Consider the following 72,089-nt stretch of genomic DNA (forward strand, 5'->3'; position numbering starts at 1 on the left):
GTTTTATTTTCATGCAAATACTTGTACCTGAAGGATATTGTGGCTATTACAGTTCTAAAAGTTAGATTAATTATAAAGTGTATCAATTTGAGGAACTATAGGCCAATAAATGATGAGGTCTTGGATGACTTAGAATCCATTAATTCTGAGTTCTGATGACTGTTAATCCTTCTGGACTAGACATAGCCAATCAGTCAAAAGGAGTGGTACTAAAAGGGTTACAAATAATTATTTCTTATGGGAAGACTTGATATAGACAGCTACATTTATGCTACCCACCTCTAAATGTATATTCAGAAAGGATTTTTCTCTTAGACTAGACTGAACTTCAACTTTTACTTTTTGTAAAATCAATTATATATATACTGGTTGTATTCAGTGTAGCAATTGAAGTAGGCCTTTCATTCATGTTCATACAAGCTCCAGCAGAAGAACTAGCATAACTAGTCCAAGTGGCACCTGGCAAAACTATGATGTATCGAGATATAAAGCAGAATCCATCTGTTTGGCTTGACATTTGATCAAGGACAAATCCTCATGAACAGTGTACTGTATGTTTTGCATTAGTAAAAGCCTAAACATTTTATACCAGATTTTTATTTAATATACTTTTATTATTTATCTAAATCCAAAGTGTGAGAGTGAGAGAAAAAAAGAGAGATCACAGATTGGAGTACCAGAAATAATTTTTCTATGATACAAAATATTTTAATTAAGGGATTAGGCAGAAATGGAATATCAGTCTCTATTAACCATAACAGTTATATGAAATCATGCAGTCAGTTTGGCAAGGTAAACAGAATACCAGCAAAAAGATGTTTTAGGAACTACATTTCTAAGATTAAACAAAGTGAGAAGTTAAAGCAGCCCCCCCCACCAAGTCAGGCTGCAAGTTATTAGAACTTGTCTTGTAATGTTTGTGCTCAGTGTGAAAGATGGTATTTATAAATATTCAATTACTCATAAAGTGTTCTATTTCTCAGGTGGATATAATTCATGACCCAAGCTTGCAATTTCTAGCTTCTGACACTCCTTAGGGCTGTGTTACATGACATACTAAACTTCTAATGAGACTTTGTGCACTGTCATCTTAATTCCATCCCTATTGAGTGTGATGTTAAAGCAATTTCTGAGGCTTATTGATAGGGGCAGGGTTTTTTTTTATATTCATGACTTTGAAATGTTGAGCAATAGATAGCAAAGAAAAACCTCTTCCTACAGTTACAATCTTGAAAATTTAACCTAAAATCCTTAGATTTTTGTCCCATTAAATGGGGATTAATGCCAGAAGTGGAAAAAGTTGAACAAATACTACATCAGGAAATAAAAATCAGGAAACTATACCTGCAGGTATATTTTGGTCTTGGAGAATTTTGTGGTGTGAAAACAAAGAACAAGCTTAAACTCAACTCTAGCAAAACAGAAAAGTTGTAAGTTCCTGGACCACCCAGCTCAAGTGACAGTCTTTTTTCTCCTTTTTATTGTGTAATTATAAAAGTCTTGACACATATTATTTCCATGCAATCATATTAATATTATATAATTACAAATTCTTGACATCACGCTATTTGGATAACTTAGAGAATTGGAAAACAAATCCTTTGGAAAGACTGCTGTTTTAACTATTGTGATCTTTGCTGTCATTGAAAAGTAAATCTTATAATTCAATACTCTTACCCTTACTGCTAACTTTCCAACAAATAATCTCGTTTTTATTTGTCTAGAATACAGTTCACCTTTGTCTTTTTCTTTAGCCAAGTAAACAAAACTATCTACCATCTTTCTTTAATGTCAAATTTATTTATTTATTTATTTATTTTATTTTATTTGTATACCGCCCTTCTCCCGAAGGACTCAGGGCGGTGAACAGGGCCATAAATACCAAAATAACCAAAATACAAAATTAAAAACAAATTAAACCTTAGTGCCCAAATGTAAAAATAAATTATATTAAAACAATAATTAAAACCCAAACCCATCAGACCAGGCTGGCTTGTTCAAATAGGTTTTTAGATCATGTCGCAAGGAGCGAAGGTCGGGAGCCATCCGGAGCTCAACCGATAAACGGTTCCGAAGGTCAGGCGCACCCACAGAGAACGCCCTCCCCCTGGGAGCCACCAGACGGCATTCTCCGACCAGTGGCACCCTAAGGAGGCCCTCCCTGTGGGAACGCACTGGGCGGAAGGAAGTTGATGCCGGCCGCAGGTGCTCCCTAAGGTATTCCGGACCCATGCCATGTAGGGCTTTGTAGGTCATTACCAGTATCTTGAATCTCACCCGGAAGGTAACCAGAAGCCAATGCAGTTCACAGAGCAGAGGTGTAATATGGGAGTATCGGGAGACCCCCAACACAACTCACACGGCTGCATTCTGCACCAGTTGGAGCCTCCGAGTGGTCCTCAAGGGCAGCCCCATGTAGAGAGCGTTGCAGTAGTCTAACCGAGAGGTCACGAGCGCATGAGTGACTGTACCCAAGGCATCCCGGTCTAGATAGGGCTGTAACTGGCGCACCAGGCGAACCTGGTCAACAAATGTCAATTTGCTAATCCTGATCAACAAATGTCAATTTGCTAATCCTGATGGTTGACATAACATTTGCTTTCTTAATATTTAACATTAATTCAAATGTTTCATTTTCATTATGAGCTTTTATAAGTCTCCTTTGCTTCCAGCTCACAAAATGGTGTGAATATCAAATTGCTAGTGTTTTGAATTCCAATATTGATTTCAGCTCTCATCTTTTCCAAGTGTTTATTCTTATATGGTATTTTCTGATATAAACAATATGGATCCTTGTCTTACTCACTTCCCTATTGTGAGCCATTTTGTTTTCTATTTCTCTTCAATCTGCAATCATCAACACTGTATTTTTGGGTAATTACTTAATTTAATGATTAACCTCCCTCCAATTCATATTGTTTGTATGAATATTAGACAGGGTTTCACTGCAACTGCTATTTCCCATTCTTCGAACCACCACAGGCTTGAACAAAATTTTAATTATAAAGAAGAGCCTTGAAGATATCAAGCAAGGAGTCCTGAGATGGAGCCCCCCTCCAAAACAAAGAGTGAAATCAGGGAAAGGGAATAATGAGATGCTTAAGGCTCAGCTGTATTAATTTTATGCTATAACTGATTAGATAGAAAATGTTTACTTCTTTCAGCTTTAAATCTGGAATTCAATCACACTTTAAAATATTTTTTAAACTAACAATGTTACCTGGGAATTGCTTACAATGCAAGGAAATTAAACAGCAACATGTTTTCCTGATGGATTCTGTGTTTATTTAAGAATTTAATGTTATAAAAGCTTCCGGAACAATTCAATATGTTTATTCATTCTATGGATTAAAAGACTATCAGAGCAATCCTAGGAGTTCAGTTAAACAGACCTTTAGGTAAATATATACATAAGCATATGTAAATAATACATACATTATTACTGCTTAAACTTCAGCAGGTTAGTTCCACTTCAACTACGGTATATATATTAATGACCAACTTTAACAACAATTATGTTCTAATCCTGTCTTTCCTCAAAGATGCTACAGGTTGAGAATTGTATTCCACATGTCTACTATGTACCCTGGTGTCCAACAGTATCTTTGCCTCTGACTCTAGACTCATAGATGTTGCTCAGATTCCTAAAGCTTTTAATTCCTGAGGATTATAATATTTATGCCATGGACAGTTATTTGGAGTAAACCAGGAATTCATGACCACCCATAACTTGCACACTTGGGACTTATTTGTTTTTGTACCAAGATTGTAAATTGTGATTGGAAAACACAGAGGTACTCCTTACATTGATGGATCATCACCTGGTCACCCTATATAGTTGGCATCATCTGTCCACTACAGGAACATAGGGCCAGGTTAGATAACTGGTGGTTTTCTTTCTTTCTTGGATCTATTTGATATTATCTGACAGTTATCATTTTGGCTCCAAGACTTCTAATCATTCATATAGATAAAACTGGCTCCATGACAGCAATCCAGACTTCTTACCCATTTAAATGTTGAGAATAAATTGAGAACATTTTTATCTTAACTTCCAAACAAGCATTTTATAGATCAAGATATGGATGAATGTCCCAAGTTTCATTTAGTGGAGAAATACTCTAGTTCTATCAACCACATCCTTTGTCTTTATTGATTACAGGACAGCCTTTCATTCAATTCCTCATGAAAACCTATAGAGGAAATTACTCAGAAAATCCATTAATCTTCACTTTCTCAGGTTGATAATTCTGTTCTATCAAAATACTACAATACATATTAGAAACTATTGCAATGGTGACTTAACAACTCTATCCCTAGCTTCTGAGGAATCAAACAAGGCTATATTCCTGCTCCTTATTCAGTTTCCATATAAATGAGAGATTGCATGCTTTCTAACCAGAAGTTCACCCTCCAACACCTTCATACTTTCAATTATTTTGTATATGGATGATTATGGCTATTTTATGCATAATACAAGTACCTTTCATATATTCCTAGTTGCTTTCATGTAGTGCTGTTCTAAGGAATTTCTTGAAATCAGGTACTCAAAAGCTGTGAGTATAACCTTGAAGAAAAGGAGGAAATGTTGCAGCCAAGACAATGCTCAGATAAGAGAAACCTAAGCCCAAAGCAAGAATGGAATTTGAGAAAGCATCTCTGACTTGAGTCTTTATAGTTATCTTTAGGATAAAAGTGGGGAGGACAGAGGTACATTCAGAATTGCAAGAGACTGTTACTGTAACCCTACAATAAATATTCATGATTTTGATGTTCAAGTCTGGTCTATTTCGAAGGGCTGCCATAAGCCAAAGTTCTAGTGATGCCCTTTTGTAGAATGCCCTTTAAGTCCCCTGTTAAACGGGAAATTAAATCAGTTGATCTAAGATCTTTAGATCTAGATGTTAACCTGATCTAAAGGCCAATTGATCAGGTTAAGAACTTCAAGTATCTAGAATCCACTTCAACTTTTCACCCATTGGTATAATCGGTTGAATGAAGTTTCTACTAAGAGCTCAAAAAGCTTCTAACACAATCTTAAAACATGTCAGTCATCAAGGTAATAATTACATTTCTGTAGCAAAAAAATCGTACAAAGTAAAGATGTTGGGTCTATTGCTATATAGTGCACAACTTTGTGTTTATAAGGATGCCCCTACTTTAAAAGCTACTCAGGCCGTTTCTGAAAGCCAAACTTCATGTCACTCATTATACCTACATTACCCATTATATATCACCCATTGTGTCTTGCACTCATAAATCTGATTGGCAGAAAGTTTAGTTGTTTTTCTGATGAAGAAATTACAATCTCACTTTTGCAAGACCTAACTTTTGACTTCTGGCCCAATCAGTGTTTGGAAGATATGTTCTGTGACTTTCAGACTTGGTAGCAAGTTTTAAGCAAGAGGACTGGTTAGTGCAGGGCTAGCTGTCTCTGAACTACATTGATTTCTGGGTTAGCGCATTACAGTGAATTCATTAATAACATAGTTAAACTACTGTGCAAATACAGCCAAAAGATAAAATTGCAAAGAACATTAGGGAAAAATTCATATCGCTTGCTCAATTTCTAATGTCCTTGTTCAGCTGCTAGAACAATTATCATAGTCTCACAACAAACCATATTGAGTTTTCTTATTTGTAGGTTAGTTACTAAATTCAGAAAACCTAGTTTGAAATTCGTGGTTTGTAACTCATTGTGTTGTTAATCTGGCAAATTACAGTATGAGTACGAACAGCGGCAGTCTCCAAGTCTTTGTGGAGGGACCGATACGCGTGTGTGCAGGACTTGACTCGGTATCATCCCAGCCACAACTGATCTGCCCAGCCCAGCGCGTCTCTGAGACTCACAACAAGAAACAACAACAACAAAGGAATGAGAAGTCACGGGGTGGCGGGGAACCCAACTCTCTGCAAACCAGTCCATTTGAAGTTTTATTATTTTGATTTTCCAACCGCAAGGAATTCCCACTTCCATCCAGGGGGTACGACGCTCCGCGTCGAGAGAACGGTGGGAACTCGATTATCAGGCTAGGACCTCGGCTCTTTTATGACTCATGGACTTCAACTCCCAGAATTCCTGAGCCAGCCAAGCTGGCTCAGGAATTCTGGAAGTTGAAGTCCATGAGTCATAAAAGAGCCGAGGTTGCCTACCCCTGGGCTAGGCAAATTTCTCCTCCCGGCAATCGGCGACAGATCTCTATGGAGATCCCAGGTTGCCACGGGAGCTGCCCTCCGCACGCAAGCGGTCGAGAGAGCGAGCGAGCGAGCGAGCGGGCGGGCGGGCGGGCGGGCGGGCGACCGCCGGCTCTAACTGGCCGTTCCTAACAGACGCGGGCGGCTTGAAAATAATTAGAGCGCACGCCGAAGTGCCGGCGGACAAGGCGGTACGTCGGCGTCGAGCGCTGATTGGCTACCGGCTATATAGGCTGGGACGGGAGGACGGAGGGGCTGCGTTAAGTCCTTGGTTGGCTCCGTTTGTTCCCCTCGACTAAAGGGATCCCAAAGGCACAGGTGGGGAGGGGCGGGGAGCGGCGGGGTTATTGCAAGAAAAATAGGTAACTGTCGCAAGGTCCTTGGGGGGGTTGGCTCCCGGCAGCGCTTCTTTTGGGGAATAACCGAGCGGCGATGAGAAAGAAGGTTCAGCTACTCGGGGCGAACCGCTCCTTCCCCCACCCTGCCCTCCTTTTTAGTTTGTCTGGAATTGTAGTTCCAACTACTTCCTGAACTTTTTCCCCTTCTCTCTCTCCTCTCTCCTCCCCCTCCCACGCCCCCCCCCGCCGGCCCTGAATGTGATGCGGGGCTTGGGAGAAGTTGTTCTGCTTTTGAAATCATTTCGCCATAGCAAAAGATCGTGGTTTGGTTTGGTTTTTTTCCCCAAAATCTTGTTTGGGGATACTTAAATCATTGTTATTTACCCCCATAGAAAGCTTGCATGCCTTCCAATACCTTAATTAGTAGTAACAGAGACTGAGGGAGCTGAATATGTCTTCTAGGACCAGGTAACTAGCGGCTGGATTTATGCAGTTTTGTAACCATGATTTGGTAAATAAGCCCTATTGACTCAATGGTCTTATTTATACTCCATCAAAACACAGTAGCCTTGTGATGCATGAATACCGTATAGCCTAGGTATCATGGATTTTGACTTGTTTTCTTGGAAGAGATTGACACATTTGGTTTATGGATGTAGGTTGTATTTGCATAGCACACTGAACTGTAAGATAGTCTACCATATATTCAGTGTGTGAACTCAGCCCATTTGGTTAGGTAATGGATTAGCATCAGACTGTTGAGTTAATTGAATACATTAGAGATACTGCAAGTACGTTACAGAACTACAACTGTGTTCTATAAGATCTTCAGCTACATGCTACTTCCGCCAATCTTAAATTGATACCTTTCAAATGATGAAATTGGCCTGGGGAAACAGTATTAATACTGTTCTTCCAAAAGCTTTCTAGATTTGAGGATGAACATAGGGAGGTATGATAATCCAGCTCTAATGTCGATCAGAAGGTCAGCAGTTTGGCCGGTCGAATCCCGAGTGCTGCGTAGAAGAGTGAGCGCCTGCTACTCGTCCTAGCTTCTGCCAACCTAGCAGTTTGAAAGCGCGTAAAAATGCAAGTAGAAAAATAGGGACCAGTACGGTGGGAAGGTAACAGCGTTCCGTGTGCCTTTGCCGTCTAGTCATGCCAGCCACATGACCACAGAGACATCCTCGGACGAGCGCTGGCTCTTCGGCTTTGAAATGGAGATGAGCACCGGCCCCTAGAGTTGGAAACGAGTAGCACGCACGTGCGGGGGAACCTTTACCTTTTAATGTTTGAAAATTAATCTTTTGGTGGAGTGGGCAATTAGCTGGATGTTTGTTGATGTGCAGTTTCTCATTGTGAAAATAATGGGAGTGCTTATTGAAACCTTGTGAAAATGTCATATCTTTGAAGATTTTCATTTGAATGTGCTAAGCCAAAGAGTAGCAAGTTGATTTGAAAATATAATTAATGACATTGGTTTTGGTTGTTTTTCCCCCCAGTATCAACTGTTGATCTGCAGGAAATGTATTCTAGCAGCAAGGATGATGAGATGGTACAAGCTGGACTTCAGTGTGCCCTGCCACTTCCAGTTGTACCCCATGACAGTCAGAATTCCCAGCACAGAGTTGTTCTTGGGGAGCTCTATGAAAATGGACAGTGTGTAAGATCCTCTTCCCACGTAAGTTGGAGGGCATTCTAGTGTCTAGGTGACTGAGCTAAAGGGAAGAGAGTAATGGCTTAGCGTTTCTGTTTTAGTCCTTAGAACTTTCCCAAATGTATTCAACTTCTCAGAATTGGAAATCTAACACGTGCAGATGATGTCAAGGTGGGGAAGCTTCCTTTAGCCCTGCTGCCCATGTTGCTGCATGTTGGAGCAGCTGAATTTTCAAAATCTTTTCAAGGACATGGTGGACATTACAGTAAGTAATTGGCAGACTACCAAGGCATGAGTGACCATGAGCAGTGCTTCCAAATCTGTGAAAGAGTACAACTAGCACCCAAGATATATGTGTCCAAAAATTCTCTTGACCATGGCTTCCACTTGCTTTTGAGCAGGAGCTGTGAGTCCAGGAAGATTTTCAAATTACACTCTGATTAGATAGAAATAGGTAGTTGTGCATTCCTCCTTAAGAAACTATTGCTTGACTTGGCTATTGTAGATAATTATTGGTCTGTTTCCAATCTTCCTTTTTAGGGAAAATAATTGAGAATGTGATGGGGCTGCAGCTCTAGGCTGGGAAAGAGATGTGGTAGAAATCTTGTCCTAGTGTGTGGGGGCTGTTAAATGGGAAAAACCCCAAAAGTTAGACTTAAATCCTGCAAGACAAAATGGTTGCAGATTTTAAAGTTGACCGATTTCAGCAATAGCCTGGATAGGATTATAGTCCCTCATTCTCAACTGGCACATAACATGAGGGTTTTCTTAGACTTTTAACTCTTGTTAGATCAGCAAGGGAGATCACTGTCCAGAAACCTTTTGTGTACTTACAGTTTATGTACCAACTGTTGCCATTCTTGGAATCGGGTGCTTTGCTCATAGTCGCTCATCTCCATGCAATTCACTGTACCTGTTGCTATCCCATTCAGAAGCTTTAGAGGTGCCACATGTGGTGCATATACCAAGGTTCCTTTATGTGACACTGTTACAATAGAGTGCTATCTTGGTTGATGATTAGATTTTGGATAAAATTCAGGGAGTCTGTTGTTTCTTTGAAGTTTCACTTCTACGTAGCTAAGAGCCTGGGTATTTCTAAGACTGCCTACTTCAGACTGATTCCAAATATTCAAAACTCTCATTTTTATTAAACTTTCAAAGAAAAGCACAAGAACATAAGGCTACTGCTAAGCTTGTAAGCCGCCCTGAGTCTTCAGAGAAGGGCGGGATATAAATGGAATTAAAATAAAATAAATAAATAAAATTCTTTCAGACAACATTCAAGGACAAGATGGAAAATTATATTTCTGGGATGTGGGTACATTTTGTTGGATATTATTTTGTTTGTGGTATTTTACTTACCATATAAGTAAAAAATATAATGAACAGTTTAGGGAACTAGGTATATGTAGCCTAATGAAGAGAAGGATCAGGGGTGACATGACAGCTGTCTTCCAATACTTGAAGATCAGTCATAGAAATGAAGAGGTTGACATGTTCTCTAAAGCATCTGAAGCAGGACAAGAAGCAATGGATGGAAGCTTGTTTAAAAAAAATCCTACCTGGAATTAAGGAGAAATTTCCTGACAGAGCAGTTAAGCTTGTCCCTCCATTCTAGAGTTGTAGGTGTCCCATTGCTGGAGATTTTCAAGAAAGAACTGGCCATTCATTTGTCTGGGATAGTATAAGGATTCCTGCCTTGGGCAGAGCGTTGGAGTAGAAGACTTCCAAGTCCCTTCCAGCTCTATGATTCTGTGATTCTTCTTTGAAATTGTTTATTGTTAAGTGACTCAGATTCTCAGCATACACTCTCTTTTACTAAATTGTAATAATAAAACCTAACCAAACTTTGGCCTAGTGATTTCCTTCTGTTCTTATGAAGTCATAATTTGAGGAATCTTTAATATCCATCTCTGTTTTATCTAGAAAAAGTCTTTAGCATTTTCCTGTGAGTTATCGTCAGAAATGAAAGAATGTGTTCATTTCCTACATCACAGTAACCCAGTTCTATGATCTAAATTGGTTACTTCTAATCTTGGGCTGATGGAATTTGAGTTATGATTTCCATCATAGCCATGCAGCATGATCTTTAGCTAATGATAAGAATTTTTGTCCAACAACATTTAAAGCCCAAGGCTGAACTGAATAATATTATTTTTTAAATTTTTTATACAGAACTTCCATTGTCTGGAAGTTGAGTCATGGCAAGTGGACTTCTTTCTTTTTGGTTTAAAATGTTTTGCTGCTTATCCAAGTAGCCTCTTCAGTGTATTCTTTTTCAGGGACCTTCCATAATGAGACCGATGTCTGCATCTGAAAATATTGTTCCTATGACTGGCAAATATCTAATGCCAACCTCTGTGTCATCCAAGAAAAGCTTTGCTATTTACATAGATGAAGTGGAAGAGAGAAGCAAAAATAATTTTATAGTTGCAGAAGAAGTGGAACATAGTATGTGTGAAATCGAGACCAGTACAATAAAACCTAACCTTCATCTACTATTGAACTTATGTACAGGTAACTAAATATTAATCTAATAGGGAAAAGTTTTTAACTTCTTGTGTTTTATGTTGCCTCTTATAAAAGCAACATTTGAATGTTAAGGAGCACTTTTTGAATATTTTGCTGGTCTAGTGTCTCCAATGTTGGTGGATAAGTCCCTACGAAATGAAGATTGTGAGGGTAACAAACTGGACATGAGTATTGATGAATATGCAGAAGATATTCATAATTATTTAAGAGATGCAGAAGTAAGTACAAAAATAAACAGACTTGCTATTGTCCTATGTAATATTGTCCTGTAGATAATGGCTATGTAACATGTATACTGCAAGAGTTCGAATCTTTCTTTGATGACTCTTGTCTCTTAAACCTCATCTTGGAGAATGTTTCCTTCTTGTGTAATATTCCTAGAAACTGCTTCCCATTCTATATGAACAGCTTTAAGATTGATGCTGTTGATTTTTCATTCCATAACTTACTAGGAATGGCTACTAAAGGAGGATATTTCAGCTCTCTTGTTTGCATAGCTCTATATGTATTTGTGCATTGCTGTCTGCATATTTTAATTTCTATGGCCACCTACTTGTGAATGACACTGGGTTGGTAGTAGTTTTGAGAGACAGTTCTTTATTTGTACCACTATACATTCCTTACTCTCTTTTCCTTTCTTTATAGTAAGATAACATATACCTTACAGTTTAGATTACATATATCTGACAAAACAGATTCTAATTAACAGAATGCAGTAATTCTTTTATTTTCAAGACACAAAAATCCTTCTGTGTCTGTGCTACAGATGGTTTCATGTTGATTTGGATAGTTTTGGTTTAATTTTAAAAGAACTCAAGGTTCTTACTCCTACACCAGAATGATTATAATAATATTTTCTGGACCTATATTGGGCACAAATGCGTGAGAAAACCTGCCTTTCTTAAAACAAAGCAGAGAAGACAGGCTTAATCATAAATGCTTCCCAGAAGCCATTTTTGTCAAACCATTGTGTATCCTCTTGTTCTCTAATCATGATTGGCTCTGTTACCTTAAAGGCAACACTGTCTTCTGCAGCTCTCCAAGAATATTGGTCTACTACTTCCAAAATTTTCACTTAGTGTAGTTTCTGCCTCATTTTATCATTTGACTTATAAAACTTACAACTTTTCAATATTTGGAGGAATCTTCAATTTCAAGACTTACAGTTAGTGGCAATTCTTTGAACCATCCATATAAACAGCAAATCTATTGTCCATTTGGAGATTTCCAGAGAAGCACTCTCAAATGCTTTTTAAATCTTAGCTCACTGAATCTATGCATTGTTGCTAAGAAAATTTATACCTCATGCAATATGTGGCAACTATATTTGTGGTTTTGCACTAACAATACAAAGATATAAAGGATAGCAAACATGTTAGAGGATCAGGTGGAATTTGACAAGTTGTAACAATGGAGGAAACCAAGAACAATTTCCACATGGACAAATGCAAAGTCCTGCACTTGGGTGGAAAAAATCAAAAGCAACACTGTAGGATGGTGAGTACTGGATATACCTACTTTATTCTAGTGCATATAAAAAGTAATTGGCTGCCATGGTCACAAGGTAAATATGAACCAATTATGTGATGGAACTTCAAAAAAAGCAAATGCAGTCCTGGATTTCCAAATATACATACAGAAGCATCCTGTCAGGATCAAGATAAGTCATCATTCCTCTTTTCTATGTTGGGTAGATCCCAACTAAAATACTAGGCCATTCTAGGAAGGACATTGACAAACTGAAGGTATCTACATGAGAGCATCCAAAATGATGAAAGGCCTTGGAAGGAAAAAAAATAAAATTGGTTGGAATAGCTGAATATGTTTAACCTGTAGAAGAGAAAGCTGCAAGGGGACATAATGACTACTTCCAAGAATGTTAAGTTTATCATGGACAAGATGAGATAGAATTATTCAGAGTGGCTCCAGAAGACACAGCAATAAATATGGGCTTTAAATTACAAAGAAGTAGACATCAGGAAAAAATGCCTTAATGCTAAGGAGTGTTCAGCAAGGGAACAGATTGCCCAAGGAAGTGACAGACACTGTTAGTAGAGGTATTTAGATAGAGGCTGGATGGTCATTTGTTGGTGCTATAGTGATAGATTTCTGCATTGGACAGAGGACTGAACTACATAGACTCTAAGGTTCTCTCCAAACTTTATGTAACTATTGGTAGTTATGATAAATTATTTTAGATATAATTGTTCAGAGAGCCACAATTATACCTCTCCCTAAAGTAGTACTTTTTATGTTTTCATCCAGTCCAAAAGTCTTAGCATCTGCCCCAAACTGGTAAGGGAGGATGGAGGAGTAAACTTTTATTTCTTGCCCAATGGCTCCATCAGCCAGCATTCTTGGAACAACTTGGAACATTCATAGATAACTTTCCTGATAGAATATACTCAGCATTCACACATTATTTTAGGGCACAGACTGTCTACTGAGTGTCAGAGTTGGCTGACATCATGTAGCAGCACATTAAACCAAAGTAAAGCCAAACATATTAGGGCTTAGTGCAATATGTATGGAAAATATATTCCCTTTGCTTATTCTAAAGCTAATCCCTTTCTGTGTAGGTAAAATATAGGCCCAGACCATGCTACATGAGGAAGCAGCCTGATATAACCACAGGGATGCGTGCAATCTTAGTGGATTGGCTAGCAGAAGTGGGTGAAGAATACAAGCTTCAGACAGAGACGTTGTACCTTGCTGTGAACTACTTGGATAGATTTCTTTCTTGCATGTCAGTTCTCAGAGGAAAATTGCAACTTGTAGGAACAGCAGCAATTCTCCTAGCTGCGTAAGTATGTTTATATAAAAGGCAACCTGTGGCAGATGACTGTTCTTGGATGGCTTATCAAGGTGATAAAAAAGGCTGAAAAATGCAACAAAGCATTAATACACCTCCAGTTGATTCCATATTTTCCCCAACCTCCATTTCCAGCTTTTACTATTCTGCACCAAGGCTTAAAACAATCAGAGTTTTAGAGGGATTTGCAAGGGATAATTGTCTTTGTGTTCCTGCATCACAACATAGCATATCCCTCTTATGAAAGCATTTTGAACATCTCGGCCTGCCTGGCAAGCAGGAAAGCTACATTCACAACACATCCTACTTATCCTATCCTATGCTAGAGATAAAAATCTGATATTGGATCATCATTTTGGATCTGCACCATAACTTGAACTTTACCTTACATAAGCACATCTTGATGATTTTGACAAGTCCCCAGGGCAGGATTAAAAGAAAAGCTGTTTTGAATACTGATTTCTTAACAGGGATAGTTCCTACTTCACTGTATCTTGCATTTCTGCAAATGCCTAGAAGACATGGCAGACAAGTCTGTAAGAATTTAATATCAAGTTCCCTAGCTTGTCTATATTTATATAAGCCCTTAATATTCAATAATGTTAACTGACACATTAATGTATTGTCATATAGACTGCTTAGATATTAAAATATTACAAACCCATGCATGAATGTTTATAAGAAAATGTAAAAGTGAGTCATGAATTTAAAAAAAACTTTTGAGGGGCAGGAAATAATGAGGTGACTGGGATGAGTTGAGTGAGAGATTTTAGCTGGTATAAATGATTGGATGACAGTAACTATAAGTAGGTAAAGTACTGAACTAAGAAAATTTAGTCTATCCTCAGCCTTGTTGGTTGACTTTGGGCTGGTCACACACTCAGCCCAACCTATCTTTTGAGGTTGTTGGTAGGAGAAATATGTTGGGGGATCTTTATGTATGTCACCCTGAGCTCCTAACTGAAGGGGAGGAATTAAATTAGTAAATGAATAAAAGTAAGAACTGCTCTGTAATGAAAATGTGACTCACCTGTAAAGATTATAATGCTAACACCAAGTCGTAGTCATGAAAATGCGGCTTCTATACTGTTCTTTTCCCCAGGAAATATGAAGAAATCTATCCACCCGAAGTAGAAGAATTTGTGTACATAACAGATGACGCTTATTCCAAAAAGCAACTGTTGCGAATGGAACACCTGCTTCTTAAAGTACTTGCTTTCGATTTAACCGTGCCGACCGTCAATCAGTTCCTCCTTCAATATTTACAAAGACACGGTGTAAGTCTTAAGACGGAGAACTTTGCAAGGGTACGTTCTTTGCTTTACAAGTTATTCTTTGTTTTGTAAGCATTTAAAGGACATCTAGACCACAAAACAAATAGCCACCTATCTGCACTGTGGTATCTGTTTTCAAGATATATTTGATATGTTGAAATTACATTTTTTAAATACAAATGGATACTTCAGTAGAATTTCTATCTAGGTCTGTTGTATCTGATTAGCAAAGTTCACCTTGGCACTTCTAACACAGATGAAATCTGTATTACTGAAAGGATTTGCAAACTGAGGATACAGAGCTACACATTTCTATCCAGTCTCAAATAGATCAGTGTTACTTTGCTAATGATCATAAGCGAGTGCAACAAAAGGATGGAAAAGGCCTGTTAACTTTTTCAGCTAAGCAGAAAAATCAGTGTAAATATCCCAAACCATTAGTAATATTGATATCTAGGGGGGCTTTCGCCCAGGTTCGCCTGGTGCGCCAGTTGCGGCCCTATCTAAGCCGGGATGATCTATGCACGGTCACTCATGCGCTCGTGACCTCTCGACTAGACTACTGCAACGCTCTCTACATGGGGCTGCCCTTGAGGACCACCCGGAAGCTCCAACTGGTACAGAATGCAGCCGCGAGAGTTGTGTTGGGAGTCTCCCGATACTCCCACGTTACACCTCTGCTCCGTGAGCTGCATTGGTTGCCAGTTGCCTTCCGGGTGAGATTCAAGGTACTAGTAATGGTATTCAAAGCCCTACATGGCAGGGGTCCGGAGTACCTGAGGGAACACCTGCTGCCGGCATCGACTTCCCTCCGCCCTGTGCGTTTCCACAGAGAGGGCCTCCTCAGGGTGCCACCGGTCAGAGAATGTCGGCTGGTGGCCCCCAGGGGGAGATCCTTCTCTGTGGGCGCCCCGGAGCTATGGAACCAGCTACCGGTTGAGCTCTGGATGGCGCCCGACCTTCGCTCCTTTCGCCGCGAGCTAAAAACATACTTTTTTGAACAAGCTGGCCTGGCCTGATGAGGGGAGTGGGGGGGGTTGTTATTGTTATTTTATTGGTTTTAAAGATGTATTTTAGTATGTGGGCATTTATTTAATCTTGTTTTAACTTTTGTAATTTGTATTTTTATTCTTGCCCTGTTCACCGCCCTGAGTCCTTCGGGAGAAGGGCAGTATAGAAATAGTATTAAATAAATAAATAAATAAAAATATCTACCATCTTTCCTAATGTTCCTTCCTTAAAAAAATGTTCTGTTCTTTTAGTACATAGCAGAATTGAGTCTCCTTGAAGCAGACCCATTCCTGAAGTATCTGCCCTCACAAATGGCAGCAGCTGCTTACTGTCTAGCGAACTACACCGTAAACCGGCATTTCTGGGTAAACGTTTATTTTAATTTAAAGGGGGTAGAATATGTCTGGGCATTGTTTCAAGAATGAACTATGAAGGATAAGAAGGTTTCTTACGTTTCCTTTAGCAGCAGTTTATTTTTAGCAACTAGCTTCAGAAATGGCTATTTCAATGAAAAGATCAGTACTATGACAAAACAATTTCCAATGTCTGTTATTTAGGCTGTGCCTCTATAAAGAATGTTTACACATTTTAGCTTTGGCTCAACAGCTGTTTATTTCAGCACCACAGGCTTTGTCCTGGCACTTTGTTCAGTATTTTATCTCAAACTGAGCAGATGTGAATATGTCTAGGCAGGAATGAGGTGAGTAACTACTGAGAGTAGCAGTTTGTTCCAAAAGGAGTCTTAGCAATACAAGTCTGTGTTGGGTTTCTTCAGTTTTAGATCAGGGAAATGTTCCCGTTATGTAGAGCAAAGACCCTAAAAATCTTCAGGGGACTTGTCCAGAAATTTCCTTCCAGATATATACTTTAAAAATCAAAATATAATTTTTAATGTGATGGAGAAAATTATTAAATATAGAGGAGTTATATGAACTGTGTTTAACTAATTAATCCAATCAAGATTAGAAGTTCAATTTAGTTTTTGCTTACTACAAAAGCCCTGCCAAACCTGACAATATGATAGGATAATATGACCAAAGATTCATAATGTGAGCTTTTTAAAAATTGAGCAAATCTTTGTGCCTATCTGAGCAGTTTGAACTGATTTCTTTCACAATCCCTATATAATGTTTAAGCTAAGGCTGCTGAGTTGTACAAAGTCTGTCCTAACTTAATAGCTGATTCAGCGTAAGTTTCTTTCCAGGTCCTTTCTTGTCTCTATCTGAATTTATTTGTAGTACTGAAGCTGTAACTCTTGTCTTCTCATGAGCAGCCAGAAACTCTTGCTGCTTTCACTGGATACTCACTGAGTGAGATTGTGCCTTGCCTAAGTGACCTACACAAAGCATGCCTTGATGCGCCTCATCGACAGCAGCAAGCAATAAGGGAAAAATACAAGCAGACTAAGTAAGTTCTTGGGTCAGCAGCTGCATCTTGTCCTTCTAATCTCCATGTCAGTTCGTAATGCCAAATTTGGAAAGATGGAAGCAATCTAGTAGAATTCAAAAACTGGAGGGGGGGGGAGACACAAGGGATGGCCTTTGCAACAGTGTACAATGTTGTTGGACCAAGGTTCCCTTCATCTTTTACTATTGGCTATACTTACACGGTGGCTCAGTGGGTTAGGACGCTGAGCTTGTCGATCAGAAGGTCGGCAGTTTGGCGGGTCGAATCCTGAGTGCCGCGTAACAGAGTGAGCGCCTGTTATTCGTCCCAGCTTCTGCCAACCTAGCAGTTCGAAAGCACGTAAAAATGCAAGTAGAAAAATAGGGACCACTACAGTGGGAAGGTAACAGCATTCCGTGCGCCTGTGGCGCCTAGTCATGCTGGCCACATGACCACGGAGATGTCCTCGGACAAGCACTGGCTCTTCGGCTTTCAAACGGAGATGAGCACCGGCCCCTAGAGTTGGAAACGGCTAGCACGCATGTGTGGGGGAACCTTTACCTTTACCTTTATACTTAGCCAACATAATACAAATTGGAGTTCTTAGGTTGCTTGTCCCATTCATTCAGACTGATAACACTGAGCAGACTGCATCTATCGTTCCCACACAGCATATGGATGATTTATTCACATGTATGAATTGTTATTTTGCTAAATCATTGTCTTTCTGTTGATAGGGAATCTCTAGTTATTTCAGGTAGTAAAACTCCCCCCATTATATATTTATTGAATACTTCTTTGGGGTACATCACTTACTGATGTTCATATATTTTAAAATTAATTATAGGAATCTGAAAAAATACTCTTGTTTCTTCCTTGAGTATTCTCCAAGAGATACCTGTTCAAAATACGGCATCATTTTAAAGAACAGATAAATATCATAAAGCAATTTAATAAGCATCAGTTCCAAAGATACCTAACTCCTGCTAACAGAATATAATTTGGGTATGGCAGAATACCTACGGTTCAGAAACATAGATCTTCCAACATTTATCCCTATGTGGAATTCTGTAATAAAACCATGTGTTTTCCTTGGGATTGTGTTTGTGCCTGGAAAAGATGCAGCTGCTTTAAAGTGGTTCATATAGGTGCTATGATTCTGTTTGTGGATGGTCTGATGCACATTTCAGAGAAGGAAAGCCATCAAACCACTGATCTAGAGCACTGGAACTTAGAAACTGTCAAGGTCAATCTGGGATCAGTAATAAGTGGCTTCCTTCTTTACAGATATATGCAAGTATCCCTTCTGGAGCCACCAGCTGTTCTACCTCTACATTGAATTGCAGCATGCCCAGAGAAACACAGAAGCTGAACCACTTGCCTCCTGATCAATAGAGTTGATCTGGCCAATTTATTACTTTTATAGGGCACTGCAGGTCACGTGTCTAATCTGCTGCTAAAACTATTTTTAGATAACCTTCTGATGTATAGCTGTATTGTATTACAAGGACTCAGTATTGTAGTTTTTATCATAAACTAAAGACACTTTTAATAAACATCTTCGTCTTCAAAAGAAAAAAACCCCACTTGATTATTGACTTTGTATATCTCCTTTGGTTTTGAACAGTTTTAAACAGGTGTGGTAATGAAATTTGCCAATAAAATGAAAACTGGTACTATATATCTTAGGGAGAAATGGTGGAGAAAGACTTTATTTAAGAGTTCAAATTCTTCTTTTCTTATTTCAAGATAAAGCAATTTACTCTCTACTATAATTAATTTGCGTATGTGGCAGTACTCCAACAAAAGGAAAGAACTGGACTGTTATCCAGGATGGTCACCTAGAAATCAAAGCTGGAAATAATATGAGAAACATTAGAGAAGTGAGATGCTGGTAACGGGGGAGAATTATTAGTACTTATTTCATGCTGGAAGAGAGCTAGAAATTCCTTATGTAGAGAATGCTCTAAATAGATGTTTTATAGCAGGGGTGTCAAACTCAATTTCATTGAGGGCCGCATCAGCATTGCGGTTGCCCTTAGGGGGCCGGGTGGGTTTGGCCAGGGTGGGTGTGGCCTACTGGGTGGGCGTGGCTAGAGTGCTTATGGCCTACTGGGTGGGCATGGCCAGCTCTACATCGTTCACATCAAGGGTGCCTATGGGGGCCTGGGCAGGAGTGGGACAGATCTGAGGGTCTCTGGCAGAAGGAGGGTCTCTGGGCCAGGGCCAAGGCAACGGGGGCCGTTCCCTCACTGTTTCCAGGATGGCTTCGCGGGCCACATGAAACCACTTCGCGGGCCGGATCTGGCCCCCGGGCCTTGTGTTTGACATGTCTGTTTTATAGGCATACATTAGGGATTATGTTATTTTCTTTTGGCTAAAGTAGTGACACTTTTTTTAAAAGTTGCTATTATATTCATGAAAAAATTAATTTGAAGCTGTTAATTGTGTTCATTTCAAAAGGTAAAAATTCCATTGAATCAAGCTCAACCCTTGTGATTACATGGACATGTTCATTTAGTTCACTTGATAAGATATGGGAAGTGGTTTGACATTGCATTAATAATATTGATAATACTAATGAAAATTAAAGGAATCAAAATGCCCAATGGATATAATGCCAAGAGTCTGAATGAAAATGATCACTACAAGTGCCTCATAGCCTTCAAGCAAACTGAAGTTAAAAGTTAGAAAGGAATACAAAACTGGGGGAATGTTATCAAGGAGGTTAACACTTGGGCAATTCCAGTAATTGTTCCAGAATATTTTATTGTCTTTATGCAAAATGTATATATAGGTCCGGAAGCCACAGTGTGGACAGACAGGCAAAAGCGAGACAAGACTATATACTCTTATTAATTCAATCTGTATGTTGAATGTATACTGCTCAAAAAAAATAAAGGGAACAGAAAATAAGACATCCTACTATTAAATACAATAGATTGTGTTGTTTAAGTGTTCCCTTTATTTTTTTGAGCAGTATATATTAAGGGGAGCTGGGTGGGAAGAAGATGAATGTGATTTTAAAATTGATGACACTACTTTGACATTTAAAAATACAACCGATCTGCAAGCTCCAGCAATAAAAGGCAAAGAACACAGTGAAAAAAATTAGATTAAAATTAAATATAAAGGCCAAACTAAATTACAACAGGTACAACAACCATCCTTAGAACTGAATGTTTGCAATTATTTTCTTTCATATGGATGCAAATTAATCCTGTAGACTAAGAAGCAGTATTACTAATGTCACATCATAAGGGCTGGGGAGCAAGAAGTAAACTTTCTACTACTGTCTTTAAAAGGTTGATACTGTTTACTACATAGGCAATATTTCACAAATGAATAATAAATCCTGCTCAAATGTGTGCATGAAACTGATAAAGGATTTTTTTCAGACTTTGCTTTGAGAGGACACAGTTTTTAAAAATTTGCAAGCTCTTTCCTTCTCACAGTCAGATTCAGAGTTCAGATGAAAACCCAGCACAGACTTTGATGGGATAATTTCATGATCTCCAATACCCAGAACACTACTTAGATGGTGCTAATGACATCTAACAGTGGTCTTGACAGCATTCCAAGGTGCAGTCTGGGAACAAATGTACAGAACATACCCTTTCCTCATCTCCTGAGATAATCTCAAGATAAATCACTTTGAAAAGAACAAAACATTCTAATGTTAACTAAGTTAGAGTCTCGACTTTTATTGTAATTGACATGAGTAGCTGTGAAAGCTGTTGCTGTCTTCCAACCTTGGATTTTAAGATCAAAGCTACTGCCAAGATTCTCTTTGTTTACTGTTCATAAATCTGAAGCCTTGGAGGACTCCACCCTAAGACAATTCTGACTTTCATAAAGCCTTCAGGATCATTAATGCATTGATTAAACCTCTTCCATTTTTGTACAATGTTCATTTGTCCTATCTATTATAGTCTGGATGAGCAATTCGATCCTATCAGTTACAACTTGAACCACCTGTCAGGGGTAAGTAAGGATGTCAAAATTCAATTCCCTGAGCCAATTATGAAGTAAGAAAAATTTCTGAAGTGTCTTAGCCCAAACATTCTTCAATTATTGTATATACAATTACAATATTACAACTGGAACATCATTTATTTATTTATTTATTTATTTATTTATTTATTATTTATTTATTTATTATTATTTTGATTTATATACTGCCCTTTTCCCGAGGGACTCAGGGCGGTTTACAGGGCAAATTAAAACAGTACAATATATACAGGTTAAAATTAAATTAAATAGCCCCAAAATAATTACAAATTAAAACCTTAACCCCAAAACCCTCAGTCAAGGCTGGCAAGCTTAAATAGCCAAGTTTTTAGGTCCCGGCAAAACGAGCGAAGGTCAGGGGCCATCCGGAATTCCACAGGCAGCTGATTCCAAAGGGCAGGCGCTCCCACCGAGAACGCTCTCCCCCTGGGGGCCGCCGGCCGGCACTCCCTGACCAGCGGCACCCTGAGGAGGCCCTCCCTGTGGGAGCACACAGGATGATGGGAAGTTGATGCTGGCAGCATGTGCTCCCAAAGATAGTCCGGACCCATGCCATTTAGGGCTCTATAGGTCATCACCAGCACCTTGAATCTCACCTGGAGGGCAACTGGAAGCCAATGCAGCTTGCGGAGAAGAGGCATTTCATGGGAGTATCGGGAAACCCCCATCACAACTTGCATGGCCGCATTCTGCACCAGCTGAAGCCTCTGCGTGGTCCTCAAGGGCAGCCCCATATAGAGAGCATTGCAGTAGTCTATCCGGGAGGTCACAAGCGCATGAGTGACTACGTAGGGCGTCTCGGCCCACATAGGGCCGCAACTGGCGCACCAGGCAAACCTGGGCAAAAGCCCCCCTGGCCACGGCTCCTATATGATCTTCCAAACTGAGCCGTGAGTCCAGGAGGACGCCCAAGTTGCGGGCCCTATCTACGGGGGGTAACACCTCACCCCCCATAGTTAACGATGAAATAGACTGGTTAATCCGAGATGCCGGTATGCACAGCCACTCAGTCTTGGCAGGATTAAGTCGAAGCCTGTTTCTCCCCATCCAGACCCGGACCGCCTCCAGGCAACGGGACATCACGTCGAGGGCATCACTGGGTTGGTTCAGGGTGGAGAGCAAAAGCTGGGTATCATCAGCGTACTGATGATACCCCACCCCAAAACCACGAATGATCTCACCCAGTGGCTTCATATAGATGTTGAACAAGAGGGGAGAGAGGACCGACCCCTGAGGAACAACACAAACGAGATGCCTTGGGGCCAACCTCTGCCCTGCCAACACTGACTGTGAGCAGCCCAGGAGGAAGGAGGAGAACCACTGTAGAACAGTGCCCCCCACTCCCAACCCCGAGATGCTGCAGCAAGATACCATGGCCGATAGTATCGAAAGCCGCTGAGAGGTCTAATAGGACTAGGACAGAGGAACCACCCCTGTCCCGAGCCCGCCAGAAATCATTCACCAGTACGACCAATGCCGTCTCTGTGCTGTACCTGGGCCTGAAGCCCGATTGGTATGGGTCCAGATAGTAAGTTTCCTCCAGGAACAGAGGGAGCTGACATGCCACCACGCTCTCAACAACCTTCGCTACAAAGCAAAGGTTGGAGACAGGACGATAGTTGTTCAAAACAGCTGGATCCAAGACAGGCTTCTTGAGGAGGGGCCTCACCACCGCCTCCTTCAAGGTGGCAGGGAAGCTACCCTCCCTCAAGGAAGCAGTTATTACTGCATGGATCCAGCCTCGTGTCCCCTCATGAGCTGCATACACCAGCCAGGAGGGGCACGGGTCCAACAAACACATGTGGAACTCAGCCTGTTCTGTACCAGCCTGCTACCGGCCCTGCAGAAAAGGCAGGGACAACCCCTTTTACAAGAAGGCAAGAGGCTGGAATTACGCCTGCCAAATTTATTACTACAAAAACAAACGGAACAAGACAAACCCAGAAACAGGAGCTTTAAGAAACAGGAACTATCCGAGCGGTTGCCTTCAGCAAACCAGCCCTCCCAGACATTCCCCTTATATAGAGTTCAGGGCATGGCTTCTCTCTGCCTCCTTCCGAGAAGCCCCATTGCCTTTCTCTGTTTACTCGTAATTGACTGCCTCCTGCGTCGGGCGTCCTTGAACAGGGCCAGCTGTGGGTCATCTTCATCCACGCTGTCAGGCTCACACAGCTGGGTCTCCGTAGTGACCAAGTGGGAGGGGCCTGGCTGAGGGCTCTCATCAGCAAGATCTTCAACCCCCTCAGCAAGGTCTTCAACACCCCCCTCCTCCTCCTCTGAGTCGTCCGACCCAACTGCCGAACCCACAGGCTGACCCTGAATCACAACACAGCCTCCCCATGATCCTGTCCACCTCTTCCGGAGTCACAGGATCGAATTCATCCCAGATAATATTTCCAAGACCGCTCGTCTCCCCCCTGTCCGACTCTGCCCAATTGGAGTCCAGACTGGCCTGGATCTGAGCGATTTTATCCGTCAGATGCTGACTAAACTCCTCGGCCCGCCCCTGCAAGGGCTCCTCCCTCACCTCCTGATTAAGGAGGGAGCGAGTGACCCTAAACAGGGCGGCCAGGTGATTATCTGCAAAAGTGATGAGGGCAGCGAAGTAGTTAGACTTCACCGCCTCCATCACGATCAGATAAGACCTTGTTGAGGTTCTTAACCGCAATCGATCAGATTCGGACCGGCTGGATCTCCAACAGCTCTCCACACCCCGTCTCTGGCGCTTCATCTGCTGGAGCTCCACAGAAAACCATGGAGCCCAACGGGGTCGCAAGGGTACAACACGGTTGAGCGCCTCGGTGGCCGCCCTTTCCCAGGCATCCACCAAGGCGACTCCCAGGCTGTGAGTGAGGGAGATAGGTATAGACCCAAGCGCCGTCTGGAACCGTTCTGGATCCAATAGGCGCCTGGGGCGGAACCACCTGGTCGGCTCCGCAGCCCAGGGGAGAATGTACTTTTGCATGTTTAGATTACCATATTTTTCGGACCATAAGACGCACCTGACCATAAGACGCACCTAGTTTTTAGAGCAGGAAAACAAGAAAAAAATATTCTGAACCAAATAGTACCGGTATACTAGGAAGGAAGGAGGGGAGAGAGAGAGAGAAGGAAGGAAGGAAGGAGGGAGGGAGGGAGTAAGGAAGAGAGAGAGAGAGAGAGAGAGAGAGAGAGAGAGAAAGAAAGAAAGAAAGAAAGAAAGAAAGAAAGAAAGAAAGAAAGAAAGAAAGAAAGAAAGAAAAAGGAGACAAAGAAGGAAGGAAGAAAGAAAGAAGGAAGGAAGAAAGAAAGGAGGGAGGATGGAGGGAGCAAGGAAGAGAGAGAAAGAAAGAAGGAAGGAAGGAAGAAAGGGAGAAGGAAGGAAGAAAGAGAGAAGGAAGGAAGGAAGAGAAGGAAGGAAGAAAGAAAGGAAGAAGAAAGAGAGAGAGAGAGAGAGAGAGAGAGAGAGAGAGAGAGAAAGAAAGAAAGAAAGAAAGAAAGAAAGAAAGAAAGAAAGAAAGAAAGAAAGAAAGAAAGAAAGAAAGAAAGAAAGAAAGAAAGAAAGAAAGAAAGAAAGGTACCGGTAGTTTCTTTTCCCTGAATAGGTTTTCTAAGTTGCCGAAGCAATTTCAAACAATTAGCAGTATTATCTTGCAAATGGGAAATCACTTCCAATAAACTTTGCAGAGAAACCTGCAGGGACAACTCCTCACAGCTTTGCTGGGGCAAGTCGCCTATGAGGTTTAGTTTAGCAAAAACTATTTCTTTAGCAGCGAGGTAAAAGAAAGAAAATGTCTGCGCGCAGGGAGGGGGAGGCAGTCGGAAGGCGTGGCAGGCACGTCCGTATTTCCTCCCCTGCCGACCAATCACAGGGGCAGGGCGGAGAATTCCATGTCTTCATTCAATCACATCTCTCCAATGGAGCTGATGGACTGCGTTGACTGAACGGGAGACAAGTGTTTTCGCTTACCTTCGGACCATAAGACGCACCTTGTTTTCCCACCCACTTTTGGGAGGGGAAAAGTGCATCTTATGGTCCGAAAAATACGGGATTTGGTTGTTTCAAGATTTATAAGGCTAGCAACTTAGATAATGTGACTGTAGACAGCACACAAGATAAACACACAATACATAAAATGCACAATAAATAAAATAATAAAACCATCTAAAAACAAACTCAACCATCCCCTAATGGCTGCGGGAAGAGCCAGGTCTTAAGGGTAACCTTAAAGGTAAGATTTGGGGCCTGTTGTATATGAAAGGGGGAGGAGATTACACAATTAAAATGTGTTTTTCTCTCTAGATTACTGTCCATTAGCTTTATGGCTGAATAGTCAAGAATGGACAGCTGTTAACATTGGGGATCCATACTCTTCACTTAAAAGTGAGCACTTAGAGGCTTTCGGGGCACTAGGCCCCATTTTCATCATAGTCTCATGAAAGCTTAGATTACATCTAAGAAAATAAATCATGTCTTATATCTTTTGTGTCATACTTGGCTTCTTTAGCACATTTTTCCAGCTAAATAAGAGCATTGACTGCATTATGTGTGCTTCCATAGTGGCTGCATTCTAAACTGAAACTCCTTATTTTTCTAGTTTGTGTTTGTTTCATGACTACCCAGGGCATTATTCAGTTTTGAAACTTTTTTTTCCTGTATACAAGAGTTTTAATGCATTCATGTAAATTCAGGACACAGATTCCTTAGTAGTCAACTACACAATAAGAAGCTGAGTTTACATAATGAATCTGGCTGAAAATAACAGGCTGATGTTGGCAGTGAAGATAACTACATTAAAAAAAGGTGCTTCTTTTGGCATTAATAAAATCTAGGTCAAGCTTAATCAACAGTTAACATTTATATTTTATGCCTGCATAAGTGCACATGCAGAGTATATTCCTATCACTTGGTGTACTAAGCCATCATTTGTATTCGCAAAACCATAATTGGATCAATGTATACAACATTAAAAGCCAAATTGTAGTTTAACATAAAACAGTCCTGGATACTCACTGATGCCAGATCAGATCATTAGCTCATTTTATACTGTGCTGAGCATTTTTAGGATAGTGACCTTAATCTCTTATAATTTGGCCCTGCAAATTTTTAAGAAAATGAGATAATAAAAAGCAGTTATGAAGATCATTCATGGTGTTAGGCAACAAAGTCTTTTAATCCATTATTCTTACTTTGTGAGTTGAGTTTTTCCAGAGATGTGTCATTTTCTCTCCTAGCTCATTTGTCTATAAAGGAATAACATGCAACTCTTCCATTTATCTTTAGATTTCTCTAGATGGTTTTTCTTTTGCCAATACAGCTCTCATATCTTTGGTTGGCTCTTTGCATTTGAATGTTATTCATGATTCTAATCTGTCCTTGAAATATTTACATTAGTTAAGGGACTTTTTTTTATTTTAATTCCATTTATATCTCGCCCTTCTCCGAAGACTCAGGGCGGCTTACAAGCTTAGCAGTAGCCTTCATTCTATGTATATGCCTGCTTATTAGGGCTTTCACACACACACCCAAGCAGCATTATTACAAAGTCAGCTTAATTGCCCCCAACAATCTGGGTCCTCATTTTACCTACCTTGGAAGGATGGAAGGCTGAGTCAACCTTGAGCCTGGTGGGATGCGAACCTGCACTAATTGCAGGCAGCTGGTGTTACTTAAGGAGGCATTAGCCCACTGCTCCACCAAGGCTCTTTTAATCAATTAATAGATAAAATAAATTGTTAAGCAGTGACATCAGCTTGAGTATAGGTGGAAAGAATCTAGCATTATAAAGCTGACAAAATGGAGGAATATTGTCATTTTGATTATCACATGCTTTTCATAATGAGAATTATTTTAATACATAACCATTGATGACCACAATGCCATGGCTAATAAATTTACATGCTTCTCCTGAAGAGACATCAACTTTTTGTCATATGGCAAAGCATAGCTTTTACCCATCAAAGTTCAGCCTTGTCATCTAGAATTATACTTGGTCTCAGTCTTAATTTCACTGTAATAATTTATGGCAAAGGTTCACATTTCTTATGCCTTTGCCCCCCTACAAATTTCTTTCATGAAAGACACTTTTTTCCTAATCTGGCTAGATTAGAGAAATAATTGTATTTGTCTTTGTTGTTGCTATCTGATCTCAGTGCTCATTAACGATGCTTTAGAGGCTGATGGGATAATTGGAATTTCTGGGAGTTTTATTTTCATTTATTTTTGGCCAAAAAGATTATTGGCAGGTTAATGGAAAATGGAGAGAATTATGACCACCAATTCAAATATCAAACAGAACTTGGACTCAGAAGGGAAAAGGAACATCAGTTTCCCCAAACTGAGGATTAGTAAGAAGGTTCTGAAACCTTTTGAGTTCAACTTGCGTTACAGACTATGCCATGCCTCTTATGCTTCCAAACAAATACTTCAGCTGTGAGTCTGTGCTCGTAGAATGCATGGCTTCATCTAGAGCAGAGTTTGGTACTTGTCCATTACCTGTTAGGAACTAGGCTGCACAAATGGTGGGAGAACTAGGTTGTGTGCAAAACCATCCCCCTCCACCCACCAGTCTGTGGAACGCAATTTTTCTTCCAATATTGGTCCCTGGTGCCAGAAAGTTTGGGGGCACTGATTTAAAAGAAGGCAAAGCCTCATTAAATTCTTTCAGATCATGTTACAGTTCTAGATTCTATCCAAGATGCAGCATCTCTAATCAATGCTTGATTTTTTTTCTTTAGTATGTCTGTGTTTCACTGTCTGTCTTTTTTATTCCAGTTCTCTACTGAACCTATTTCCCTGACTGTCCAAGAACTACACATGTCCCCAGATATAATAGAATTGTCTAGAGCAAAATAGGGGAATCAATATTAGAACAATAAAGCTTCTGTAAAATAGGAGTTTCAAATACTTTTAAACAGCTTGTTCTAAGAGCAACCTACATGATCTCCACTTGAAAAATGCTGGGCTCGATTGTTTTTGCTTTAATCTTTGCACAGAATTGAAATATTTAGTCCAATAAGTACTGAATCTCTTCCCTGTTTTGAGCTTGGAAAAATATATGTTAATCCTATCAAAAGGCAAAGAGACATCTTTATCAGTATTCTTGGAAAAAAATGAATTTGGAACAAAATGTTATTTTGTAACTTTAAGTTTTATTTGAACACTAAACCTATGATGTACTCAGTGCGATATGAGTTTAGTTGTTTGCTTGCAGATGTTTCATTACCCAACTAGATAATATCATCAGTGAGAATGAATGCAGGCTGGCTGCCTATTTATATGCAATTGCCCTGCCAGTTTTCATGGGAGTGTTGTTTTCTTCTTGATAGTTCCTTGATTAATCCAGCTACACCAATGTCTTCATTAGAATTTGGATTCTGGTTGGGAAGATACTTTGGAGGTGATGGAGACACATCTGAGCTGTTATCTGGGAGGAGTTTGAGTCTGTTACACTGAAGAAAGTGAACAGAGTCCTTGGGACTTGGAGCTTGACCACCTGCATTCTTGATCCATGCCCTTTCTGTTGATTGAGGCTTCCAGGGAGGTGACATGTGGTTGGGTCCATGTGGTGAAGGAGGCAGTAGTATAACTCCTTCTCAAGAGACCATTCTTGGACTCAACAGTATTAAACAACTTTCACCCAGTCTCCAATGTTCCATTTTTAGGAAACCCCAAAGGTGTTTTTCACAAGGTAACTGAACTTTATTCTTTTTCTTTGAAGATATTTCACTTCTCATCCAAGAAGCTTCTTCAGCTCTGACTGAATGGTGGGGAATGGAAGGATTTATACTCCTTGAAAACAGCTGGTCATTTGCATTCTTTTAGAGAGGCCACCTGGAGGTTTATCTCTGTCATCAGGGTCACCTCAGTAGTGCAAATGGGTAGGGAACCTTCTTGGAACTGTTGAAAGGACTGTGTTGTAGATGAAGATAAATGATGTTGTATCCCTCTCCCTCTATTGAGAGAGGCTGTTCAGTTTTGACATAATGGCCTGTTTGACCCCTCTTTCAAACCAGTGGTCCTCTCTGTCCAAAATGTGGACTTTGCAGTCTTTGAAAGAGTGGCCTTTTTAAAAAAAATGCAGATGAACTTCTGAATTCAGTGACCTTTGGAGGACTCAGGTTGGGGTGATGTAACCATTTTGTCTCTCCAGGACCTCTCAGCAGCTTTCAGTACCATTGATCATGATATCCTTCTGGACCAGCTTCAGTGACTGGAAATGGGAGGCACTGTGCTACAGTGGTTCCCCTACTTCATCTTAGCTAGTTCCAGTTAGTGTTGGTGGGAGAGAGAGATCAAGTCCTAGGTCTCTGCAATGTGGAATGCTTCGTTCCTTAAGTATTTCACCTCTTTTTTAAAAATATCCAAATGAAACTGTTGGCAATCATCTATCAGTACATGGTGTGGTATCATCAATACGGATGACATGCAATTATATATTTCCAACCCTATCTGGACAAGTGATATTTGGCAGTGGTGACTAAATACCTGGAGGCTAAGAGTCTAAATGGGGAAGAACCAGCTTCTACTCAACCCTGGCAATACAGAGTGGCTCTGTGTTTCTGGTTCCCCAAGTCCAGATGAGATTTTATCTTTGACTCTGGATGGGATAGCACTCTCACAGATTGAGTTAGTGTGCAATTTGGTGGTCCTCCTAGATTCACAACTCCTGCTCAAGAAGCAAGTAGCAGTCTTGGCTAGGGGGGGCTTTGCATAGATTTGTCTGGTGCATCAATTGTTCCCTTTCATGTGCTGAAAGGCTTTGTTCACAGTCCTGTTTGGATTACTGCAATGCACTCTACATGGGGCTGCTCTTGAAGACCATCCAGAAGCTACAACTAATCCAGAATGATGAGTACAGTAATCCCATTGTTGCATGAGCTGCATTGGGCCCTAGTTTCCTTCTGTATACAGTTCTAGTTGCTGGTTATACCTTTAAAACCCTAAATGGCACAGGGCCTGGTTACGTGCAAGATCACCTCTCCATAAGGATATCTATTCATTTACCGAATCAGATAGGATGAGCATGTTCCTAGTCCCTTTCCTTAAACATTTCCCCTTTATGGAAACTAAGAAATATGCCTTTCCTGTAGGAGTCTGTGCCCTAGGCAACACTCTTCTCCCTGAAGTTGCCAGATTACTATCCTTCTATCTTTCTGAAAAGCACTGAAGATCTGGCTCCCACCCACCCAAGGGCTGGGATAGAAAATTTTATGAGGGACTGTATATCAAAACTTTAACTGGGTGCCATGTTTTTAATATGAATGACTGTAATATATGCTTTGGTTTGTTCCAAAGTCAGCCAGATGTTCAGATTGGATTTGGCATTTTCCCCCACACTTCCCAATGACCTGGGATAGACAGATGTTGATGTTGATGGTGTTAAAGATATTGTTGCAGGAGGTAAGCTGTTGCAAATAAAGCTGCCTTTTGCGATTGACAGGGTAATTTTGTCAGTGTTGATGATGTTCAAGTGGTGCTCCAGTTGTTTTGGGAGGCACCTGTTAATACTGATATTACCTTTACTTTCTTTTGCCACAGTTGTCCTATTTTTACTGTATTTGTCCTTTGTTATCTTCTTCATTTTTTTCTCTTCTATTCTGCAATAATAATAATAATAATAATAATAATAATAATAATAATAATAATAATAATAATAATAATAATAATAATAATGTTTATTTGCTTATTAGGAGCTGCCCAGAGGTTGATATAAGATGGGTGGCTATATAAGTGTTTTAAATAAATCAGATAAAATTATTCTGATGAGATGACATCTTTTCTACTTTTACTTCTACTCCTGCTTTTCATTTTAAATTTTTTTAAAGTATTTGTTTTAAATTATTCTTATTATTTGAAGGGGGGGAACCAAATCTGTTACTGTCAGAACTCATATTTGAACAAGGGGACCAATTTGTTGTACCTAGCACTTGCTGGAAATGATGAATTCATTTCTACTCATAAGAAACAGTGAGAAAATTTGGAAGCTTTGATAACATAAGAGAGCTGAGTCATTTTCAACACCTCATAGCCCTCTGAGGAATATATTTCTTTTAAAGGGAGTGTATTGATGTAGTCAAGTCTATGAACGAGAACAATCTACAGAAACAGCAGTTGGTTTCAATAACATTTTCAGTAACGAATTATCTTCAGAGAGTTAGATCTGGGAATAGATAGGAACACAATGTTCAAAGGAGAGGCTCTCTTTATCTCTGTAGCTGTTATTCAGCTGGCACTTCCAGGTCATTTTTATTTTGCCTTCTATGTACCAGATGTGACAGACATACAGATGTATATCATGTAAAGTGAACATGTGTGAATGGCTCAGTATTATCTAGTTCCCAGGATTTGCAACAGGGAAAGCTTACAGCAAGATATTTTAATAGAGAAAGAGAAACAACAGGAAGAGGGGGGAATTGCTGCTCTATAGAATGCTGGCTATGTGCTATACCAGACATGTCAAACACAAGGCCCGGGGGCCGGATCCGGCCCGCGAAGTGGTTTCATGCGGCCCTTGAAGCCATCCTGGAAACAGTGAGGGAACGGCCCCCACTGCCTTGGCCCTGGCCCAGAGACCCTCCTTCTGCCAGAGACCCTCAGATCTGTCCCACTCCTGCCCAGGCCCCCATAGGCACCCTTGATACGAACGATGTAAAGCTGGCCACACCCACCCAGTAGGCCACACCCACTCTAGCCACACCCACCCAGTAGGCCACGCCCACCCTGGCCACACCCACCCGGCCCCCTGAGGGCAACCGCAATGCTGATGCGGCCCTCAATGAAATTGAATTTGACATCTCTGTGCTATACTGTACAAGGAAAAAAAGAGAAAGCCTTTTGCATAAGCTAATCAGGAAAGGTGTAAAGAAGTGTTTCTCAATCTTGGCATATTTAAGCTGTCAAGACTGAGAAACACTGATGATAGGAAGGCTATTCAGAAACACCTTTATTTATTCTTTCTGTAAGGGCATAATAACTATGTCCTGATAGGCGTCTAGCTTCATAAAAATAAAAATAATAATATACTGGTGTATATTCTACAAAAGAGGATAAAGGCTATTGTGAACTTCAGCAAAACAAAGTGGATGTTATATTAAAAGATGGTTTATAGAAACCTTTCTAAAAGGCTCAAATGGGGAAACTCTTATCCTATCAGAATCTGACCAGTCACAACTTCCTGGATCATTATCTATTGCATTTGTAATAAACATTCCTGATACTCAGGAGGAATCCCCTTGAAAGGTCAGTGTAAGTCATATCTTTAGAAATAAAGTAGAAGTATTATCAGAGTTTAGGTCTGTTTTATATCTGATTTGCTTTATGTTCTATTTAAATGTTATATTTTATTTAACTTTCTATTAAAAGTTAAACTTTAAATTAAAACTTTGCCAAAGGAATGTGTCTGAACCTAATATTAAAACCTAGCAACTCAAAATCCATAATTACCTATGGACCTTCAACACTGTGAACATCCTTAGATCAATTGGGGCTGTCAGGATGCTAAGGCTAGTAACACTTAAATTTGAGGTGCAATATCTGAACTAACAGAAAGTAGCAGACCTTGATTGATTTTCCTCCCCACAGCAAATAAGTAGGCTTATATTTGGAAGGGAGATGTCAGTAATTTATAGGAATGTAGCCTAATGGGAAAATCAAAATATTATCATAGAAGAAGACAGCGGTGAGTTATTTCTATATTGCTGCCAAAAAAAACCACTATATGAACATGTCCTTGTCAAGAAGATTTTAAGAACATCTTTACCTTTTCCAATAGATTTGATGAACCACCTCAAGATATTCCTCTTGTTAATTTTGGCTTAAACAATGGATGTCATCAATGGTGATAAGCAAATGTAAGGATCATTGCCAAATATTCTCATACTTTCAAGGTTTTTATAAGTTTTTTTTAATGAACAGAAACCTATATTATAATTGCAAATTTTTAGTCTTAAGAGCTATGTTGATATTTAAAGAGGGTGGTTCACATGAGATGAATATCAAGCAGTGAGGTGAATGAAATGTTCACTAGCATATGTTCTGCAGAGAATTATGAAAAACCAAAATGTACCGTATTTCCCTGAAAGTAAGACCCTGTCTTACTTTCTTTTGGGCTCTGAAGTAAGCTCTAGGTTTTACTTTCGGGGAGGGCTTACTTTTTGCCACTACTGGCAGCACTAGGCCGCGAGCGTGTGTGGGTGGGGTGGGGCCTGTACATGGGGTGGAGAAGCAATGCGACAGCAAGAGCATGGTGGCAGACCAGTTGCCACCTGCCAGACATCTGCCAAAGCCACGCAGGTTAAGGTTGCTGCGCCTGCCCCCACCCAAATGCCCTCACCTCCCCCAAGCATTTTTTTAACCTGCCTTTCAGCTGCATTGTGTTTGTCCGTTCACTTCTCAGCCTTCGCCATGTGTTTGTGGGACTACCGGTAAAAAAAAAAGAAGTTCAATCAGACTTTCTAACTTCTCATGAGATCTCAAGAATTTAGAAAGTCTGATTGAAGGTTTTTTTTACCGGTAGTCCCACAAACACGCGGTGAAGTCTGAGAAGCGAACAGAGAAATGCAATGCAGCTGAAAGACAGCTTAGTAGAAAAACGCTTGGGGAAAGCAAGGGCATCTGGGCAGGGGCGGGTATGGCAACCTTACCCTGCGGGGTGGCAGGAGGGTGGGGTGCATGCCCTTCCTGTGCCTGGCCAGCCCCTGCAGCCCCAGGGTAGCCATGCTGGGTGGCGGCAGGCAGGAAACCAACGTGGGGGCTGCCAGCCCAACCAAATGGCAGGTGGAGTGCCAGACGCTCAGGGAGGGCGGACAGGAAAGCAGTTTGGAAACAAATGGGAAAGACCATGTTTTCCAACCCAGGTTTTTCTGTTTTTCCCCCCAGGGCTTCCCATCTCCCATTAGGGTTGGGGGGCAGTGGAGGTTAGGGTTAATATACGGTAGCCCTGGCAGTGGCATTGAACGCGATGTGCGAGGCGGCAAATGGCTGCATCACGCTGAACCCAGCCATTTACTGCCTCCTCCCCAATGCCACTGCCATGAGGCCACAGAACAAGCCAGGTGGTATACTGGTAGTGTGGGTCAGACTCCCCCTTTCCCATTGGCTTTGCCTCATCACAGGCAGGCCATCCATGTAGGCCCTTAAGTAGGGCTTACTTTCGAGGAGAGGACTTATATTAGGCCCACCTCCTGAAAATCAGCTGGGGCTTACTTTTGGGGGTGGGTTTACTTTTGGGGAAACACGATAGTTCACAGAATTCAGGTTTCCTTGAGTCAGGAAACCGGAGTCGGCAAAGCCCTTTCCATGGTGCTTAAATGAAGACTAGATGTTGCAGTAGAATTGTATTTATAAATGAATAAACAAATGATAGTTGTGAATTTCTGCTGCTACAGATATCCATGCATAACCATTTCTGTCCAGAAAAGAGCCCTGCTATTGTGTGTTACCTAATTAACACTGCTTAATTAATGACAGGCCATATCCTGCAGTTTCCAAATAAACTGCGACATTCATATTAAGTGGCCTCTACAACAGCTGCAGTATGACTTCACAGTGGAGTCAGTGGACTGAGTAAAGATTGCAACAGGCACAAGGTATCATGAGTCATTACACTGATTGATTGTTAAGATGGATGACTGTCCCAACTTGCATTAGTCCCAACAGAATAAGAATTTTAATGAGTTTTAATTGCTAATTGCATAGTATGACTGAGTAGCATGCATACAGTCATAATCAAAGAGCTATATTCAGAATTCTCCTCAAAGAAGAGAGAAATGAGTTATGACAACAGGATTGACAACTACATCATAAGAAGAGATATATTCTGCTTTGTGATTAGTAAGTCTCCAGGCAAGGATTTGGTTGTGAATCATCCAGGCTTGTTCTTTGAATATTTCGTATCTGAGGATGAGGGATTGGACATAGTCTTATTCCCTTTGGAATGATCTCAAAATGTTTCTCAGCTACTCATCAGAGAAAATATGAAAAATGAATTATAGAGTAACTTTGCTATGTACCTTCTGAGCAGAATCACTGGGAACCCTCTACTGCATATATTGAGCTAAATAAATGGGTCCTTCTAGATAGGGAATTTCTAGCACTATATAATCATAGCTCTTTTGCTGAAAGAAAAAGTGATTTGAAGTGGACTTTTCACACAATTAAAATTTTTCCAGACTTTGTCTAAATGGGTCCAGTGGGTTTGCATCTTCTATTTAGGAGTGATAGTGAGGGAAGAATCGTTATAAAAATGTAGACGTATTGTCCTGGAAGTATCACTTCATGGTCAGAGATATGTAGCAATAAACCTGAATACTAATACTAATTATGGCAGATTGGGAACAGACCTGCATACTAAAGTAGATGTAAATTTATTAGTGTTGCTCTTAACTTCTATCACACAAGTGCATCTGGACCACAGGATTGTGGGTGGAAATAAACACCAGGATACTGGACGCTCCATGTATTTGAAGAGAGCTGAAAGTGAGCATAAGTGCTAAGATGTAAGCAATAATGAGAAGAAATTTCTTCCATGGAAAGCAGAACAGCTCCATAACAGAGCAGTTCATTTTTTCGGACCTACAGCAGTGTAGTCATGTGGATTTCAAAGGAGGCAAATGGGTTTATTTCCTTGGGTGAAAATGCAAAGTGAAGAAGGATTACACATCAGATTAAATATGGCATCATGAAAAATGCCAGTAGATGGAGAATTTTGACTGGCTAGCCAAAAAGGGGGAAAAACGCCTATCATATATCTCCTTTCATCTATACAAATATATGGCATAATTTTGTTGCTGCTGCTGCTGCTGCTGTTGAAATTAGGCCATGTAGTGGTGAAAACAAACGTTGGCTTTGATGTAAGCCAGTATTTCCCAACCTGGCAACTGTACGTTCAACAGCATACTATCTGGGGAATTTTGGCAGCTGAAATCCACACATCTTAAGAGTTGGCAAGGTTGAGAAGTATTGTGGTAAGCTGTGATTCCAATACCTCTGAAAAACAAATTATTTACCCATCTCTCCTTTTTAATGGTTTATTAAGATTGTTTAATGATGAGTTATGCCAACCATTAAACATCAACAAAATGCTCTTAAACTTAGATTTCCTTTAAAAAAGAATCAAGCAAAACTTCTGCCATTCTTCCAAGCTTCTATTTTACTACATACAGTAGTTAAAAAGCAACAATGAATGTGCTGAGTGGACATTAACTTTTCATAGTCATAGAGGAATAAATATGAACAATGTTAAAATGAATTTACAAATAGAGCCTGAGAAAGAAAAGATTTGAGAGACCCTTAACTAGCTCTCCCCACCCTTCACTCTATTTTCTGTTACTGTACTGGATAACTATTACTGTGGATCATTAAAATGAGCTGGCTATTCAAGACTTTGGCACATTTCTGAATTCACGTAAATGCCAGCTATATTAGTGTAAACCAGTGGGCATCTAATAATTGGATTTTAAAAATCACAAGCCCATTCAACTTTAAAATATGTCTGCAAAAACATGTAAGAAATATTATGTTTGCCTTTCTGAAAATAATTTCTGCATTCATGTCACAAGAATCACCATCTTGTCTTGTCTCATTTGCCAGGTTTTAATGCATCACTTTTTCCAAAGTTGACCTTCCCATTGCTTCATAGGTCAACTACAACTAAAATATAAAAGAGGAAATATGCTATACTGGCAGAACACAAAGTTATCACCTGCTTTACCAGTTTAGAGTCTTGGAAGTGTGGAAAAAGGATGGTGAATATCTAGCCATTGACATTTTTGCGAAGTCAGTGATATCAGGTAGTTGTACCTGAACTAGATTCAAGACCTACACGATAATATGTTATACTAGGAGAAATTTTCCCCTTCAAATTTCAACTAAAAACCTTTTCTTAAAAGGCTGTTTATAAGGGAAAACTCAGCACTAAAGTGCTCAGAGTATGGTTATTATGAAGAATGTGTTCTCAAATTGTGGGTTGTAGGCAAATTGGACAGAGGGTGCAAAATGTTTTAGATTTGCACAAAAGAGCTGTTTCAAGTGATGTTAGAGGACCATTGCTTTCGTACCATCTGTCTGAAAAATCTGTTGAAAAACTGTAAGTGGATAGAAGCTCTGAAAATGTCCTTATTTTACAGACTGTTCATTTGGTCAGTGTAATGTCTATATTCCTATTATATGATCAATTCTTTTTGAATCACAAAACAACACATATGCATTTTTCTTTATAAATGTATCTGTTATTTAAAAAAAAATTATAGTCACTCTATCGATGGTTCCTAAATATGATAAATGAACAAATAAATTTTAAAACCTTGTTTGTTATATGAGAATTAGTATCAAATATAGAAGGGAAGTGTGTAATAGTCAGGGTACAATTTTAATTTGTTTACAATATTAGGTTAAGCAGGAACAGGATAATACTGTAATCCTACACCCAGTCATAAATATTCTATGACTTTTCAGAGACAGGCAGTTACATTGTAGAATCATTCTACACATCCCATCTCCTGTTAAGGGGAGAGGTAGGAAGTGAATCAAACATGCTGAACAGTTGCATGGAAGTTGTGAACTGCAAGTGTAGAGAGTCTGTTCCTTTCCGATTTCTCCTGGACAAGAGTCCCAAGGCTTTGGAAGTTGAACATACTTTTTAATCTGCAGCTGATTCTTGTCTTCTCAGTGTTTTTATTCCAGTTTATCTTAAATGTGAGTCTGCTAGCTTTCTGTGCTTCCGCTGAGAGCTACCTGTGACCAGCCAAAGTGACACAATCAGGACCAAAATAGCAAAGGCAGTTGGTAACACAACTTCTCACCAAAGAAAGAGCTTAAAAGGCAAAATCATAAAGAACCCACCAAAGGCCTCCAGAGAAATGCTCTGCATCTCTTGCAGTGCTGATGCTGACACTGCAGCCCTAATTGTTTGATAGGTTTTTGTGGCAGATACTTATCTGATGGGAATATAGGAAATGATAAAAAGATGCTAAAAGGGGAACAGAAGATACCCATTTCTACTGGAATTAACCTACCTCCAGGCCATTTCACACTGTACTGAAAGGACTGGACTTTCTCACTTGGTATCCATTTGCTGTGTCTAGCTCAACCCTGACACTCAAGAAGCAAAACAGATGGCAAGCAAACTAAAGATAACTTTAAGACATTTTGAATCAGTGTGTGATGACTTAGTATAAATTGATACAAGCAAAATGCTACATCTACGACTTTTATTCCTGGACTCAACATAAGTATCATATGCCCATAGCCAGTTTCTTCAGATAACTGAAAATTGGAGAAATAGATTCTGCTTATGAAAATAGAGCATTGGTACCAAGGGACCTACATAGTTTCTCAGTGCAGGCCAGAGGTATCATGTTACAGAAAAATTAGTGGAATCAGTTCAAAATATCATCAGCAACTAAATGTAATTAGCTGAAAATTAAAATTTAATCAAACACATTTAATGTAGTTATTCTTCAAATACTAATAACTTTTTTTTGCTTCCTCAAACATTAATTTTTTTCAGCAATCTTTGGAATGCTTCTGCCAACAGAGATATAGGGATATATAACTATATAATTAATCCATCACAGCACAGCAGTTTTCAAGAAATAATTTCAAGTTGTATAATTTTTGTATAAACCATCTTGAAAATTCTGTGTGAAGGATAGCATAAAATGCAATTAAATCCCATGCCAAATCAAATAAAATGGAGCTGATGAGAAGCCTTCATATTCATACATACCTTTCACACTGTTTCAACTCTGGCATTTTGCAGATTTTATCAAGTGATAGGTTAGTATGTCTACAGTGTAAAAATCCATTTTAAAGCTGTTAATCTAGTTAAATTATCTTCAGGTTTGCCACATACCAAATTCAACCAATGTTCTTCTTGAAGTCCTTCTTACAGGGAATCCATTGCCCTACTTCAAGATTACTCAGGATACAACAAGTGGTTGGATCCAGGCAGTGATAAAGTCATCCTTAAGGGAGGATTGTACTTGAAAATTCTGAAACCATGTGCTGAAAAGGTGATTGAGCTACACTTTCAACTTCAGAAGGCCCTGGAAGAAGTAGATCAGACATGTCAAACTCGCGATGTCATGTGATGTCACGCGGCGTATCGGAACTTTTTCCCATTGCCGGCAATGGAATGGGCGCGGTTTCTCTGTGATGCTCGGGCCCGCGGGCCTGCAGTTTGACACCCCTGAAGTAGATTATCTGGGTCCTTTCAATCACTTTAAAAAAGGATATAGCATGAAGCATGAAATACATTTAACAAAAATAAAGGATTAAATACAACTGTAGCACACCAAGATTTAAACATGGCACCTGCAATGTTATTGAGGTTACACACTTTTTCAATACAGCTTTAGTTGCTTAATGAGTTATATAACATGTTTCACTTTTTAAAGGTTTAAAAATTAATGAATTTTTAATCACCATTAAGCTTTAAACCACAACAAAGCAACAACTATGCAATATTTATGTAAGGGAGTTGTTGATTAATGAACCTGTTTGTGTGAATTTATCTGACATATGACAAAAACATTTTGGATAAGAGATTTTATGAGTAGAAGCTGGCCCAAAACAGCCAGTTTCTGGGTGTAATTCAAGGTGATGGTTTTCACCTATAAAGCCATTCATGGCACAGGATTAGGTTATCTGTAGGACCACCTGTTCCAATATCCCCAATTTCTCTAAGAGTGGGCAATCACAAATCAAGTAAACCAATAATTTAAAAAATGGCTGTGTTCACAAGTGTGTTTAATCATGCCAGTTATAGGTCTAAAGTTGTTGTTCAGTTGCTAAGCCATGTCCAACTCTTTGCAGCCCCATGGACGTGCAAACTCACCAAAATGGGGAAATTGAGTAACTAGATTAAATACATTACACAAGTACAACCAATAGGTGCTTCTTCTGAACATTTAACAATATCACCATTTAGTAACTTATACTAAATAATCCAGTGGCTTTTTATGTTGACGCAGGTGTGTTGCATTCTGACCTAAGGTACATCATGTTAATCCTAGTGATATTTTGAAAGGTAAAAGTGAAAAAATGAAATATTTAATTTAACCCTTGTATTTTGATGTTTAGAATTTAAAGTTACATATGTCCATGATCTGGAAATACTATATTGAACTGCTATTTTTCATTTGATCAACCACTATACTAGGGGAGCGTGGTGGTTAGAATGCTGGGTTGACAATCTGCAAGCCTGTGTTTGAGACCTAAGTGCTGCTTTGTGGTTAGGTGAGCTCCCGTCATTCTCTCCAGCTCCTGCCTTCCTGGCAATTCAAATGTGTGCAAATACAAGCAGATAAATAGGTACAGCTGCGGTGGGCCCATTGATGGGGACATGAAAGGACTCCCCCAACTGGGCGTCCCCTGGGCGAGGGTGATGTCACTGGTTAATTCTTTCAATCTGGAAGCACCTCGTACTTCCAACACATATATGAATACAAATCACAATGCTGCAGAAGGTTTAGATTTACCGGTATTTCCAGATAGAACCTTTATATTTCACTTAACTTATTTATGCAAAGGTATAAATGCAGCAAATCTGTTTAACACCAAATTGCATTAGAAATGTATTAAAATGTGGAATAAAGCAATTATTTCTATGGAGCTTAAAGAGCTTAGAATCTTTAGACTATTTCTAGCATTATTTTCTTTAATAGTCAAAATTCTTTCTTAAAATATACATCAAACAAGTGACCCTTCAATACTTATTCAATACTTATTCATATTTAGATTTTAGATCTAAAGAAAAGATTGATTTCAACCTGCAAACCAAATAAAACCGTATGAAAAATATTCCCTCTAGGTAATTTGCCTAAAGGAGCTTTAGTTTATTCATTGTAAAGGGACAATCTTTCTGATTGTCTGAGGCAGCTTGAGAAATGAATTGCATATGAAATTTATTGATATAGACTAAGCCCAGTTCTGACTGTAAAACTTCACTAATGAATGGTCCAGAAATAAATATTTAAAAGACCCTCAAATATTTTCCACATCTCATCCACATCATAGCACCATTTGAAAATTAGGTAGAAATATGTTGCTAAGCTGGGGACATGATTCCTCTAAAGCCATCCGGATGCATTAGCACTCTTGAAGACAGAAGTGAAAAAAATCATATTTTTTTTCACTATGGCTTGTTTTACATTTTCATGCTGCACCTTGGAATTTATCTTGGAACTTATCCTGTCTGAATCCTGTCAAATATATGCTGTTAGTTATCTCTTTTCCCACTGTCTTACTACCCCAATGAACGCCCTGATGGAAATAAGTCAACAAAATGTGATGGTATCTTGTAGACTTTATAAAGAGCTTCTAATAGAGAGTAGTTATTGCTCACAAAGATACATGAAGGGGAGCAGTGTTTATTATTCCGTTCAAGGTTTTAGTTCAGATTAACATAATTTAGCACTGTATTCAGCCAACCAGTTTTGCAGACAAGAGAAAAGACAGAGCTATTGTAAATAAATATGACAGATGGTACAAAAGCAGTGGCATACGATTCCCCAAAGTACCAATATTAGGTTGAATGAAACCTCTCATAGTCACAGAATGGGAGGTGTTGGCTTCTACTGTCACATCTGGACAAAAATCTCAAGGCTGTGAAAAACGTTTGCAGAATCTTTTTTTAAGGTCCTGAGCAAAAACAGCTATTTGGTAATAGGCTTCCTGCTCTCTAAATATAAAGTTACAAGGAAGCTCAGAATGATCTTTGAATAGGCAGCCTGATCAAATCAGGTCAAACCTTTAGCTGATTAAACATGATTGTCATTCTGAAATGTATCCTGTTAGAATGTAGACATCTGAGTAAACAACTTTTAAAATGTGATGTAGATGTGAGATAATTTTCAAAGGCTTCTGGAATTGAAACAGGAAAACTTTACCGTAAGAACAGGCAAAAATTCTACTGAAATTCTGGGTTATAGTGATGTCATTTTGTGTGTGTGTGTGTGTGTGTCAATCTAAGTTTAGGATTGTAGGAGTAGTAATCAATATCCATGCAATGTCAATTCCTTAGGTCGACTGAGCTCCTACTTCAGATTCATTGTAATAGGTTTGTAAATCACAAAACATCAGCAAATTGAAGAGTGCAGGAAAATAGGAAGCTATTAGGGACCCAGAGATTTATTTCATTCATCACACTGATCCAAGAAGATACATACTACATTATTTTGGCACAACTGCTGAGGAGTTTGAGTTTGAGGCCTTATTCTTTTCTTGGACATTTTGAAATTAGAAATAATACTTGCTGGCTTTAATCTGTTCCCTAAAGGTAACAAACATTGAGTCCTTTTCCAGCAACAGGCAATGCTGACCACTCCATTAATTAATGTTAATGATGTTCTGTATCATGGCCTCATTAGAAAAGTTACTTATTCTCCACCTGTGATGCTATTGGTCTTCTGCAGGCTCTCCTGCCTACTTAAAGCCAGTTACCATGCTGCAATAAGAAACTGCCTCCATAGAACAAATAGAAAAGCCAACATTTGTTTTCTACGATGATGAGATGTAATAGGAGACATAAATGTCACTCTGACATAAGAAAAAAAAAATCCAATTGATTCCCTTCACCTGCTTCTCTCAGCAGTTAGCTTCTTAACAGTTATAATACATACATTATCAAGTAATCATTGCCAAATTATTGCTAGCTCATTGCCCATAAAACAACACTGGAACTCCCCTAAACTAAAATGGTTCTTTTTACTGACATTCCCGAATTTTCTTCTGGCACTCTGACATTATTAGTACAGTAATAAGTTGATCAATATCATACATTATGGCTGCTAATTTTTCCCCCTGTGATAATTGGGAAAACAAAAAAGAATAACAGAAATCCAATGATAGGTACCCAATAAATGTAAGAAGGAGAAGCCAAGAAACAAATGACTTCAGTTAAAATGAACAACAAAGACATAGCAAAAAAAAGAGGAAATCTTACCTCTTGGAGTTATCATCAAAAACAAAATATATTTAAATGACATGTGGCTTTTTGGGAATATTATAATTCAGCATATGCAATTATCTTTTATAAACATCTACAGTAATTTACTTGGGTCATTTAATGACATAGTATTATTGCATTTCTGAAAAAGTGAGTGAGAAAGAGGCCTGCATTAAGTAGTTCCATTCACTATTTTAAAACCTTTTAGAAATAATGAGAGCTAGGCAAGCTTATTTGGAGGAGTCTATCCATTCTATTTTTAGAGACTTTTGTTACTCCTTTAGCAACCTCACTGAATAGTGGAACATAAAACAATATATATTTAATGTTGGAAGTTCCATTTCTTTGGGTCTGAACCTATTTAATAATGATAATGATGATAATGATGATAATAATAATAATAATAATAATAATAATAATAATAATAATAATAATAATTGAAAGGGACCTTAGAGGTCATCTAGTCCAACCCCCTGCTTAGGCAGGAAACCATACACCATTTCGGACAAATGGCTGTCCAGTCTCTTCTTAAAAACTTCCAGTGTTGGAGCATTCACTGCTTCTGGAGGCAGGTTGTTTCACTGGATAATTGTTCTGTCAGGAAGTTTCTCCTTAATTCTAGGTTGCTTCTCTCCTTGATTAGTTTCCATCCATTGCTTGTTGTCCTGCCTTCAGGCACTTTGGGAAATAGATTGACTCCCTCTTCTTGGTGGCAGCCCCTGAGATATTGGAACACTGCTATCATGTCCCCCCTCATCCTTCTCTTAATTAAACTAGACATACCCAATTCCAGCAACCGTTCCTTATATGTTTTAGGCTCCAGTCCCCTAATCATCTTTCTTGCTCTTCTCTGTACTCTTTCTAGAGTCTCAACATCATTTTACATCATGGTGACCATCGTGGTCCATCCTAATACAGCCTTTGAGTCTAATAAATTAAAAGCTTTGATGGATTAATTTCAACTTTAGATCCAAAGAAGCAAACTTATTATTTTAAGGACTTGACTCTACTGATGTTCTATTTATTTCATAAATCATTAATAAGTTTAAATATATTTTCCTATTTTTGATACAAATTCAAAATTCCAATTGGCTTTTCTTGCTATAGGTAAAGGTAAAGGTTCCCCCGGACATGTGTACTAGTCGTTTCCAACTCTAGGGGTTTTGCTCATCTCTGTTTAAAAGCCGAAGAGCCAGTGCTTGTCTGAGGACGTCTCCGTGGTCATGTGGCTGGCATGACAAATGCCAAAGGTGCACAGAACGCTGTTACCTTCCCATCATAGTGGTCCCTATTTTTCTACTTGCATTTTTATGTGCTTTCGAACTGCTAGGTTGGCAGAAGCTGGGACAAGTAACAGGCGCTCACTCTGCTACATGGCACTCTGGATTCGACCTGTCAAACTGCAGACCTTCTGATCGACAAGCTCAGCATCCTAACCCACTGTCATTGCCAGGATATAAGTAATAATTTGCCAATACAAATCTAAAGGTTGATATTCAACTAAATTCACATATCATATAAACACAAATGATAAAGTAAATTATTAATTTATTAAACAAATTAATATGGCTGCCCAACTCACATATAGGTGACTTTGGCTTGTCCAATGATATTTTTAAAAGTCTTGTAAATTAAAACGTCCTTCTTCAAGAGATAATCTCAACTTAACCAATAAAATCCTTGGTGGCTTGTCATGCCACATTTAAATCTTATTAAATCAGGCCACAGTCAGCTGTCTTTAATTAAGATAGTTATTTCTTTAGTTGGCAAGGAACCTCATTGAGCACCTTTGATTTGCTTTCTGATCTGCTTTGACCAAGTCTGCCAACCTGGAGGCTGTACTTGAACATCTGACTGTTCCAGCTGTTCTAATGGCACCTGTGTTTGATCATGTCCTGGTGATTTGTGGCTGGTGTCTGTTGAGGCTGACATTCCAGAGGTTATGTTGGAGCAGCTTTCTCAAAGTCAGAGTCTGAGTTCTGGGCCATGACACAAAGCAACCTTTGAGGGCTTTTTACTCTAGAAATTTCTGAAAGAAATATTATTTTCCTCACATTTGCAGATGAGTTTCCAAAATATTTTTTAATTTACCTTCATAAAGAGAAAGTTGAAATATCACACGAAGGAAGGAAGGAAGGAAGGAAGGAAGGAAGGAAGGAAGGAAGGAAGGAAGGAAGGAAGGAAGGCTTTTTTTGCATTGCAGTCTAAGTTGCTTGACTCCCATACATAAATCAGCAGGAACTGAAGCCAGTTAAGACATTCCTTTCAGAATTTCAATAACTTCCTTTGCTTTAATCATAATGATAACCTGGTATTTTACATAGGCTGTTCTTACTACAACCCATGATTAATGTATTCCTTGGCTTCTTTACCTTTCACACTTTTACCAGAAAATTAAGTACCAAGAGCTTTTCTTTTCAGGGATGTAACCATTTTCTCACTTTAAATAAGATGCAAGAGGAGATATTTAATTCTATCAAGCCAAGTTGGTTACCAAGGATTTGCCCCAAGCATGGGGGATTATGTTGAAACCTTTGCGCCAGTGTTGAAGCACACTTCCATCTGAATTGTTCTTAACAAGCAAGTTGGATAACATCTGGATAGGAAGATATCCTGAAGAATGACATATAAAGATAACACCTTAAGTGCAAGTTACAAAAAATTAATAGCCTAAAGCAAGCTGCTAAAAACTAAATGAAATGCTTTTTAGTTAGGGGTTTCCCCAAGTTAAAGATGAGTTCTGCTTAATGTGTGAAATGCAAGTAGGAGAGATGGATGATTATCTTAGGTTGCTGATTAATATCATCAAGATAAAATGGATAGTCAAGACATTATAAACAACCTAAATAAAGAAACAAGCAAAGCAACTGAAAGAAATCTATTATCCCAGGATGCAAATTGAAAGAGAAGTTGGAAGCATCTCCCTTAAACAGAAACAGAAGACTCTTGATAGAGTATCATAGCCTATAGAGCAGGCATGTCAAACTCGCGACGTCATGTGACGTCGCGCGATGTATCGGAACTTTTTCCCATTGCCGAAAATGGGATGGGCGCAGTTTCTCCGTGACGCTCCAGCCCGTGGGCCGGCAGTTTGACACCCTTGCTATAGAGATTAACTAAGTAGACACTAAAATTTATTTATTTATATTTATTAGTCGCCCAACTCCAAAGGGATAAAGTACATTTTCTGATAGATAACCACAAACTAGTCAACTCACATTTTACCCTATCTGTTATGTGTACCCTGCTCATATTGTTAATTTATGGTTCAACTTCAACATGCCAGGTAAATCTAGAAAATTGGCCTGAGATAAATTGCGGTTAAATTAGCCAGGCATGATCAGACTGCATTACATGTATAGCTAATGTCTGGGTATTTGTATAGATAAATACTTCAGGCTGTTGGAAACACATAAGCCAAAAAATAATCACTTTAAATATTTGTTTTGTTATATAGCAGCCACCAGCCATGGTGCACAGGAATTGAGATATTCTTTCCCATTTTTCCTAGAAAATACTGACAGTAGTAGGTGATGCCGAGAATTAAAGATCAACTACTGTTGCAGTGCCAAAGGTTGCTACTCCATTTACATTACAGTATGGTAGTCGGAATACAAGTTGCTACTGATGTAAGTGGCAATCTTCCTGTTGCAAAAAAACAAGTCCTGATGGGCAGTTTTCATTGGGTCAACAATGCAGGAAGGAAAAATAAGTTTTGTTCATCATTCCAAACTGAATTTTGCTGAAGTAGTATTCCAAAAAGCAAAACAAAACTAGAGGCAGTATACAAAGATTTCTGCTATAATAGAAACAGGGGAGGCTATAGTTTTCAGAAGCCTCTAGCTGATTATTTGGCTTTGTAGCTCATCTTCTTTTGATTATTTACTCAATATTTTAATAGGGTATTCAATCATGATTTTTTTTATCAAAAAAAGCAAGCTGCCTGTACAAAAGCAAATGTTTCCAGCAAATATGCTACACAAACCATGCATTTTGAAAAGTATTTGTGGCCAGTCAAGAGAAACATATGCAATTAATCCAGCTGGCAAATTGAAAATCTGTCACATGCTTCATGAAGAAGAAATATAGACAGTGCTTTTTTTGTAAAAGAAAAAGGTGCCAGAACTCACGCATGTCATACAACCCGCCTTGCCTACAAGGTTCCATCCAAAAAAGGTGCCGGAACTCTGTTCTGAGCGTTCTATGACAAAAAAAAGCCCTGAATATAGAGAGTGGAGAGGATTAATTTGTTCAAAAGTATTTAATGAACTTGTACATTCCAAGTTTGTGTTGCAGTGTACAATGAATTGTATCTGGGCCTAGAAATGAAGAAAGTTTGAAACAATACAGGATGATCTTTTGAAAGATTTATAAACAACGCCTTTTGAAATGGATGAAGGATTTTTTTTCTTTGCTAGATTATAGATTCTTTGTAGATTATATCCTATCTTTCTTCCAGGAGTTTAAGACAACTTACATAGAGATTTTCTCACAAGAACCCGTTGAAGTAGGTGGAGGGCAGTCAAGTGTCCAAAAATCATCTAGTGACCTTCACGGTTAAGGCAGGATTTGAACAAAAGTGGCCCATCTATTCCTATTCAGATTTTGACCATCCATCCAAACACTCCCTTCCATTCTTCCACTACTGCATCAGATAATTATTCTATCCCTTCAGCCTTTTTGGATAGTTTGTGAGGAGCTTTCTTGCTTTATGGATCATTTTTCTACAAAACGTTTCTCCATTTGTTTATGAGTTAAGAACATTTTGATCAGAAACTTGGGAAACAGCCCATTCTTAACCTACAGCAGTCTTTTCCATTCAGAAATTCTGAATGACTGACCCCTCATTATCCGACCTGTCTCAGGTTTATGAGAATTGTTATTTCAAACATCCTGGGGATGGTTTTGTTTTAAAAGGCATAGATAACTTTAGGGAATATAGTTCTGCCAATAATAGTTACCAGCCACGATCAACAGGGGCATTTTATTCTTAAATGCTAGGAAAGTAAATGATAAACTTCACAATGCAGCTGCCACTCCACTTGAGGCAACTGCCTAAGTCCACTATAAAGGTAAAGGTAAAGGTTCCCCCGCACCTGCGTGCTAGTCGTTTCCGACTCTAGGGGCTGGTGCTCATCTCCGTTTCAAAGCCGAAGAGCCAGCGCTTGTCCGAGGATGTCTCCGTGGTCATGTGGCCGGAATGACTAGACACCAAAGGCGCACGGAACGCTGTTACCTTCCCACCATAGTGCATTTTTCTACTTGCATTTTTCTACTTGCATTTTTACGTGCTTTCAAACTGCTAGGTTGGCAGAAGCTGGGATGAGTAACAGGCGCTCACTCTGTTATGCAGCACTCGTGATTCGACACGCCAAACTGCAGACCTTCTGATCAACAAGATCAGCGTCCTAACCCACTGAGCCACCGCGTCCCTTAAGTCCACTATAGTTGGACTCAATAACACTGAGAGTCAACGTACTTTTTTGACAAGTCATTTATCACATAGATGAGCTTTCTTGGGTGCTGTCTAGATGTGTTGCCCTTAACACTGTGCTGAAATCCTTCCTTGTAGTTTCTCAGAGCCATTTTTCCCTGGGAAAGAGGCTTTTCTTTTCCTAATCTATGCTCTCTAAGCTTGAACATTTTGGATTTTTCTTGGCAGCAAAAGTGCTGCTTTTGCTGCTGCTGCTGTTTTTTGTTATATGTCTTTTCATTGCTCTGAATGAAACATTTCTTCACTGACCTTCTTCTCCAGAGAAAGGAGCACAGACAGAGTTTGTTCATTACGTCTTCCTCTGGGATTCAATTGAAGCAAGATAGAGCAGATAGTCTATTGATTGATTATTCTTATGACATATCAATAATATAAAGCAAAAATAAATTCGAAACAAGAGAAACCAGAAGGTTTCAGACCCCTAGAAAAATCATGTTAGAGGAAAGATGGGACATTGCATTAACCTTTTGGCTATCTCAAAAGCAAGAGAGAAAGACAGAAAGAAAAGGAATGGGGGAGGGAGGGAGAATCAAAGGGACTAGAAACCTCTAGTTCTATTTTTTATGATAGAAATTTTGAAAATAAATTATTTCCATTAAGTTAAATTAAGCTAAATCAGTGGAATGACTTGCCTCCAAAAATCGTGGGTGCTCCAACACTGGAAATTTTTAAGAAGAGATTAGATATTTGTCTGAAATGGTTTAGGGTTTCCTACCTGAGCAGGGCGTTGGACTAGAAGACCTCCAAGGTCCCTTCCAACTCTGTTATTCTGTCAAGTTGAATGAGGAGTGATGGAAAAGAATGCTTCTCTGTGGCACGAGTTGAAATATAACTTCTATTGCCGGACTGTAAGTAATGGGTGTTGCAGTCTAATATTTCTGCAAGAGCTATTCTTAAAGAAGACTTAATTTTTGGCAAGGTTTCCTATAACCTTCCTTTATGGTGGTGTGATGATGATGATGATGATGATGATCATCATCATCATCATGGAAGGGACCTTGGAGGTCATCTAGTCCAACCCCCTGCTCAGGCAGGAAACCATATACCATTTCAGACAAATGGCTGTCCAGTCTCTTTTTAAAAACTTCCAGTGTTGGAGCATTCACTGCTTCTGGAGGCAGGTTGTTCCATTGATTAATTGTTCTAACTGTCAAGAAATTTCTTGGTTCTAGGTTGCTTCTCTCCTTGATTAGTTTCCATCCATTGCTTCTTGTCCTGCCTTCAGGTGCTTTGGAGAATAGCTTGACTCCTTCTTTTTTATGGCAACCCCTGAGATATTGGAACACTGCTATCATATCACCCTTCTCTTCATTAAACTAGACATGTTTAGTTTTAATGCTTATCCTTGTGTTCTAAAAGAGGTAAAATAGATGGTGACTGTGGAACTACATTATCTTCCAGGAAGATGCTGATGCTTGTAGGCAATGTACTCAAACAGAACATTGCATGGCACAATCAGTCAGCTTGATAGAAGTCTCTCTTGAATGATCGGGTGTCAGTGTAGTTCAGCACAGAAAGTCATGATGTTGATCATACTGAAACAGGAAATTAATGTAACAATTCCATCATCAGAGTGGGGCCTTTCAATATGATGAAGAAATGTAACAATAGCTATATGAAAACCAGCAAAGGGTGGGAAAAAATAATCACCAGTAACTCTATTTTAAAATACATATCAATTGTACAAAGAGGAAGACTTCAGCTCACACATAATGGTGTTCAAAACCATTATGTGTGTTCAGCAAGCTGGAAAACTGGAAATTGTGTGGAAAGATAAGTATGAAGAGGGAATATAAAGCCAGCTAAGTTTATAAAAATTAGCTTACCATATAAAGCTTGTAGCAGAAAAAGAGTGCCAATAGGACCCAGGCCGGTCCCCAACCTTCATTGCCAGTGAATCCATCATGTACTCTGCTTTTCCCATGACATACTTAATTATCTCAAAGTACCTGGCCACCTAGGACCTTCACTCTGGCACAATGTCATGCCCTCCCCTCACCTGTCTTTGAAGACCCGTACAAGAAACACTTGGAGAGCCAGTGTCCCTGCGATTCTGTGCATACAGAAACAACGGAGCATGTGCTCCTCTAGTACCTGTATTAAATAGACATTTGTACAGTACTAGCATCATCTCACCAATACTCTATAAATACCAAGGCCACTCAGGACAATTTTATACTTCCCTGTTGCTTGCAGGCAGTAATCCTGCTACAACATGCAATGTTGCCTGGTTATGTGAAGTAATGATTAAAAACCATTAAATGATAAACTGTGCCTCAAAACCAGCCTTAATGAGTATTTAGCTTGCTAGTTAACACCATTTGTATTTTATGGATTAGCCAGCCATTTATTAACTTTTATGTTTCCCTTGTTTAGATTTTGTGTGTCTGTACGCATATGCTTTTAAAATGCTTTGAACCTTGTCTATATTTTTTTAGTTTTTAAAATGACTGACTGTTCGTATTTATGCCTCACTGAGTGAAGGGTACTTCCCTGCTGCCTTGAAAGAGGCGGTGGTAAGGCCCCTCCTCAAGAAACCGGCACTGGACCCAGCTGTTTTAAACAACTTCCGTCCTGTCTCCAACCTTCGCTTCCTTGCGAAGGTCGTTGAGAGCGTGGTGGCACGACAGCTCCCTTTGAACCTGGAGGAAGCTGAATATCTAGATCCGTACCAATCGGGTTTCAGACCGGGGCACAGCACGGAGACGGCATTGGTCGCGCTGGTGAATGATCTCTGGCGGGCCCGAGATAGAGGTTATTCTTCTGTCCTGGTCCTATTAGATCTATCAGCGGCTTTTGATACCATCGACCATGGTATCTTACTGCGTCGTCTTGAGGGGCTGGGAGTGGGAGGCACCGTTCTGCGTTGGTTCTCCTCCTACCTCTCGGACCGTTCGCAGACGGTGTTGGCAGGAGGGCAGAGGTCAAGCCCTAGGCCTCTTAATTGTGGAGTGCCTCAGGGTTCGGTGCTCTCGCCCCTCCTGTTCAACATCTATATGAAGCCGCTGGGAGAGATCATCCGTAGCTTCGGGGTGAAATATCATCAATATGCTGATGATACCCAGCTATTCATCTCCACCCCGAACCAACCCAGTGATGCCCTCGATGTGATGTCCCGTTGTCTGGAAGCGGTACAGATTTGGATGGGAGAAAACAGGCTTCGACTCAACCCGGCCAAGACTGAGTGGCTGTACATACCGTCATCTCGTTTAGTCCAAGAGGTTCCATCTCTGACTATAGGAGGAGAGATGTTACCTCCCATTGATAAAGCACGCAATCTGGGCGTCCTCCTAGATTCACGACTCAGTTTTGAAGATCACATTGGAACCGTGGCTAGGGGGGCATTTGCCCAGATTCGTCTTATATACCAATTGCGCCCCTTTTTGGACCGAGATGCCCTACGTACAGTCACCCACGCACTCGTTACCTCCCGTATTGATTACTGTAATGCTCTCTACATGGCGCTGCCCTTAAAGACCACCCGGAGGCTTCAGCTGGTGCAGAATGCAGCTGCACGGGTTGTGATGGGAGCTTCCCGATACTCCCATATTACACCCCTCCTGCGTGAGCTGCATTGGCTACCAGTTGCCCTCCGGGTGAGATTTAAGGTGCTGGTACTTACCTTTAAAGCCCTACATGGCTTAGGTCCGGGATACTTGCAGGACCATCTGCTGCCGGGAACAAATTCCCATCGTCCAGTACGCTCACACAGAGAAGGCCTCCTCAGGGTACCGTCAGCTAGGCAATGTCGGCTGGCGACCCCCAGGGGGAGGGCCTTCTCTGTGGGAGCACCAACCCTATGGAATCAGCTCCCCCCTGAGCTTCGGATAGCCCAAAACCTCCAATCCTTTCGCCGCGGCCTCAAAACACACCTGTTCCACCAAGCTGACCTAGACTGACAGGCATTTTAATTAATTTATATTTAGTATTTTTAATTCATTTTTAAATTCTCTAATTTTTTTATTGCACTGATGTTCTCAATTTCATTTTATCTTGATTTATGCACTTATTATATGTTTTATTGTTAGCCGCCCTGAGTCCTTCAGGAGATAGGGCGGGATATAAATCCCATCAATAAATAAATAAATATTTTACTTATGCTGGTCTATGACATTAATAAAGGTTTTGATTTGTGTTTTGCAGGAGGGGTGGTCGTATAACAAATAAATAATTGGCCAACTTGCCAAAAATCAGTAGTGGGATATACATAAAAAAATGATAGTCTAAATTCTAAAATAATATTAACATTATTGCACTAAAAGAATCAACAAAAACAAAACCATCTTCTATGCTCATTAACTTGGCTACTACACCAAAAGTTTGCCACCTTTGCTTACTGAGTATTCAATAAGATAAAGTAAGTAAGACAAGGAGTCATGAAAAATCAGGCCGTTGTAGATCACCACTTTTGTCCAAATTTTGAAAGAGAGCTTGGTTTCCCAGATTACACTTCTGTTTTTGGGTAATGAAGAATTTCATTCCTTTTAGGTAACTTTGTGATAAAAGAACTTAATATAATACATAGTAAAAAATAAAAATAAAACAGATTTCTAATTTACTGAGCTATGCAAATTGTCAACAGCCATGGGCTGAAAGAGATTAACAATTTGAATTAGATTTAAGTGGAGCTATACATGCCCAACATTGCATCTTATCTAAGTGGGCTTCTTTCATTAAAATTGTGTTTAACAAGAAAGGAAAACAGCTAATGATGGCATATAATCAGTGAAAAGGATGCTCACATTGAATACACTATACTTAAAAAGAAAATATTAAAGAATTATATCAGTGTAATATCCTGGGGCCACGGTAGCTTACACGGTTAGGACACTGAGTTAGAAGACCATTGAGAGATTGACAGCTTGGCAATTTGAAACCTGAGACCATAAGCTATGGGATGGAATGAGCTCCTGTCAATTTGTCCCAGCTCCTACAAACTTAGCAGTTCGAAAGCATGCAAATGCAAGTAGATAAATAGGTACCAGTTTCTTGAGGTAATAATGGAGATATGAAAAGAGCCTCTTCAGGCATCCCCTGGACAACACTGATGTCACTGGCTAATCCTTTCAACCTGGAAGCGGCTTGGTAGGTGCTTCCAACATGAATGTAGTATCACTGTAATAACAATAAGCAAACTTTAATGGCGATGTTTGAGAACAATCAATCTATATGCAGACAATCTTGCATCTGATCAAAAGTCTGTAAAAATTAGCCTGGAAAATAGCTTCTTTCCATTTTAATTGACTTCTTGTCCAGTGTTTTGTAGCAGATCCTCTTTTAATTTTAATTTTAATTTATTGATACAGGGAAGATTATATTAATTACTAAATAACCTAACATATAGTTTAGAAATTGCATTGATTACAATGAGAAAGAGAATGGCAAATCACAAAGATACTTGATTTTAATTTAAATTGGTTTTTTTCCCCTGGGACTATGGGAAACATGCATAAAAAATAAATTGTTAATTTAATTATTTATTTTTTAGATTTATTTGCTGCCCATTTCACCTCCAGGATCCTCAACAGAGGTAGCTAATCCATACCCAACACATGTAGTTTCCTACTGTTCTGTACCAGCCTGCTACCGGCCCTGCAGAAAAGGCAACCCCTTTACAAACGGCAAGAGGCTGGAAATACGTCTGCCAAATGTATTACTACAAAAAACAAACAAGACACGAACCAAGTTACAGGAGCTTTGAAACACTATCTGAGTGGTTGCTTTCAGCAAACCAGCCCTCCCCACACATTCCCTTTATAAAGAGTTCAGGGCGTGGCCTCTCTCTGCCTCCTTCCGAGAAGCCCCACAGCCTTCCTCTGTTTACTCCTACTTGACTGCCTCCTGCGTCGGGCGTCCTTGAACAGGGCCAGCTGTGGGTCATCTTCATCCACACTGTCAGGCTCACACAGCTGGGTCTCCATGGTGACCAAGTGGGAGGGGCCTGCCTGAGGGCTATCATCAGCAAGATCTTCAACCCCCTCAGCAAGGTCTTCAACACCCCCCTCCTCCTCTGAGTCGTCCGACCCAACTGCCGAACCCACAGGCTGACCCTGAATCACAACACCTACTAATTTATTTTATGATCAAAATTTAGCTGGGAAATGGTCATTTTTAATGGCAGAATTCTCTGATTCTCTAGATCAAGTAGAAGTGGGAAACAGTTGGAGGGAAATTGCTTCCATTTTTATCCTTTTAACAAGTTGGCCAATTATTTATTTGTTCATTTAAAAGACTTCAAAATGACATGAAATCATGATAGTGACCACATTTTGTCTTCCGATATTTCTTTTTTCATCCTTGAATTCCTCCTGAACATAACACGTCCTGTGATATCACCCTCTTTCCTGCAATATCAACTGCAGCTCTCCGGTTGTTCATGGGAGCTGTTTGTGTTTCCCAACTGTGGGAAAGTTGCAATCCTAAACTGTAGAGATTCTTAAAAGGAAAATGAGATAGAATTTCATTTGCACCAGACATACTGATTCTTCCTTGGTGAAAAGTCCAAAGACTGATTGTAATCCACTTTTTTTCAGTGCCATTGTATTGATCAATAATGGTATATTGTAATCAATTCTAATCAGGGTGTTGGATTGAGTGTAGCATCCTTATTGAGGATTTTTGAACTTTGTTTGGATAACATTCATGCAAGACACCTCTTTATATAAGCCCAACTAAGCACCATAGAACTGTCCCAAGACCTGGCCTTATAAAGTTTAATTGCTGGAAGCAGATAGTTATAAGCATTCGAGTTTAAATACGGGAAGAGATGGTAATTCTCGACTTACAACCACAATTGATCCCAAAATTTCTGTTGCTCAGTTAGACATTTGTTAAGTGAGTTTTACTCCATTTCATGACCTTTCTTGCCTGAGTTGTTAAGCGAATCACTGCTGCGGTTAAATTAGTAATATGATTGTTAAGTGATTCTACTTCCCCATTGACTTTGCTTTTCCAAAGGCGGCAAAAGGTGATCACATGACCCTGCCAAATGTATGAAGTCAGTTGCCAAACATCCAAATTTTGATCACATGATCATGGGGATGCTGCAATGGTCATACATATGAAAAATGATCATAAGTCACTTTTTTCAGTGCTGTTGTAACTTTGAATGGTCACTATATGAACTGTTGTATGACAAGGATTACCTGTATATATAAATGATGTTGCTACGGTTTTTAAGAAGCTAGAATATCCTCCAGATATTTTTAGCTCACCACTGAATTTTTCACACTATTATATGCAAACCATGCTGCCATTCTTTTTCTAACTCATGGGTTTACAAAGATGCTTCCAAGCTTTATCATCCTAGTGCTCCAAAGAATTTCTTTAAATCAGCTATTCAAAAAGGGCAAAGCAGGATTCACATTGAGAAGAAGCTGTAATGTAGCATCATCAATACTGATTATATCCAGTTGATGCAGTCATGGTGCTGAAGTCTTATCCCAGCATCTGAAGGCAGCTGGAGCCCAAATAAGATACAATAGGCTGAATATGATCCCAAGCAAGCCAGAGATGCTGATTGTTCATTGAGGTTCTCAGTTTGTTCCAGCCTTGTGACTCACTGTTTGTGAGAGAATTTAAGCTGTGGCAATTTACACATTTATTATCATTATTAAGTTCAATGATGCATTTATTATTAACCGCCCTGAGTCCTTCGGGAAAGGGCGGTATACAAATCCAATTAATAATAATAATAATAATGTTTTCAATCTAAATAATTGTAGTACATCTTGATGAATGTTTTATCTGCTGATAAGAAAAAAAAAAGGATAATCTGGACCAATAGTGGCATCAGAGAATTTGAAGTTAATTGCTAGACAATCTGGAGAGTCACATAACTAAGTGGTAGAAAGCAGGGGCCAACAAAGTCAGGAAGAAAGTAAAAAGAAAATTCATATCCCACTTTATAAAAATGAAGAGAATGGTTTTAAATAGCATAGAGTAGGAGTGGACAGCAGAAATTTGACCTGGATTCATAGATGGAACTCTGAGTGATTTGTAATACTATAATTCTAAGCATATTTTTTTAAAAATACCAGGCTCTAGCTGTGAGTTCCTGGTGAAAATATTCTTCTCCTTCTCTAATAAAAAAAGATGAAAGCAGACATTTCACAATCCTTAAAATCCACCTATAATTTATAAAGGGAATAAAGGCCATAAAGAAAACTTAAGAAATTTTCAAAAATGCTATGGGCAATAGAGATAATTAAAATGTAAATATCAGCCTCCCCTAATCTGGCTGACACCCTTGTTATGTGCTGAACTACATCCCCCCAAATTCCCAGCCAGTATAGTCATGATGCTTATTTGAAATTCATGGGGTTGGCATTCTGTACCCTCTGAACAACTTAAAGTTGGGAGATGCTGACATTTATTGCTTAAAAAAATAGAATCTTCATTTACTGCATATATCTCAAAGGACTCATAGGACTATTTGAAGAAAACTAAAATTAATACAAAGATGAGATTTATGCAAATACAGAAGAGGAGCCTTGAAAGAACAAAGGATAGCTGTGGAAGAAGCTGAGATTCATAATATATACATAGAACTTATTTTATATGGATCATGATAAAAGCAGCATCTTACTTAACCTGAGGACGAGTTGTACCGGACAAATTTGTGTGTGTGTTGTGTGTGTGTGTGTGTGTGTATGTTTTAAGTATTTGTTAAGTATTTTGAATACCTTGCTAGGCCCCAAACACGGGGCAAATCTTATTTCCTATTTCAGCCTAACCCAAAGCCATCTGCAGGCTGTAGTCACAACAGTGACAGCTCATATTTGTGTAAATTTTTTGGATTGCTAACAAAGAATTAAAGGGAGGCTGATATGGCCATTTCAAACTCATTTGTTCTCATCAGTCAGCCATACCCTTCTGAGATTCGAACCTGGGCCGACTGCATCTTAAGCAGTTGTTTTAACCCCTAGGCCACAGGCTCTCTCTCACTTTGTTAGCTGCAAGGCAAGGGAAATATGTGTTAAGTATTTGTTAAGTATTTTGAATACCTTGCTATTATCTTATATAATTTTATTAAGGATTTTAATTACAATAATTAAAATTTAATTAAAATTAAAATTAACTAAAATTTAATGCAAAGTAAAAGAAAAAGAATAGAAAGAAAAAGTGAAAGATGAAAAGGAGAAGAAAAGAGTAGAAAAAAGAAAGAACTTAGTAAAGAAAGAAAAGAACTATATAAAAATGACTTCCAACTTTCATTGCAAGTATAAACAATTTTTTGTAACTTCACTCCTTATTAGTTTACAATCAAGGATATCTTCAACCCATGTCCTATCTCTTATTTATAAACAGATCCATCTTTTTAGTCCAAGCATGAGTAGTAAGTTTATTAAGGGATACCAGAAATAACATGTCTTATTTTAATCTTGATCAGACAAATCAACTTTATATTCCTTTCTTTTACTTCTAACAGTCTTAATCTTTAGTCCATTCAAATAATGTAGACTTCTGACTTTTTGTTTCTTCTTTGTTCCTTCATACAAGATTTTTTGAAACTTTAACAAGCCTCTTTTGTAAATCCAATTTAAAAAAATTTATCAAGATCCCTCTCTCGGTTTGTTATTTGTATTTCCATTTGATTTTTGAAACAGCAACCAATTTCTTCTGTAAGGCCAGTGAGTCTGCTTTTCTATGTCATTCCTGTAACCTGTCATTTGTAAATCCATTTTCAATGCTATCTCTATCTTATCAAATAAAACTTTTCTTCCACAACATTGTACATATTATATTCATAGAGGCAAACAGCATTATTGACATGGTTGCTATTAACTTTGGTTCAATTTTTAAAATTGTCCTTCAGTATTTTTAATGCCATAATGATTTGCATCTTTTATTAGTACCAGTTAATTAACTATTAATTGGACTTGTGTATTTTCTCCTGTAACTAAAATCTTTAGTTCCTTCTAGTGCAGACATGTCAAACCCATGACGTCATGTGACGTCACGCAATGTTATTGGGATGGTTTTGCCATTGCTGACAATGGGATAGGCACAGCTTCCACATGTTGTGTCTGGCCCGTGGGCTGGCAGTTCTAGTGTTTAGTTTTTAAAATTACTTACCACTATTGTGTCCTAAGAAAAATCCAAACAAATCTATTATCCACAAGAAAAAGTCTTTATAATTAATTCCAAAATTTTAGTCTAAATGTATCTGGATCCTTAATCTGTTTGCAACTTTCTAAGATCAGTCTTATTTAGTTTTATTTAGTCTCGTTCATTTTTTTAAAAAAATCTTAAGATTATGATTAAATTTTGACTGATGTCTAGAACTGAAGGCAAACTGACCTTTTTCAGCAATCCAAAGGTCTCTAATAGCTTAAAAGTAGTTAACAAGCCATTTCTGAATCTGATTTGAAAAGAATTTAGTGAGTGTCCTTAAAAGGTGCTGACTGTGGTAATGATGAAGGACCACTGTCTTGCGATCATATCCCAAGGAGCAACTGTTCTGAGTGCATGTAGTTGCTCTCCCATTGTCTCCCTGCCTGGAGAAGTTTTGAATAGCTCGTCTATTCACAATCATTGGCTCCACTTCAATCTGCTATTTCTTCCTCCAGAAGTCATATTGGACAAATATATCTAGTTAATTTTCAAAATTCTTCTTAGAGCACAAAGTTTTAAATACAAATTGCTATGGACAGAAAGTTCTGACTGACTGACCATAACTGAGACAGGCAACTATGTTGCTGAGTGACACAGTTTAAATGAAACATCAAATGATGTTTCTCCATTGACTTTGCTTGTTGGAAGCCAACTGTGAAAATTTTAAATGGTGATCGTGTGACTGTGGCACTGTGAACTTTGTACATGTGCACCAATTACAAAGTGCCCGAATTGTAACTTTGAACAATTTGCTGCACAAGGCATCAGTAAGTGAGGATGACCTGTATACTGAATAACAGGCATTCTATACTTAATGAGTAATCAATTAATACAGGTTGGATGCTAATGAAATTGGAAAACATAACACAGGAGCTGTTTATTTAAAATTAGAAGAAAGTATTAAAGAATGCTTAACTAAAGCATTATAGAAATTTAACTAAAATATCAGGAAAACATTATCCAAAAAAGTAATACTTCTTTGGCAATTTGCCAGATCTGTTTGTGATATATTAAGATAACTTTTATACTTCTTTTGGAGCTTTATTTCCCATGGCACAAAAAAAAATTACAACTTTATATCTCTCTGTCTTTACTAAATGTAGGCTTTTTTAGATTTTGAATCTGAATGGAAATTCAGGGTCCTCTTAAATCAGGGGAGAGTGCAATATACCATGTAATCTCAAGAATAGATACAAACTTTATTATTTTTTCATTCTCAGCTGGTAGCCCAAATTGCATTATTGAGTGGGTTTGAGAGAAAGCGTTAAATCTCATGTAAGAGCCTACAGAATCTTACTCTAGTCTTTCACTAGTGCATCCTGTAGAGAGCTTAACGCAATTATATATTTCTGTTCTATTTTTTAACCCCAATAATTATATCTCAGTACTATATGAGACTGTACCCTTCCATCTTACAGTGAGAGCAGGATACTTGGTTATCTTCTCTTTTCATAAGGCCAAGTACTTCTTAGAAAAGAGGAGGTTTACCTTAAAAGAACACGAAAGGTATCATTTGACTTTTCATATGATATTATTTGTGTGTGTGTGTGTGTGTGTGTGTGTGTGTGTGTAGATGGAGATGTACAAGCTCTTACTGAGAAAATGTTCCCAAGTAATTATTATGTGAAGCCTTTTACTTTCCTTATCTGTAACTGAGAAACATTCATCTAAATAAAGATAACAGAAATCTGGTCGAATATTTCCCATGATTGGAATATAGCTGTTCAAAAAGAATAATAGTAACAGAAAGGGATGAGTATTGTACTGTACACTAAAAATCTGCTATCTCCTACTGAAGAAACAACCAGATGGGTTGGCTGAATTTTTATACATTACCTTTGAAAAACCTTGGCAAACTGGCAAAAAACCCATAGTTTAATTTAAAAGCATTTTTTTAAAAAATGCAATTAAACTCATTTAACTCATTATGAATGTTTCTAAAACAAATTATATCAAGAAATAATTTCTTTTTTGAGTAAATAGCTCCCTTAATAGAATGTGGGAATGATGTAGATCCAATTTATCTTGTTTCTGCATAGCAGTTTGAAGATTCAGTCAGATTAACAAGCAAGGTAAATGTGAGCTGAATGGAATGCTAATTCGGTGGATACATAGCTGGTTTAGAAACTGTATTGAAAGAATCTTCATCACTACATCTTCAGTTTGATGAGAATTTTAATCCCACCTTAGCCATGAAAACCAGTTGGGGCCCGTCACGCTTAGCCCAGCTCACCCTGCATGGGTGTTGTAGGGAAAATAAGAGGAGGAAGGTTTATTCAATACATTAATTGCCTTAAGTTATTTTGTAAAGATAATAAAGGTGGGATATAAATAAATACATTTGTCTCCAATGCTTTCAGATTCCTACACCAAACAAGGGGTTGGGCTTAATGCAATAAATGATCCCTTCAATGATTCTACGCAATGTTGAGATGAAAAGCTCTGAAAGATAACTATTCTCCAGAAAAATGATACTTTTGACACAGATATATTAACTACCTACATTGATTTGGGAACTGCATCATGATTGCTACAAAGTCTTGACAATTTTCCATTTTTACCTACTATTTAATACAGCTTGTGAGCAAATGGAGCCTTGGTGGAGCAGTGGGCTAATGCCTCCTTAAGTAACACCAGCTGCCTGCAATTAGTGCAGGTTCGCATCCCACCAGGCTCAAGGTTGACTCAGCCTTCCATCCTTCCGAGGTAGGTAAAATGAGGACCCAGATTGTTGGGGGCAATTAAGCTGACTTTGTAATAATGCCACTTGGGGTGTGTGTGTGAAAGCCCTAATAAGCAGGCATATACATAGAATGAAGGCTACTGCTAAGCTTGCAAGCCGCCCTGAGTCTTCGGAGAAGGGCAGGATATAAATGGAATTAAAATAAAAAAAAAAGAATGCTACCAACATCCACTCAAAGTTCTAAGAACTGAGAGCCTCAGCTGGAGCACAGTTTTAGTGGTATTTTTGCATCAAACAGAAGACACAATTAATTGGAATGTATCCTTATGGACAAAGGAACCAGATGTTCATTAAAAAGGATTCAAATTCAGAGACTTCCGGTTTTGCGCCATAGTGCATGGCCAAGGGATTGCGGAGCTCCGCACCCCACGGCTGTTTTCGCCCTGCCAGGTGACCCTAAATGGGTCTAAAGTTGCCCTGGAGAGGTGATGAAGGAGGATTCCCCTGTGGATCACAGAAAGATGGCAGTCATTCAATTTGATCTGGGGGAAGCCCTCCAACCCAATAGGAGAAAGGCTAGCTGCACACCAGTGACTAGCCCAAGCTACCAGCAGCTGAAGTCCAAAAGCACTAACTAGAACAACCATGAACAGCGTGCTTGGAACTGGGTGAGAATATCAATCTTCTCTTTTCTATTTTGCAATTGATTTCCTGGAAAAGATCCCCAAGAAGCAAAAAATACTCTGAAAGTGAGAAGGGAGAGGATTACAACCCCACCCTTCCATAGGCAGAAGTGGGGACTTAATTTTTATGGGGGACAGAAATATATTGAAATGAACTTTACTGGAAAACTCTTAGGTGGTTAAATATTCTGGACTCTAAATCTGACTGGTTGATAATTGTAAGACCCTTGACTAGAAGAACTATTATAAAATTCTGCTTTTAACGGTGCTTTGATAATTAGAAACACATTGGATTATAAAAACCATATACAAAGATAAGAACTATATAAGATTTGGTTGTTTGGACTTTAAGATTGGCTGGTTTGATAAGACTAATTACAGAGATTATGGTACCAGTAAAAGACTATCTGGAGTGAGGAGATAAAATGGATGTTACATACCTATCCAAAAGTGGCAAGAAATCACACCTAATATCTCCTTCTGAAGGCCCTAGTCTGGAACATCAAAGATCTGCAGGAACAATACTTTAAGACAAGGCAAATATTTTCCAGGAGGAAATGCATACAATGCTGCAACAGACTCAAATGACAATGGCTTCAAATCATGATGAGATTAAAATCAACTTTGACAACATAAATGAACACATCTTTAATTTAAACCTACAATTTAAAAACTCTCAGAAAACAGCAACAAAAAATGAACAAACAAACCAGATAACAGAATACAAATTAGTGGACAAGGACCCAAAGAGGGATGCTACAAATGTAGAAAACTACAGTCTAATACAAACAAAAGAAAACCTGCAAGATTTCCCACAACAATGGAAATGGAAAAGATTTTTTTTCAGAATTTCAAAATAAACTTAAAGATAGGAAAGAAGATCTAACAAAATGGATTATAGAGCAACAACATTTATAAAAATACAGAAAGAATCTCCTGGCAAGCTGAACACACTGACTTGGAAAACTATTGGAAGAAGAGAAGATCAAAGAAATATATCATTAAACAATAGATTGATTATGGAATTATAGAAAATAATTATTATTTTTAAATGAACCAGAAACACGCTGTTTACTAAGCACTAAAGATCATTATTGTAAAAAAAATCAATAACATATATTTTTTAAAAAGATTCAAATTCACAGAAAATCATTAGTTTTTTCTCATAGTCCAGTAGAGTCGGGAGTGAAAATTAATTCCTACAATGTCCCTTACTATGTGGTTGCCTGATGGTAAAGATTGGATCAAGACATTATTACCTCTGACTTCCACTGAAGCATTTAGCACTCAACCAATTTGTACTATTAGCACTAACTGTTCTATTAGCACAATTAGCACAAATGGAAAACTGATATAGTAGGTTTCATTTTCCATTATGGAATCTCCCCAGTTTGTAGTGGGATACAATTCAAAAACAGTCCAGAGATTCATGGACTTCATGGTAATCATGGATTAATTCTCTTGGTGAACTTGTCATTTGAAAAGGACGTTAGACTTTTGTCATGGTCAGATTAATTCATCTGAGATGAGTCATCAAGTGGCTAGTTTGACTGATTGCTGTGGCCATCAAGGTGGTGGAGTTATTGTTTTTATTGTATATGAGGTTTTTATTTTTTGTAAGCCACCCAAGTCACTGAGAGTGAGTGAGCCACCATATAAATGTTCTAAACAAACAAACAAACAAACAAACAAACAAACAAACAAACAGTCATTGCCTCAACTTCCCACAAGGCAGGGAGGATCATTAAGTTGGTCTAGCTAGCCTATGTGCTTTATGGATCCAATAGGTTCCAACAGGTTCTTGGGGCATTCCCAGTAATCTAGAAAGCAGTCCCCTAAATGTCTACTACAGCTCTGGAATATGAAAGTGGCCTCTTCTGGTTCTCTGACCTTATGGTTTCCCTTGGCTTACTTGAAAATGAAGCAGAAATGATACAGGGAGACAGTTTAGAAGTACATTTGTCCAAATACAGGTATGAGCTCATGTCTGAGTCTACACAATGGCAAAAGAGTGTATTGGATCTCTTATTGGATCAAGAAGGTTGTCAGTGGTTTCCCTGCTTTGAAAATCTTATCACCTGGCTTGAAAGAAGCAGATGTATGCATGCTTAGTTTTATCTTCTGATTAGATTAGCGTAATGCACTCTACTTCAGGCTGTCTTCAAGATTATTTAGAAACTAAGTTGGTTCAAAATGCAGCAGCTCTCTTATTGCTGGATGAGAACTGTACTTGCACATAACAGTAGTGCTGCAAGAGCTACAATGTTTATAGATAGGCTTCTCAGTGCAGTTGGTTTTGACCTATAGGTTGGCACTCAGGATTTTGCAGACCATGAACTTTAAATGAAACCTACCCATTCAGCATGCACATCCTGAGTAGGAATGCAAAGGTTTCTCTCCTATTGGAAATATAAACAGTGCCATCATTCCTGATCTTTGGAAAAGCTCTTACTATGGGGTTGTTCATAAGGGACTTTGGTTAAGATTTGCAATTGGTACTTTTAATATGCCATTTTAAATTTAGAATTTATTCAGTGCTTTTTTTGTAAAAGAAAAAGGTGCCGGAACTCACACATGTCATACAACCTGCCTTGCCTACCCTATAAGGTTCCATCCAAAAAAGGTGCCGGAACTCCGTTCTGAGCGTTCTATGAGAAAAAAAGCCCTGTATGTATTGTTACTATACATACTAATGTATTTAGTCAGAAACTCTATTGTATTCTACTATGAGTGTGGTGGTACATAAAACAAACAAACATAACCTGTACTTTATGTTTATGTTTATGTTTATTATATTTGTATACCACCCTTCTCCCGAAGGACTCAGGGCGGTGAACAGGGCATATATAAAAATACAAATTACAAAAATTAAAAAGAGAATTAAACACGAGCCCAAACTAAAAACAGTAGAAAAATGTAAAAAATCCCCAATAAAAACCCCAACATATCCCCCATCAGGCCAGGCCGGCCTGTTCAAACAGGTAGGTCTTCAAGTCGCGTCGGAAGGAGCGAAGGTCAGGTGCCATCCGGAGCTCAACCGGCAGCTGATTCCATAAAGCCGGGGCGGGGCGCCCACAGAGAAGGCCCTCCCCCTGGGGGCCACCAGCCGACATTCTCTGACCGGTGGCACCCTGAGGAGGCCCTCTCTGTGGGAACGCACAGGGCGGAGGGAAGTTGACGCCGGCAGCAGGTGGTCCCCGAGGTACTCTGGACCCATGCCATATAGGGCTTTAAAAACCCTTTAGCACTAGCACTGATGATATTACCTAGTTTGGGTAATGAAACATCTGCAAGAGAACAACCAATCTCAGAGAGCATCAAGGATGCCTCATTTCAACCCCGAGTCACAAATATTGTCCTTTATTAGAAAAAAAACACACCCTTCTTTGATTTATTTCTAATCTGCACTTAAAATTGTAAACTAGTGATAATTCTGACATATCTTCTGGCAGGAAATTGCTAATGACACATTGTATAAAGAAGTTAGAAAGTGGGGTAGGGGGTCTATTTTGAATCCATTGCCATCAAGATTCAGTAGGGTGTCACACTTAACCTCAGCGTACCAATATTTAGTATAGCTCTCCTCAAACTGAAATATTCTACATCTGGTGGATACCACTGAGCTGACTCCATTCACTTTCCCCATGGGACTGTCTTTTCTTTCCATTCAAAGTTCAAGTCTAGCCCTTGACCCTTGCATGTATATCCTTCTGTTCTGATCTACAAATCCCTCGGCTGTTGGGTGTAATATTTCCTCCCCCCAATTTCCTTGATTATTGTCCTTTTCTGCATGTTTTTTTTAAAAATTTTACAGTATCTTTTTTAAAGTTCTGGATTTGATTGTACTCTGACAGTATCAGAGTAAATTACCACTGACATACTATTATCTCATCTTTCACATCTGGAATCCAAGGATGAGAGTGAAAATGAATCTGTATATTATATCTATTTTACATCATATATAACATTCACACACAATGATAAACCAAACCTTGCTTTATCGTGACTTATCATATACAAAACAGGTTCACACAACACAATTGTTTGCTAAACAAGAAATCGTGTCCTGAAGATTCAGCAAAATCAGCAGGTACCATTATCAGTGCAATGGGGATCCCAATTTCTGGAGTTCTCTCCTTAGATAAAATGAGTTACATATAAATGATAATATACCCAAAAATGTGTAATCTTCAGCTGGTCGTCTTCTTCTTCTTCTTCTTCTTCTTCTTCTTCTTCTTCTTCTTCTTCTTCTTCTTCTTCTTCTTCTTCTTCTTCTTCTTCTTCTTCTTCTTCTTCTTCTTCTTATAAGATGATGATGTTGATGATGATGATGATGATGATGATGACGTTTGAAATCTTACATTTTCTTGCTAGCATCCCCCCCTCCCCGTTTCTGTTAACCTCAGGTCTAGGATGAAGAAAGTGAGTTTCTAGGACCAAAGTCTCATAGTCATTCTCCAGGAATATTCTGAGTTCATCAACAATCGCTGGAAGGATTTTCTCCAAGTTGGCGGTCGGGGGGCAGCATGTAACTATCTGCATTCGAGTGGGCTGATTGGGTAAGCCCGGGTTCAAAAACACCACGCGGTGCAAAGCTGACCACTAACCAACGTCTTCAGGTCACATTCCTATGCGGAGCCTAACGAAACGTGCGAAGCAAAGCAATCGCCGCCCCGCAGCTCCGGGTTCGGCTCGCCGTTCCCGAGCTAGCCAAGTCTGGCGCAGGCTGCCGATTGGATGGAAGCGGCGGTATCGCCCCACCCAGGGAAAGGCTCGTCGCTCTGACCCGCCCCGCCGGCTTTGGCAGCTTCTGCTCGCGGAGCGGGTTGGCGGCTCTCCGGGAGCCGAGCTGCGACCTGGACGGTGCCTCGAAGGAAGCTCGAGAGGATCAGGTCAGGTCAGTGGGAGCGGCCCCTTCTTTTCCCCCTTCCCCTAAACAGGCGTTGCAGGGTGGGTCTTCGGAACGAATGACCTCCGACAGCATCTTTTTTCCTCAATCGCCGTCGCCTCCCAGGGTGGTCGAGAAAGCCGGCTAGCGATTCCGCAGCATTTCTCCACCCAGCGCGGGACCGCGATAGAATTCACCGATTTCTGGGGGCCGATTTCTTCCTTCCAACTTATTCTCAAGCGCAACCGGGAGAGGAAATATATCCGAGAAGCCCTTGGATGCTATTTAATACTTACTTCGGGGGGGGGGGGGAAAAACAACAACAAAACTTCCGGAATGTTCAGCGAGGGAGTTGATTCCTAATGGGGTGTGAAGAGGAGTGCAGCTTTTTAATGGAAAAATGAATTATTTCGTTTTTGTCTTCATCCTCTTCCTTTACTTCTCCCTGGTTTTTTTTTTTTTGTTTTAATAAAAGCAACGCGGAGAGTATTGACTTTGCTATATTCAATGGGATTTGAAATCCCGCTATTGCCCATCTTTCCACACACCTGCAAAAGACATCCGGCATATTAATCCAGGTTGTCATTTTGATGTTACCCTTCTGTCTGGTTCAGGACAGCATCTGAGTCCAAAAAAGCTAAGCTCCAGAGACAGCAGCCATACGATTTGCCCTCTGGTTGACGTCTAGAGGGCAAAGAGTTCTGCCAGGGATTTTTGTACCAATTGCAACACGCACAACATGTTAGGGAGCGGTGTGGAAAGAGAGACGACTCTCCATTTCCATCTGTCTCTCACACACACATGTAGCAGCAATTCCAAAGCGCCAGAATTGTTTTCCACAGCATGACCAATTTCTCACCAAATGAATTACTTGCAGTAGCTATTCAGATTGGGCAGTATATCTGTTAATATCATAGCAATTTCATTTCAAAACTCAGTATGCAGTTAAGAGCTGGTCTGTCTTGGTTTCTCAGAAGCCACTCTTCATTAATTAGCATGGTTTTTTTTAAAGCTGAGTGCTGGGTGGAGTATATACTTTTAGGAGTCTGTTGTTTCCTCTCATGTGTTGAAAGAGATATGCAACATTTGCAGTAGCATCCTATGCTCATCTAGGTGGATATTTCTATTTCTTCTATAAAAATGGTATTGGAATGTACAGTCCTTACACTGAAATCCTGCAATCTCATGCCTAGGATTCAGCATCATTACACTTAGCTGCACCTATTTTAAAGCAGATATGTATAAAATTAGATTAGAAAAACTTCATTTGGCAGCAGCATGAGCTGCCTTAACTGCTGGAGATTTTGTTAGGGCAAGGTGAATCATAAATGAATTCTGTTGCTCTCGACTTGTGAAGGTTGTTTCACACATGAGCATCATCAGTGCTAGAGCATGACCCTGCAGTTATCCAATGTTGAATATAGATGTGTGAACTTCTCTTACAAGTGAGCCTTATTTCTAATAGTTTAAGAGATAAAAGCACAAAGATCAATGTTAAAATAAAGCATTCATTTTTATTTTCAGTCATGTAATTAGGAGTACACTAAGAGAGTTTAAAAAAAAGCTCAGAAAGCAGAATATGATGAATTTTGAAATAATATTTTTGATATCTTGGATTCATTTAGTAAGTTTCTTATATATATATGCTTCATGTACTTACATAGAGTAGAGAGCGTGAACTCTGAAAACAGTAGCAGTGGAATGCAACAGTTGTTTTATTTCAGTATTTTTACAATGATCTAATCATATGTTAGAGAGTTATATAAATTACATTATATTATATAAATAGGTTATTGTTTTGACCACAGGTCATAACATAAGTGATATTGCTTAAAGTGTAAAAAGCATTTGGATATTTGTGCTTTTAGGCCAGATTTTGTCATTCTAAGTAATTATCAGCAATTTTGACAATGATACTCTCCCCCAAACTTAAAATATCAGGTAATATTACTTTATTAATATTACGACTATGGAGAGTTAAAGTCCGATAGAACTTAATGTTTTATTTTTGTTGTTAGCATATTTTAGTTTATGTTTGTATTATTATACCCTGTATTCAGCTCTGGGAAGTCGGGGAGGGGGGAGGGGAGGGGAGGGTTGGGGAGAGGGGAGGGGGAGGAGGGAGTTCATTGTATTTAAAAATTGTAAAACTTTTCAATAAAAAAAAATATCAGGTAATATTTACAATCTAACTAAAAGTATACTTGAAGTTCTCCTTGCTTTATCCTAAACAATATTTGTCCTTTAAGCTCTAATATGAATTGGATTGTAAATGATGTATAAGTATGGGTTTGCAGTGGCTGTGGATACCTGACAGGCTTGTTATAATTATAATGTATAACAGATTGCAAGATCAAAAGTACTTTGGGAAACATTTGAGATTAGCCTACTGCTACACTCAAAAATATACTTTTTAATACATCAGCATTATGGATATAGTATTTTTTTGTATATTGTCAGTATTTATATTTTAATTTTCTTAAAACTTGTTAAATTAGAATCTTATCAATTTAAGACAATCAGAAATTAGATGATTCTGGCCTTCACATCACAAATGATTCTGTTTCTACATTAGAAATATATGTTGAAAAAGAAAAAGAACCAACCAAGTAGTATGGCAATATTAAAAATTATATTGTTGTTTTGGCTACTTGCTCACTTTTTCTTCTATAATATATTTATATAGCTTCCAAGCTTCTTGATTTAATTCAGCTGGCATTTCCAACTTACTTTGGAAGAAAATTGGCAGAAAGGAAGTGAAAAGTAAATATTTAAAAGACCTGACTTTTAAAAAATTGGAATATCATTTAAGATGTTTTCATTACATTCTGTCAGAAGCATTACTGCAGTCTTGTTTTCTAACAACAATAAGAGAATTTATGGAACATGAATCACTAGAGTCTTTGCATTGTGACAGGATCTGTATAAGGAAAATCTGTATATTCCAGTTTTCTAGAAACAACTTCTCAGACTGCTTTTAGTATATTATGTATACTCAGCAGAATTGCACAGCGGCTAAGCAAAGCTTCCCAGCAATTCTAGCACAGCTGATTTGGTCTATTGAAACCTCATTTAGGATTGTCCTCATAATAAGATCTTGATAAAGAGCTGTAATTAGTCTAATTAAGCATCTATCCTTTTTCTACAAAGCATTTGTCTGCCATAATTTCTCCAGATTTAAAAGGTCAAAAGGTAATAGCATGCAATAAACACAGTTTACAGTTGTTGGCTGTTATTGTACAAAGTGGCGTAGGATAAATGGATGTTAGTAGGAACACTGCTTCCATACAAGCCAATTCTTTCATCAGTATACATTGTTCTGATTCTAAGCTAACTTGCAAATAATTAATGTAAACATTTTCAGTCATAGTTACTGTGCAAATAACTGAAAACATGACAAAAATGCCACACATTTCTCAAAGGAGCTGTCAAATATTTTTTATAAAGTTTTCCAAAAACAGCTAACAGCAAGATGGTAAGGGAGTTTGTGTAAAGGTAAAGGAGTCCCTGTGGATTTTATTCTGCTAGTCATTGGAGGCTGTGTTTGTTTCCATTTCAAGGTCATTGAGCCAGCACACTCTGAAGACATTTCTGTGATCATGTGGCCAGCATACCATCATGGAGCACTGTTACCTTCCAACCAAAGTGTACCTGATTATCTACTCACATTTGTATGCTTTTGAACTGCTAGGTTGGCAGGAGCTGGAGTGAGGACAGGAGCTCACTCCATTGCATGGTGCTCGGGTCTCAAACCTGGGCTGCCGGCTTTCAGGCTGACAAGCCCAGTATCTTAAACACTGAGCCACCAGGCTACTGTTTGTATAACAACTAGAGGGTAATTCTTAGTTGCATAGAAATCATAAGGAGGCAATGTCAGCACTGAGTTGCTGGTGGATAGCTGGCCCATGAGCATTTCTAGAGATGGAATCAGAGTATTGGAGCTGGAGCACAGACACTTCATGGTTGAATGAATGCTTCGTGATCATTCATAATGTTTGTATGGTGTGGGATTAACATATTATGAAAAGCCAGCTAATGTGTTTTCTTTTAGGGAAACATAATTAAGGAGACATATGGCTTATAATGGTATAGCATGGCTTAGCATGGCTTAGCTGACAAATAGGAGACAAAACCTGAATCAATCTTGGCGGCTATAAGCAGGAATAATTTGGGGAAAAAAGTTAGCAGACTTGAGAGGTAATGGAGACAGATGGGCCCAGTCTTTGAAGCTACCAAGACCCCTTATTTCAATTTTCTCTTGGGGCTCTACAGTTATAGTACGTTCAGCATTCCAGATATTAAAATAGTATGCTGGTTAACTTATTTATGGTGGCCTGCTTTTGTTATCTGATGATCTAGAAACCTTTTTATAAGAGAAGGAACTCATTATGGGATTTTGGCCAACAATGGAGTTGATTTGAAATCATTGATCCATCTGTATCATTAAAGATAAAGGTGGTCACTAGAACCAAGAATCTCAACTTAGGTTGGTAAACTGAAGTAGCTGGCAAGGAATACTTTTCTTATCCATGTTCTGATATTCATTTAATTTGACATTTTGGTTACATTCCAAGTACAACTATAAGTTTAATTTCTTTCTCTGAAGACCCCAATCATTAAATGCTTTAGAAGCTTTTTCTAGGTATTTTTACCAAATGAATATCATGCTACCGCAGGAGATAAGCTAGTTGTTGTTGTGGTAGTATCCCAGCTACTGAATGTCTTCTTTAAATGCCTGTCTCTTGGCATCCAAGAAGATCAGTTCATTTTCTCAGCTTGTTCAATAGTTTCAGCTTTCAGCTAGTTTTACTCTGTGATTTGTGTCTATAGGCTGCACAGCAGAGGCCAAGGTTCAACTTCTGATGTCTCCAGACAGCCTGGAGAAATGCATCTCTGAAATCGTGCAGAGCTGCTGGCATTCAGTGTCATCAGAGCTGCACTAGATGGAAGAATGGTTTAACTCAATAAAAGAGTTTTCCTGACATTTAATCTTCTTTACTGCCTTCTTAAAATACATGTACCGGTACTTTTATTTACACGTTCAACTTAATTAAATGAGCATTTTGCGCCTGTTAAATAT

At 39.1% G+C, this 72,089-nt stretch overlaps 1 protein-coding gene across 1 annotated transcript; it reads left to right on the top strand.

Moving 5' to 3' along the window:
- Positions 1-8,058: 8,058 nt before the first annotated feature.
- CCNA1 (cyclin A1) lies at positions 8,059-18,544 on the top strand (the record flags this gene model as incomplete). The annotated part of the gene is made up of 8 exons (XM_083361756.1): positions 8,059-8,214; positions 10,473-10,707; positions 10,825-10,940; positions 13,302-13,525; positions 14,637-14,841; positions 16,071-16,184; positions 17,093-17,226; positions 18,493-18,544. The coding sequence occupies 8 exons, from the start codon at positions 8,059-8,061 to the stop codon at positions 18,542-18,544; spliced, it is 1,236 nt and encodes a 411-aa protein (XP_083217882.1).
- Between the last annotated feature and the right edge of the window lie 53,545 nt (positions 18,545-72,089).

This window comes from Vipera ursinii, assembly GCF_947247035.1.
Source record: "Vipera ursinii genome assembly, chromosome: 4".
Lineage (NCBI taxonomy): Eukaryota > Metazoa > Chordata > Lepidosauria > Squamata > Viperidae > Vipera > Vipera ursinii.